The 72,089-nt window shown below is 46.7% G+C and overlaps 1 protein-coding gene and 1 long non-coding RNA gene across 2 annotated transcripts; one reads left to right on the top strand and one right to left on the bottom strand.

Annotated features, from left to right (window-relative positions):
- Window positions 1-11,969: 11,969 nt before the first annotated feature.
- LOC143767711 (uncharacterized) lies at window positions 11,970-19,961 on the bottom strand. The gene is made up of 2 exons (XR_013213744.1): window positions 19,875-19,961; window positions 11,970-13,987 (listed from the first exon to the last, which is right to left on the bottom strand). It is a non-coding gene; the product is annotated as an uncharacterized LOC143767711 (long non-coding RNA).
- On the top strand, window positions 19,881-51,106 carry LOC143767627 (uncharacterized). The gene is made up of 11 exons (XM_077256063.1): window positions 19,881-20,036; window positions 34,271-34,420; window positions 34,550-34,729; window positions 34,813-34,936; window positions 35,020-35,120; window positions 36,901-37,050; window positions 37,180-37,359; window positions 37,443-37,566; window positions 37,650-37,747; window positions 37,940-38,030; window positions 48,868-51,106. Exons 1-11 carry the CDS (start codon window positions 20,016-20,018, stop codon window positions 50,886-50,888), a joined length of 3,240 nt encoding a protein of 1,079 aa, XP_077112178.1. The 5' UTR covers window positions 19,881-20,015; the 3' UTR covers window positions 50,889-51,106.
- The last annotated feature ends 20,983 nt before the right edge of the window (window positions 51,107-72,089 follow it).

Genomic DNA, 72,089 nt, shown 5'->3' with positions numbered 1-72,089 from the left:
AGTCCGCCAGACGCCTGAATCCTAGACAGGCGCGCTGGTCGTTGTTTTTCTCTCGGTTTAATTTTGTGGTGTCCTACCTGCCGGGTTCTAAGAATGTTAAGGCGGATGCCCTTTCTAGGAGTTTTGAGCCTGACTCCCCTGGTAACTCTGAACCTACAGGTATCCTTAAGGATGGAGTGATATTGTCTGCCGTTTCTCCAGACCTGCGGCGGGCCTTGCAGGAGTTTCAGGCGGATAGACCTGATCGTTGCCCACCTGGTAGACTGTTTGTTCCTGATGATTGGACCAGTAAAGTCATTTCTGAGGTTCATTCTTCTGCGTTGACAGGTCATCCTGGAATCTTTGGTACCAGGGATTTGGTGGCAAGGTCCTTCTGGTGGCCTTCCCTGTCTCGAGATGTGCGAGGCTTTGTGCAGTCTTGTGACGTTTGTGCTCGGGCCAAGCCTTGTTGTTCTCGGGCTAGTGGATTGTTGTTGCCCTTGCCTATCCCGAAGAGGCCCTGGACGCACATCTCGATGGATTTTATTTCGGATCTTCCTGTTTCTCAGAAGATGTCTGTCATCTGGGTGGTGTGTGACCGTTTCTCTAAGATGGTCCATTTGGTTCCCCTGCCTAAGTTGCCTTCTTCTTCCGAGTTGGTTCCTCTGTTTTTTCAAAATGTGGTCCGTTTGCATGGTATTCCGGAGAATATCGTTTCTGACAGAGGAACCCAATTCGTGTCTAGATTTTGGCGAGCATTCTGTGCTAGGATGGGCATAGATTTGTCTTTCTCGTCTGCTTTCCATCCTCAGACAAATGGCCAGACCGAGCGGACGAATCAGACCTTGGAGACATATTTGAGGTGTTTTGTGTCTGCAGATCAGGATGATTGGGTTGCTTTTTTGCCTTTAGCGGAGTTTGCCCTCAATAATCGGGCCAGCTCTGCCACCTTGGTGTCTCCTTTTTTCTGTAATTCGGGGTTTCATCCTCGATTTTCTTCTGGTCAGGTGGAATCTTCGGATTGTCCTGGAGTGGATGCTGTGGTGGAGAGGTTGCATCAGATTTGGGGGCAGGTAGTGGACAATTTGAAGTTGTCCCAGGAGAAGACTCAGCTTTTTGCCAACCGCCGGCGTCGGGTTGGTCCTCGGCTTTGTGTTGGGGACTTGGTGTGGTTGTCTTCTCGTTTTGTCCCTATGAGGGTTTCTTCTCCTAAGTTTAAGCCTCGGTTCATCGGCCCGTACAAGATATTGGAGATTCTTAACCCTGTGTCCTTCCGTTTGGACCTCCCTGCATCTTTTTCTATTCATAATGTTTTTCATCGGTCATTGTTGCGCAGGTATGAGGTACCGGTTGTGCCTTCCGTTGAGCCTCCTGCTCCGGTGTTGGTTGAGGGCGAGTTGGAGTACGTTGTGGAAAAAATCTTGGACTCCCGTGTTTCCAGACGGAAACTCCAGTATCTGGTCAAATGGAAGGGATACGGTCAGGAGGATAATTCTTGGGTGACTGCCTCTGATGTTCATGCCTCCGATCTGGTCCGTGCCTTTCATAGGGCTCATCCTGATCGCCCTGGTGGTTCTGGTGAGGGTTCGGTGCCCCCTCCTTGAGGGGGGGGGTACTGTTGTGAAATTGGATTTTGGGCTCCCCCGGTGGCCACTGGTGGAATTGAACTGGTGTGCATCATCCCCTCTGTTCACCTGTTTCCATCAGGATGTGGGAGTCGCTATTTAACCTTGCTCCTCTGTCACTTCCATGCCGGTCAACATTGTAATCAGAAGCCTTTCTGTGCATGTTCCTGCTGCTAGACAACTCCCAGCTAAGTTGGACTTTTTGTCCTCGTTTGTTTTTGCATTTTGTTCCAGTTCACAGCTGTAGTTTCGTTTCTGTGTCTGGAAAGCTCTTGTGATCTGAAATTGCCACTCTGATGTTATGAGTTAATACTAGAGTCTTAAAGTAATTTCAGGATGGTATTTTGATAGGGTTTTCAGCTGACCATGAAAGTGCCCTTTCTGTCTTCCTGCTATCTAGTAAGCGGACCTCAATTTTGCTAAACCTATTTTCATACTACGTTTGTCATTTCATCTAAAATCACCGCCAATATATGTGGGGGCCTCTGTCAGCCTATCGGGGAAATTTCTCTAGAGGTGAGCCAGGACTATATTTTCCTCTGCCAGGATTAGTTAGTCCTCCGGCCGGCGCTGGGCGTCTAGGGATAAAAACGTAGGCAACGCTACCCGGCTACTGTTAGTTGTGCGGCAGGTTTAGTTCATGGTCAGTTTAGTTTCCATCCTTCCAAGAGCTAGTACTCATGTTTGCTGGGCTATGTTCTCTTGCCATTGAGAACCATAACACCTGCTCCTGTGAACCTGTTGGTTTATCCTGCTACTCTGCTCTAAGTTCCTGCTGCATACACCAGTTCCAGTAATCCTCCTTCATCTGCTGCTCGTGTTTACTTCCATCTGCATTTGCTGGACATGTAAGCTGTTGCTACTCCGCAAGAACCTGAGACTATTACCCAGACCTCCCTGGTTGAGCTAAGATATTATTTGAACTGCCTTATAAGCATATCTATCTGTGTTTTGGACTAAGCAAGGACTTATTCGTGTCAAGTATCCTCAAGAATAATTGTGCTTCATAGACTTTCTGCGTGATTGCATTTTCCTCTGAAGTTTCCTATAGACTGCTGAGCTGCATTTGATATTTGCACCAAGTGTTGTGGACTTGAGTTTCTCTCTGCACCTGTTTGAATCACCGTGTGATAATATAGACTTTACCACTTATAAAACTGTGTCCTGTAATTGTCTTGTTCCACGCAGTCTCCTGAGTTATCCCCTGTAATAATTTTTCTTCATCCCCGGGCCATTTTCCGTTTTTTGCTCCCCTCCTTCCCAAAGCCATAAGTTTTTATTTTTCTGACAATATGGCCATGTGAGGCTTGTTTTTTGCAGGACGAGTTGTACTTTTAAAAGAATCCATTGGTTTTACCATATAATCTACTGAAAAATGGGGAAAAAATCCTTGAAAACGTGCTATTTCACAACTTTATATGTATCTTACCACGATCACTAAATGCTGAATCTGATGGCGATTCTGATTTTCCAGATAACAAACATGTATCGGGTTTTTTTTATAATGTAAGTGGTGGAAAAAAAATAACGCTATTTTCCAAGATTAGTAGCATCTCCAGTTTTCAGGATCTGGGGCTTGGTGAGGGATTATTCTATGTGCGCTGAACTGACGCTTTTATTAATACCATGTTGGGACAATATGTTTGTAGCAGATCGGCTATGACAACCACAGGGGTCTCCTGCAGACCCCTGGTTGTCATACCAACCGACTGGCGCCCCGTGATCATGAGACAGAGGTACCAAAGGGCGAAGCTACTGACGTGCTTCCAAAGTGGCCATGCTTAAATGCCACGGAGTTTCATAGCAGCATTTAACATGCTAAATGCTGTGGGGGGATCGCGATTCCATAAGCGGCTGGTGGGGGCACAAAACAGCTGATCAGATCAGCGGCAGAGCCCGCATGGAGGCAGTGACACGACCGATCACGTGTATATATGTCATCGGTCATAAAGAGGTTAATGTTATCAATATTTAGTGCAGGAAACGTCCAACCACAGTTTTACCGCATGTCCGGTGTCAGATCTACAGTGTGATAAAGAGCTGCGGGGTCTGTGACCGAAGCTGTGGGTATACGGGTGTATACAGTGTACACAGAGGGGTCTGTGACCGAAGCTGGGGGTATACGGGTGTATACAGTGTACACAGAGGGGTCTGTGACCGAAGGGGGTATACGGGTGTATACAGTATACACAGAGGGGTCTGTGACCGAAGCTGGGGGTATACGGGTGTATACAGTGTACACAGAGGGGTCTGTGACCGAAGCTGGGGGTATACGGGTGTATACAGTGTACACAGAGGGGTCTGTGACCAAAGCTGGGGGTATACAGGTGTATACAGCGTGCACAGAGGGGTCTGTGACCGAAGGGGGTATACGGGTGTATACAGTATACACAGAGGGGTCTGTGACCGAAGGGGGTATACGGGTGTATACAGTGTACACAGAGGGGTCTGTGACCGAAGCTGGGGGTATACGGGTGTATACAGCGTACACAGAGGGGTCTGCGACCGAAGCTGGGGGTATACGGGTGTATACAGGGTACACAGAGGGATCTGTACACCTCATATACACACGCTCCAGTCCCTACACCTCGTACACACGGCTCTGCTACATCCACACTGTAAACCCCTCCTGACCCCACACATAAACTTCCCCTCATCCAGCACCATGACAACCAGCACAGCAGAGTCCTGCATACACTGAGGCCCCTGATCATGTGACCACTGACTCCTCCCCTCCTGTGACCTCATCACAGGTCCTGTGCGCACAGAGTAGCACTAGCCATACGGTTGAGCCTAGAGTGTATGGGCTCCTTCCAGGTCCTGACTGCAGCCCATACACTCTAGCCGGCTCACTGTGAAGATGCTAGAGTGTATGGGCTCCTTCCAGGTGCCTGACTGCAGCCCATACACTCTAGCCGGCTCACTACTGAAGATGCTAGAGTGTATGGGCTCCTTCCAGGTGCCTGACTGCAGCCCATACACTCTAGCCGGCTCATTACTGAAGATGCTAGAGTGTATGGGCTCCTTCCTGGTATATATTATTGTAGATATAGACTGTACGGGCTCCTGTCAGGTATATATTATTGTAGATACAGACTGTACGGGCTCCTGTCAGGTATATATTATTGTAGATATAGACTGTACGGGCTCCTGTCAGGTATATATTATTGTAGATATAGACTGTACGGGCTCCTGTCAGGTATATATTATTGTAGATATAGACTGTACGGGCTCCTGTCAGATATATATTATTGTAGATACAGACTGTACAGGCTCCTGTCAGGTATATATTATTGTAGATATAGACTGTATGGGCTCCTGTCAGATATATATTACTGTAGGTATAGACTGTACGGGCTCCTGTCAGGTGTATATTATTGTAGATACAGACTGTACGGGCTCCTGTCAGGTATATATTACTGTAGGTATAGACTGTACGGGCTCCTGTCAGGTGTATATTATTGTAGATATAGACTGTACGGGCTCCTGTCAGGTATATATTATTGTAGATATAGACTGTACGGGCTCCTGTCAGGTATATATTATTGTAGATATAGACTGTACGGGCTCCTGTCAGGTATATATTATTGTAGATACAGACTGTATGGGCTCCTGTCAGGCATATATTATTGTAGATACAGACTGTACGGGCTCCTGTCAGGTATATATTATTGTAGATACAGACTGTACGGACTCCTGTCAGGTATATATTATTGTAGATATAGACTGTACGGGCTCCTGTCAGGTATATATTATTGTAGATATAGATTGTATGGGCTCCTGTCAGGTATATATTATTGTAGATATAGACTGTATGGGCTCCTGTCAGGCATATATTATTGTAGATATAGACTGTACGGGCTCCTGTCAGATATATATTATTGTAGATATAGACTGTACGGGCTCCTGTCAGGTATATATTATTGTAGATACAGACTGTACGGTCTCCTGTCAGGTATATATTATTGTAGATACAGACTGTACGGGCTCCTGTCAGGTATATATTATTGTAGATACAGACTGTACGGACTCCTGTCAGGTATATATTATTGTAGATATAGACTGTACGGGCTCCTGTCAGGTATATATTATTGTAGATATAGATTGTATGGGCTCCTGTCAGGTATATATTATTGTAGATATAGACTGTATGGGCTCCTGTCAGGCATATATTATTGTAGATATAGACTGTACGGGCTCCTGTCAGATATATATTATTGTAGATATAGACTGTACGGGCTCCTGTCAGGTATATATTATTGTAGATACAGACTGTACGGTCTCCTGTCAGGTATATATTATTGTAGATATAGACTGTACGGGCTCCTGCCAGGTATATATTATTGTAGATACAGACTGTACAGGCTCCTGTCAGGTATATATTATTGTAGATACAGACTGTACGGACTCCTGTCAGGTATATATTATTGTAGATATAGACTGTATGGGCTCCTGTCAGGTATATATTATTGTAGATACAGACTGTACGGGCTCCTGTCAGGTATATATTATTGTAGATATAGACTGTACGGGCTCCTGTCAGATATATATTATTGTAGATACAGACTGTACAGGCTCCTGTCAGGTATATATTATTGTAGATATAGACTGTATGGGCTCCTGTCAGATATATATTACTGTAGGTATAGACTGTACGGGCTCCTGTCAGGTGTATATTATTGTAGATACAGACTGTACGGGCTCCTGTCAGGTATATATTACTGTAGGTATAGACTGTACGGGCTCCTGTCAGGTGTATATTATTGTAGATATAGACTGTACGGGCTCCTGTCAGGTATATATTATTGTAGATATAGACTGTACGGGCTCCTGTCAGGTATATATTATTGTAGATATAGACTGTACGGGCTCCTGTCAGGTATATATTATTGTAGATACAGACTGTACGGGCTCCTGTCAGGCATATATTATTGTAGATACAGACTGTACGGGCTCCTGTCAGGTATATATTATTGTAGATACAGACTGTACGGACTCCTGTCAGGTATATATTATTGTAGATATAGACTGTACGGGCTCCTGTCAGGTATATATTATTGTAGATACAGACTGTACGGGCTCCTGTCAGATATATATTATTGTAGATATAGACTGTACGGGCTCCTGTCAGGTATATATTATTGTAGATACAGACTGTACGGTCTCCTGTCAGGTATATATTATTGTAGATATAGACTGTACGGGCTCCTGCCAGGTATATATTATTGTAGATACAGACTGTACAGGCTCCTGTCAGGTATATATTATTGTAGATACAGACTGTACGGACTCCTGTCAGGTATATATTATTGTAGATATAGACTGTATGGGCTCCTGTCAGGTATATATTATTGTAGATACAGACTGTACGGGCTCCTGTCAGGTATATATTATTGTAGATACAGACTGTACGGGCTCCTGTCAGGTATATATTATTGTAGATATAGACTGTACGGGCTCCTGTCAGGTATATATTATTGTAGATACAGACTGTACGGACTCCTGTCAGGTATATATTATTGTAGATATAGACTGTACGGGCTCCTGTCAGGTATATATTATTGTAGATACAGACTGTACGGTCTCCTGTCAGGTATATATTATTGTAGATACAGACTGTACGGGCTCCTGTCAGGTATATATTATTGTAGATACAGACTGTACGGGCTCCTGTCAGGTATATATTATTGTAGATATAGACTGTACGGGCTCCTGTCAGGTATATATTATTGTAGATACAGACTGTACGGACTCCTGTCAGGTATATATTATTGTAGATACAGACTGTACGGGCTCCTGTCAGGTATATATTACTGTAGGTATAGACTGTACGGGCTCCTGTCAGGTGTATATTATTGTAGATATAGACTGTACGGGCTCCTGTCAGGTATATATTATTGTAGATATAGACTGTGCGGACTCCTGTCAGATATATATTATTGTAGATACAGACTGTACGGGCTCCTGTCAGGTATATATTATTGTAGATATAGACTGTACAGGCTCCTGTCAGGTATATATTATTGTAGATACAGACTGTATGGGCTCCTGTCAGGTATATATTATTGTAGATATAGACTGTATGGGCTCCTGTCAGGTATATATTATTGTAGATACAGACTGTACGGGCTCCTGTCAGGTATATATTATTGTAGATACAGACTGTACGGGCTCCTGTCAGGTATATATTATTGTAGATATAGACTGTACGGGCTCCTGTCAGGTATATATTATTGTAGATATAGACTGTATGGGCTCCTGTCAGGTATATATTATTGTAGATACAGACTGTACGGGCTCCTGTCAGGTATATATTATTGTAGATATAGACTGTACGGGCTCCTGTCAGGTATATATTATTGTAGATACAGACTGTACGGGCTCCTGTCAGATATATATTATTGTAGATATAGACTGTACCTACTCCTGTCAGATATATATTATTGTAGATACAGACTGTACAGGCTCCTGTCAGGTATATATTATTGTAGATACAGACTGTACGGGCTCCTGTCAGGTATATATTATTGTAGATATAGACTGTATGGGCTCCTTCCTGGTTCCCTGACTGCAGTCCATACACTCTAGCCGGCTCACTACTGAAGATGCTAGAGTGTATGGGCTCCTTCCTGGTATATATTATTGTAGATATAGACTGTACAGACTCCTTTCAGGCATATATTATTGTAGATATAGACTGTACGGGCTCCTGTCAGGTATATATTACTGTAGATATACTGTAGACTGTACGGGCTCCTGTCAGGTATATATAAGCGATGATATCAGAATGTATGGGCTCCTGTCAGGTATATATTAGTGATAATATCAGAATGTATGGGCTCCTGTCAGGTGTATATTAGTGATAATATCAGAATGTATGGGCCTCTGTGAGGTATATATTACTGATGATATCAGAATGTGTGGGCTCCTGTCAGGTATATGTTAGTGATGGTATCAGAATGTATGGGCCCCTGTCAGGTATATATTAGTGATGATATCAGAATGTGTGGGCCCCTGTCAGGTATATATTAGTGATAATATCAGAATGTATGGGCTCCTGTCAGGTATATATTAGTGATGATATCAGAATGTATGGGCCCCTGTCAGGTATATATTAGTGATGATATCAGAATGTATGGGCTCCTGTCAGGTATATATTAGTGATGATATCAGAATGTATGGGCTCCTGTCAGGTATATATTAGTGATGGTATCAGAATGTATGGGCCCCTGTCAGGTATATATTAGTGATGGTATCAGAATGTATGGGCAACTGTCAGGTATATATTACTGATAATATCAGAATGTATGGGCTCCTGTCAGGTATATATTAGTGATGATATCAGAATGCATGGGCCCCTGTCAGGTATATATTACTGATAATATCAGAATGTATGGGGCCCTGTCAGGTATATATTACTGATAATATCAGAATGTATGGGCCCCGTCAGGTATATATATTAGTGATGATATCAGAATGTATGGGCTCCTGTCAGGTATATATTATTGTAGATATAGACTGTATGGGCCCCTGTCAGGTATATATGCTGCGATTGTTCTCGTATGCTGATTCGGCATGAAAAAATAATCACAGATGTGATCTGCCCCATAGATTAACACTGGTCCGAGTGCTATGCTTTCTCACATAGCGGTCGTCCATATTCTATGCTAGTGTGACCCCGGCCTTAAACTTATGAAGCGACACAGACCACCTGCACTTCAGCCACCATCAATATTTAAATTACAAGTTTTTCACCATCCAAAAAAATGCTAATTTTAACCTAGTTCCATAGGTTTCTTAAAGGGAACCTGTCACCAGGTTTTCCCCATATATAGTACCACCAGCACCTATATGCCCTTATACACACCCTTCTAGAGTGCTGTACCGTATATACTCGCCTAAAAGCCGAAATTTTTTTGGGCAGAAAGAGACCCTCTCGGCTTATACTCGAGTCATTGTCGGCGGGGAAGCGGCGGCTGTCACATACTCACCTGCTCCTGGCACGGTCCCTGCATGTCCGATGGTCTCCGGGCAGCTCTTCCTGTGTTCAGCGGTCACGTGGTTCCGCTCATTAATGAATATGAATTTAATACACCGCACACTCTAAGTGTATCATTTGTGAAAAACTTGAAATTTATTGAAGTGCTATAGACATATCATTCAACAATGCAGAATGCGACCAGAAGTCAAACTGACAACGTTTCGACTCCTCCCGAGTCTTTATCAAATGGCCGCTTAGCAAGGTGAATAGTAGTATAGCATAAATAGTATCCTCGTAGCATAAAGAGTATCTTATAAAATGGTATTAATAATAGGCAGGTGGCCTTACGTTATGGTACCGCAAGTATAGTCTTGTGCCGTAAAGGAATCATGGCAGGCTCTGTGGGTAGTAAGAGGATTAGCCTCGTGTGGTATATGGACAGCAGATGGGTCTAACGTCTATTTCGCTGTCCGTGTAATATATTATATATATATACACACACATATACACACACACACACACACACATACATACACACAGACAGTACAGACCAAATGTTTAGACACACCTCATTTAAAGATTTTTCTGTATTTTTATGACTATGAAAACTGTACATTCACACTGAAGGCATCAAAACTATGTGGAATTATATACTTAATAAAAGTGTAAGGCAACTGAAAATATGTCTTATATTCTAGGTTTTTCAAAGTAGCCACCTTTTGCTTTGATGACTGCTTTGCACACTCTTGGCAGTCTCTTGATGAGCTTCAAGAGGTAGTCACTGGGCATGGTCTTCCAACAATCTTAAAGGAGTTCCCAGAGATGCTTAGCACTTGTTGGCCCTTTTTGCCTTCACTCTGCGGTCCAGCTCACCCCAAACCATCTCAATTGGGTTCAGGTCTGGTGACTGTGGAGGCCAGGTCATCTGGCATAGCACCCCATCACTCTCCTTCTTGGGGCTCATTTCCACATGCGAGTCACACGTCCGTATCTCGCATGTGGAAACCAAGCTCTGGCGCCGGCACTCAGGAGCGGAGCTGTGCAGCTCCATGTGTTCCTATGCGGCCGCTCGCTCCGCTCCTGAGTGCCGGCTCCACAGCTTGGTTTCCACATGCGAGATACGGACGTGTGACTCGCATGTGGAAATGAGCCCTAAATCAAATAGCCCTTACACAGCCTGGAGGTGTGTTTGGGGTCATTGTCCTGTTGAAAAATAAACGATGGTCCAACTAAAAGCAAACCGGATGGTATAGCATGTCGCTGCAAGATGCTGTGGTAGCCATGGTGGTTCAGTATGCCTTCAATTTTGAATAAATCCCCAACAGTGTCACCAGCAAAGCCCCCCACACCATCACACCTCCTCCTCCATGCTTCACGGTGGAAACCAGGCATTTAGAGTCCATCCGTTCACCTTTTCTGTGTGCGACGTGTGGCAATCCGTCCCAATGTGTTGCTAATGAAAGTCTATGGAGAAAAAATGCATCATGCAGGCAACTTTGCAGGATGCGGTTTTTCTCCAAAACGACGCATTGAGACGTACAGCAAGCGACGTTAGTGTGAAAGTAGCCTTAACGGAGGAAGAAGGCTGCCGTCCGCAGCCCTGCCGAACGCTGGTGTGAAACCAGCCTACGGCTGTTATTATAGCACCTTCCATGTGTTAAGGTACCTTCACACTAAACGATATCGCTAGCGATCCGTGACGTTACAGCGTCCTGGCTAGCGATATTTGACACGCAGCAGCGATCAGGATCCTGCTGTGATATCGCTGGTCGTTGAACAAAGTTCAGAACTTTATTTGGTCGTCAGACCGGCGTGTATCGTCGTGTTTGACACCAAAAGCAACGATACCAGCAATGTTTTACGCAGGGCCGCACTTAGTAACCCGATGTTTACCCTGGTTACCAGTGTAAAATGCAAAAAAACAAACAGTACATACTCACCTTCGCATCCCCCGGCGTCCGCTTCCCACACTGACTGAGCGCCGTAAAGTGAAAGTGAAAGTACAGCACAGCTCTGCTGTTAGGGCCGGCGCTCAGTCAGTGCTGGAAGCGGACGCCGGGGGACGCGAATATAAGTATGTACTGTTTGTTTTTTTTACATTTTACGCTGGTAGCCAGGGTAAACATCGGGTTACTAAGCGCGGCCCTGCGCTTAGCAACCCGATGTTTACCCTGGTTACCCGTGGACCTCGGCATCGTTGGTCGCTGGAGAGCGGTCTGTGTGACAGCTCTCCAGCGATCAAACAGCGACGCTGCAGCAATCGGCATCGTTGTCGCTATCGCTGCAGCGTCGCTTAATGTGAAGGTACCTTAACACAGATACATCATGGGCTTGTCCTGCCCTGCGCATGAAATGAAAGGCAAAAATACAATGTGGAGACTTCATCAGAGCAATGTTTTATTTACATTCAGAACTGGTTTAAGAGGAACAAATTACCATTTCCCACAGAAATCTCAGACTTTTACTTATAGAAATACTGGATAAATATCATTTTACCATTAGATATAGAAACATTTCCAATTTTATAAAACTGCATTTTTTGCATTGAATAACTGTATGCCTTTGCTTGTTTCATTTTATGCATTTCTAAAGTATTGTAAAACTGTAGTATGCTGTTGCTGCATGCGGGCTGGACTGTCGGTTTGGTATGTGGCTCTGTTCCCCCCAGGCCTGCCTCCGATGTCTGAGGTTTCGGTGTCCCAGACCAGAGATCATAATACCGGCCTTGAATTGTGAAGGACACGGCAGCCGACCCTGAGAAACAGCCAAGGTGGGAACGCCCCATCATGTCGAAGAGAGTCTGCTAGATCCAGGCCTAGCAGACCAGTGCTGGTGGGTTCATGGATGCCAGGAGGGGGTTGGCCTAAAGGCCCCGTCTCACATAGCGATTTACCAAAGATCACGACCAGCGATACGACCTGGCCGTGATCGTTGGTAAGTCGTTGTGTGGTCGCTGGGGAGCTGTCACACAGACCGCTCTCTCCAGCGACCAACGATCAGGGGAACGACTTCGGCATTGTTGAAACTGTCTTCAATGATGCCGAAGTCCCCCTGCAGCACCCGGGTAACCAGGGTAAACATCGGGTTACTTAAGCGCAGGGCCGCGCTTAGTAACCCGATGTTTACCCTGGTTACCAAAAAAAACAAACACTACATACTCACCATCTGATGTCCGTCAGGTCCCTTGCCGTCTGCTTCCTGCTCTGACAGTGCCGCCGTACAGTGAGAGCAGAGCGCAGCGGTGACGTCACTGCTGTGCTGTGCTCTCACTGTACGGCCGGCGCTCACAGTCAGAGCAGGAAGCAGACGGCAAGGGACCTGATGGACATCAGATGGTGAGTATGTACTGTTTGTTTTTTTACATTTACGCTGGTAACCAGGGTAAACATCGGGTTACTAAGCGCGCCCCTGCGCTTAGTAACCCGATGTTTACCCTGGTTACCAGTGAAGACATCGCTGGATCGGTGTCACACACACCGATTCAGCGATGTCAGCGGGACCTCAACGACCAAAAAATGGTCCAGGCCATTCCGACACGACCAGCGATCTGACAGCAGGGGCCTGATCGCTGGTACGTGTCACACATAGCGAGATCGCTACTGAGGTCGCTGTTGCGTCACAAAACTTGTGACTCAGCAGCGATCTCGCTAGCGATCTCGCTATGTGAGACGGGGGCTTAAAGGAAGGTCTCGTCTTTTCCTGGCGGGTCGGAGAGTTGTCCCGTCGGTTTTTTGGACAGAACATTTCCAAGACAACCAAAATTGAACAGCAGATCTCTTGGGAGGCAGACTTTAGTCCTCTGTTGCAGAAGCGAAGTACTCTTAAACTGATAGGTGCAGAGTAGGACACACTAGAAAGTTGGCGTACATGATTGTTCAGGGCACTGGCGGTGTGGACCGGCCACCAGAGAAGTCCTAGACCGAAGCCTGGATATTTTAAGAGCAGGGTCACAGGAGCCTCTGGAAAACATGGAGGCTGCATGAATAGGAAGGTTTCCCCAGGAGACATCCATATTGCTCAGGGGCAAACTAGGACATACTTGTCCTGTCCATTTTTTTTTTTTTTTTTTTTTAAAGTAGCCCCCTCACTGCCTGGTAGGATATATGTGTCCTGAAGATCACACATCATTCTTCACAGACCGATGATGAAGATGGGCATGGAATAACCTGGACGCAGACCTTTCGGCGGCTGGCACATAACGGATTAGTCTTCCCTCCCTACTCTATCTGGCTCTGGGGGGGCCGGAGGGTAGGGGGATTCGTGGCATGGACCGTCCTCTGGGGAACCACAAACACTCTTGATGTGTTAGGGCCTTGCCTCGTAGACCACAGATGATACGGTAGTGACAATTCTAGGTGGGAGATTAGAGTGACAATTCCACTGTCGCCCTCAAAAGCCGTATCTGAAAAAAAAAGAAAAGAAAAAGGAAAATCGTTAATAAAAAAAACCCCCAAAACCTAAGTCAGAACTGGGCTGGGTGGTCCAGACCCATGTCTGCCTCCTACTGACATTAAGCTAAAAAGGATTAGCTTCGTGCCAGTTGGTGGTGTGGCCTACTCTACAGGGAAATACCTCAAAAAATTTTTTGCATAGCATAAGCAGCATACACTCATATTTTTTTTGTGTACCCCAATGAAGCATTAGCCCCCCCCACATCAACCAGATGGCCACACAGCATAAACTCGCTCCCCCAGTCAGAAACCTCCACCTCATATTAACCAGTGGGCCACACAGCATAACCTCGCTCCCCCAGTCAGAAACATCCACCTCACATTAACCAGCGGACCCCACAGGATAAATCCAAAGCCCACCAGACATTCCCTCCCCTCAAGCGTAAATCCAAATATGACGCCCCCTGCCCCAACCATAAATCCCATCAGACACCCCCTCCAATCGAACGCCACCCTAGCTTAAACTCTTATCGGACGTCCAACCCCCACAAACCCCCATCGGACTGCAACCCCCACAAACCCCCATCGGACGTACAACCCCCACCGGACGCGGAACCCCCCACCCAGCAGAAACCCCCAGATGCAGACCCCCCACCCCGCACAAACCCCCATCACACGTGGACTCCCCCCACCCAGCACAAACCCCCATCGGACGTGGACCCCCCCACCCAGCACACTCCCCCTTCGGACGTCCAACCCCCACAAACCCCCATCGGACGTCCAACACCCATCGGACGTGGACCCCCCCACCCAGCACACACCCCCTTCGATGTCCACCCCCCACCCAGCTTAAACCCTCTTCAGCCCCCCCCAAACCCAACCCATAAGCAGGTCGCCCCCCAATAAAAGGGATCCCCCAGTAAGCAGCAGGTCACCCCCCAATAAAAGGGTTCCATCTGTAAGCAGCAGCTCATCCCCAAATCCCACCATGGGATCCCCCCAATAGTCAGCAGCAGGTCGCCTCCCCACATTCAACGACAAGCAGGTCGCCTCCCCACATTCAACGACAAGCAGGTCACTTCCCCACATTCAACGACAAGCAGGTCGCCTCCCCACATTCAACGACAAGCAGGTCGCCTCCCCACATTCAACGACAAGCAGGTCGCCTCCCCACATTCAACGACAAGCAGGTCGCCTCCCCACATTCAACGACAAGCAGGTCGCCTCCCCACATTCAACGACAAGCAGGTCGCCTCCCCACATTCAACGACAAGCAGGTCGCCTCCCCACATTCAACGACAAGCAGGTCGCCTCCCCACATTCAACGACAAGCAGGTCGCCTCCCCACATTCAACGACAAGCAGGTCGCCTCCCCACATTCAACGACAAGCAGGTCGCCTCCCCACATTCAACGACAAGCAGGCCGCCTCCCCACATTCAACGACAAGCAGGCCGCCTCCCCACATTCAACGACAAGCAGGCCGCCTCCCCACATTCAACGACAAGCAGGCCGCCTCCCCACATTCAACGACAAGCAGGTCGCCTCCCCACATTCAACGACAAGCAGGTCGCCTCCCCACATTCAACGACAAGCAGGCCGCCTCCCCACATTCAAAGACAAGCAGGTCGCCTCCCCACAAGCAGGTCGCCCTCAAATCTGACCACAGGGGTCCCCCAAATAGCCTGCAGCAGGTCACCCCTCACATGCAGGTCGCCTCCCCACATCCCACCACAAGCAGGTCACCCCCACATCCCACCACAGGGGTCTCCCAATAGCTTGCAGCAGGTCTCCCCCCACATCCACCACAAGGGTCCCCCCCAATAGACAGCAGGTCGCGCCCTCCCAAAACCCGACCACAAGCATGTCGCCCTCAAACCCCACCACCAGGGTCTCCCCAATAGCCAGCAGCAGGTCGCCCCCACTAAAAGGGGTCCACCCTGTAAGCAGCACGTCACCTCCAAACCCCATCACAGGGGTCCCCCTCAATAGCCAGGTCACCCCCAAACCCCACCACAGGGGCCCATCAATAGCCATCAGCAGGTCACCCCTCCACAAGCAGGTCGCCCCCACTAAAAGGGGTCCCGCAACAAGCAGGTGGCCTCCCCAAACCCAACCATAAGCAGGTCACCCTCACTAAAAGGGGTCCCCCGCACGCAGGTCGCCCCCAAATCACACCACAGGGGTCCCACCATAGGGGTCACCCCAATAGCCAGCAGCAGGTCTCCCACCCCAAACAAGTCACCCCATAAGCAGGTCACCCCTAAATCCCACCACAGGGGTCCCCCCAATTGCCAGCAGCAGGTCCCCCCCCCCACAAGCAGGTCACCCCCCACTAAAATGGGTCACCCCCAATAGCATGAAGCAGGTCGCCCCCCCACAAGCAGGTCAGGGGTCCCCCAATAGCCTGCAGCCCCCCTCACACAAGCAGGTCGCCTACCACAGAAGTCCACCACAACAGCCAGCAGCAGTCCCCCCCCCCACAAAATCCCACAATAGCCAGCAGCAGGTCCCCCCAAAAGCCCACCACAGGGGTCCCCCACAACAGCCAGCAGCAGCGGAGCCTCCCAAAATCCCACCGCAGGGGTCCCCCACAATAGCCAGCAGCAGCAGAGCCTCCCAAAATCCCACCGCAGGGGTTCCCCACAATAGCCAGCAGCAGCAGAGCCCACCAAAATCCCACCGCAGGGGTCCCCCACAATAGCCAGCAGCAGCGGAGCCCCCCAAAACCGCAGCGGTCCCCCACAATAGCCAGCAGCAGCGGAGCCCCCCAAACCCACACCACAGCGGTCCCCCACAATAGCCAGCAGCAGCGGAGCCCCCCAAATCCCACCGCAGGGATCCCCCACAATAGCCAGCAGCAGCAGAGCCCCCCAAAATCCTACCACAGGGGTCCCCCACAATAGCCGGCAGCAGCGGAGCCCCCCAAAACCCCACCACAGGGGTCCCCCACAATAGCCAGCAGCAGCGGAGCCCCCCAAAACCACACCGCAGCGGTCCCCCACAATAGCCAGCAGCAGCGGTCCCCCACAATAGCCAGCAGCAGCGGAGCCCCCCAAAATCCCACCGCAGGGGTCCCCCACAATAGCCAGCAGCAGCGGAGCCCACCAAAATCCCACCACAGGGGTCCCCCACAATAGCCAGCAGCAGCGGAGCCCCCCAAATCCCACCGCAGGGATCCCCCACAATAGCCAGCAGCAGCAGAGCCCCCCAAAATCCTACCACAGGGGTCCCCCACAATAGCCGGCAGCAGCGGAGCCCCCCAAAACCCCACCACAGGGGTCCCCCACAATAGCCAGCAGCAGCGGAGCCCCCCAAAACTACACCGCAGCGGTCCCCCACAATAGCCAGCAGCAGCGGAGCCCCCCAAAATCCCACCGCAGGGGTCCCCCACAATAGCCAGCAGCAGCGGAGCCCACCAAAACCCCACCACAGGGGTCCCCCACAATAGCGAGCAGCAGCGGAGCCCACCAAAACCCCACCGCAGGGATCCCCCACAATAGCCAACAGCAGCAGAGCCCCCCAATATCCTACCACAGGGGTCCCCCACAATAGCCAGCAGCAGCGGAGCCCCCCAAAATCCCACCGCAGGGGTCCCCCACAATAGCCAGCAGCAGCGGAGCCCACCAAAACCCCACCACAGGGGTCCCCCACAATAGCGAGCAGCAGCGGAGCCCACCAAAACCCCACCGCAGGGATCCCCCACAATAGCCAACAGCAGCAGAGCCCCCCAAAATCCTACCACAGGGGTCCCCCACAATAGCCAGCAGCAGCGGAGCCCCCCCAAATCCCACCGCAGGGATCCCCCACAATAGCCGGCAGCAGCGGAGCCCCCCAAAACCCCACCACAGGGGTCCCCCACAATAGCCAGCAGCAGCGGAGCCCCCCAAAACTACACCGCAGCGGTCCCCCACAATAGCCAGCAGCAGCGGAGCCCCCCAAAACTACACCGCAGCGGTCCCCCACAATAGCGAGCAGCAGCGGAGCCCCCCAAAATCCCACCACAGGGGTCCCCCACAATAGCCAACAGCGGCAGAGCCCCCCAAAATCCCACCACAGGGGTCCCCCACAATAGCCAACAGCAGCAGAGCCCCCCAAAATCCCACCGCAGGGGTCCCCCACAATAGCCAGCAGCAGCGGAGCCCCCCAAAATCCCACCACAGGGGTCCCCCACAATAGCCAACAGCGGCAGAGCCCCCCAAAATCCCACCACAGGGGTCCCCCACAATAGCCAACAGCAGCAGAGCCCCCCAAAATCCCACCGCAGGGGTCCCCCACAATAGCCAGCAGCAGCGGAGCCCCAAAACCGCAGCGGTCCCCCACAGTAGCCAGCAGCAGCGGAGCCCCCCCAAATCCCACCGCAGGGATCCCCCACAATAGCGAGCAGCAGAGACCCCCAAAATCCTACTGCAGGGGTCCCCCACAATAGCCAGCAGCAGCGGAGCCCACCAAAATCCCACCACAGGGGTCCCCCACAATAGCCAGCAGCAGCGGAGCCCCCCAAATCCCACCGCAGGGATCCCCCACAATAGCCAGCAGCAGCAGAGCCCCCCAAAATCCTACCACAGGGGTCCCCCACAATAGCCGGCAGCAGCGGAGCCCCCCAAAACCCCACCACAGGGGTCCCCCACAATAGCCAGCAGCAGCGGAGCCCCCCAAAACTACACCGCAGCGGTCCCCCACAATAGCCAGCAGCAGCGGAGCCCCCCAAAATCCCACCGCAGGGGTCCCCCACAATAGCCAGCAGCAGCGGAGCCCACCAAAACCCCACCACAGGGGTCCCCCACAATAGCGAGCAGCAGCGGAGCCCACCAAAACCCCACCGCAGGGATCCCCCACAATAGCCAACAGCAGCAGAGCCCCCCAATATCCTACCACAGGGGTCCCCCACAATAGCCAGCAGCAGCGGAGCCCCCCAAAATCCCACCGCAGGGGTCCCCCACAATAGCCAGCAGCAGCGGAGCCCACCAAAACCCCACCACAGGGGTCCCCCACAATAGCGAGCAGCAGCGGAGCCCACCAAAACCCCACCGCAGGGATCCCCCACAATAGCCAACAGCAGCAGAGCCCCCCAAAATCCTACCACAGGGGTCCCCCACAATAGCCAGCAGCAGCGGAGCCCCCCCAAATCCCACCGCAGGGATCCCCCACAATAGCCGGCAGCAGCGGAGCCCCCCAAAACCCCACCACAGGGGTCCCCCACAATAGCCAGCAGCAGCGGAGCCCCCCAAAACTACACCGCAGCGGTCCCCCACAATAGCCAGCAGCAGCGGAGCCCCCCAAAACTACACCGCAGCGGTCCCCCACAATAGCGAGCAGCAGCGGAGCCCCCCAAAATCCCACCACAGGGGTCCCCCACAATAGCCAACAGCGGCAGAGCCCCCCAAAATCCCACCACAGGGGTCCCCCACAATAGCCAACAGCAGCAGAGCCCCCCAAAATCCCACCGCAGGGGTCCCCCACAATAGCCAGCAGCAGCGGAGCCCCCCAAAATCCCACCACAGGGGTCCCCCACAATAGCCAACAGCGGCAGAGCCCCCCAAAATCCCACCACAGGGGTCCCCCACAATAGCCAACAGCAGCAGAGCCCCCCAAAATCCCACCGCAGGGGTCCCCCACAATAGCCAGCAGCAGCGGAGCCCCAAAACCGCAGCGGTCCCCCACAGTAGCCAGCAGCAGCGGAGCCCCCCCAAATCCCACCGCAGGGATCCCCCACAATAGCGAGCAGCAGAGACCCCCAAAATCCTACTGCAGGGGTCCCCCACAATAGCCAGCAACACCCCCCAAAATCCCACCACGGGTCACTCCCTACACAGACAAATAGGTCGACCACCACAGGGCCTCCCCCCAATAGCGAATAGCGATCGGCAAGTAGCATTTTTCACCCTGAAACCACTGACCTCCATGGCGTCCACAAGCTGTCATGCTGCTTTCCTTTGCCGCCTTGGAGAACACGCCCCCCTCTCGATAGGACACGCCCCCCGGAAATGACGTCACACCTGGAAGGAGCCCATACACTCTAGCATCTACCCTAGCCATACATGAGGAGTGCGACTCCGCAGGTCAGTTATAGGCATTTCGGCTCTTCTTGCTGCTGCTTTTCACTTTTCTCCCTCCAGTCCCTTCACTATAAAGCCTGGGCCTCATTATACAGCTGTACAGGAGCCTAGTGGAGGCTTTTTAGCCATTTCTCAGACTGTAGCTCCTGGGAACAGGCCCTCGCTCCAGTCCCTTCACTATAAAGCCTGGGCCTCATTATACAGCTGTACAAGGGTCTAGAGGAGGCTTTTCAGCCATTTCTCAGACTGTAGCTCCTGGGAACAGGCCCTCGCTCCAGTACCTCCACTATAAAGCCTGGGCCTCATTGTACAGCTGTACAGGAGCCTAGTGGAGGCTTTTTAGCCATTTCTCAGACTGTAGCTCCTGGGAACAGGCCCTCGCTCCAGTCCCTTCACTATAAAGCCTGGGCCTCATTATACAGCTGTACAGGAGCCTAGTGGAGGCTTTTTAGCCATTTCTCAGACTGTAGCTCCTGGGAACAGGCCCTCGCTCCAGTCCCTTCACTATAAAGCCTGGGCCTCCTTATACAGCTGTACAGGGGTCTAGTGGAGGCTTTTTAGCCGTTTCTCAGACTGTAGCTCCTGGGAACAAGCCCTCGCTCCAGTCCCTTCACTATAAAGCCTGGGCCTCATTATACAGCTGTACAGGAGCCTAGTGGAGGCTTTTTAGCCATTTCTCAGACTGTAGCTCCTGGGAACAGGCCCTCGCTCCAGTCCCTTCACTATAAAGCCTGGGCCTCATTATACAGCTGTACAAGGGTCTAGTGGAGGCTTTTTAGCCATTTCTCAGACTGTAGCTCCTGGGAACAAGCCCTCGCTCCAGTCCCTTCACTATAAAGCCTGGGCCTCATTATACAGCTGTACAAGGGTCTAGAGGAGGCTTTTCAGCCATTTCTCAGACTGTAGCTCCTGGGAACAGGCCCTCGCTCCAGTCCCTTCACTATAAAGCCTGGGCCTCATTGTACAGCTGTACAGGAGCCTAGGGGAGGCTTTTTAGCCATTTCTCAGACTGTAGCTCCTGGGAACAGGCCCTCGCTCCAGTCCCTTCACTATAAAGCCTGGGCCTCATTATACAGCTGTACAGGAGCCTAGTGGAGGCTTTTTAGCCATTTCTCAGACTGTGGCTCCTGGGAACAGGCCCTCGCTCCAGTCCCTTCACTATAAAGCCTGGGCCTCATTATACAGCTGTACAGGAGCCTAGTGGAGGCTTTTTAGCCATTTCTCAGACTGTAGCTCCTGGGAACAGGCCCTCGCTCCAGTCCCTTCACTATAAAGCCTGGGTCTCATTATAAAGCTGTACAGGAGCCTAGTGGAGGCTTTTTAGCCATTTCTCAGACTGTAGCTCCTGGGAACAGGCCCTCGCTCCAGTCCCTTCACTATAAAGCCTGGGCCTCAATATACAGCTGTACAGGAGCCTAGTGGAGGCTTTTTAGCCATTTCTCAGACTGTAGCTCCTGGGAACAGGCCCTTGCTCCAGTCCCTTCACTATAAAGCCTGGGCCTCATTATACAGCTGTACAGGGGTCTAGTGGAGGCTTTTTAGCCGTTTCTCAGACTGTAGCTCCTGGGAACATGCCCTCGCTCCAGTCCCTTCACTATAAAGCCTGGGTCTCATTATAAAGCTGTACAGGAGCCTAGTGGAGGCTTTTTAGCCATTTCTCAGACTGTAGCTCCTGGGAACAGGCCCTCGCTCCAGTCCCTTCACTATAAAGCCTGGGCCTCATTATACAACTGTACAAGGGTCTAGTGGAGGCTTTTTAGCCATTTCTCAGACTGTAGCTCCTGGGAACAGGCCCTTGCTCCAGTCCCTTCACTATAAAGCCTGGGCCTCATTATACAGCTGTACAGGGGTCTAGTGGAGGCTTTTTAGCCATTTCTCAGACTGTAGCTCCTGGGAACAAGCCCTCGCTCCAGTCCCTTCACTATAAAGCCTGGGCCTCATCATACAGCTGTACAAGGGTCTAGAGGAGGCTTTTTAGCCATTTCTCAGACTGTAGCTCCTGGGAACAGGCCCTCGCTCCAGTCCCTTCACTATAAAGCCTGGGTCTCATTATAAAGCTGTACAGGAGCCTATTGGAGGCTTTTTAGCCATTTCTCAGACTGTAGCTCCTGGGAACAGGCCTTTGCTCCAGTCCCTTCACTATAAAGCCTGGGCCTCATTATACAGCTGTACAGGTGCCTAGTGAAGGCTTTTTAGCCATTTCTCAGACTGTAGCTCCTGGGAACAGGCCCTCGCTCCAGTCCCTTCACTATAAAGCCTGGGCCTCATTGTACAGCTGTACAGGAGCCTAGTGGAGGCTTTTTAGCCATTTCTCAGACTGTAGCTCCTGGGAACAGGCCCTCGCTCCAGTCCCTTCACTATAAAGCCTGGGCCTCATTATACAGCTGTACAGGAGCCTAGTGGAGGCTTTTTAGCCATTTCTCAGACTGTAGCTCCTGGGAACAGGCCCTCTCTCCAGTCCCTTCACTATAAAGCCTGGGTCTCATTATAAAGCTGTACAGGAGCCTAGTGGAGGCTTTTTAGCCATTTCTCAGACTGTAGCTCCTGGGAACAGGCCCTCGCTCCAGTCCCTTCACTATAAAGCCTGGGCCTCATTATACAACTGTACAAGGGTCTAGTGGAGGCTTTTTAGCCATTTCTCAGACTGTAGCTCCTGGGAACAGGCCCTTGCTCCAGTCCCTTCACTATAAAGCCTGGGCCTCATTATACAGCTGTACAGGGGCCTAGTGAAGGCTTTTTAGCCATTTCTCAGACTGTAGCTCCTGGGAACAGGCCCTCGCTCCAGTCCCTTCACTATAAAGCCTGGGCCTCATTATACAGCTGTACAGGAGCCTAGTGGAGGCTTTTTAGCCATTTCTCAGACTGTAGCTCCTGGGAACAGGCCCTTGCTCCAGTCCCTTCACTATAAAGCCTGGGCCTCATTATACAGCTGTACAGGGGCCTAGTGAAGGCTTTTTAGCCATTTCTCAGACTGTAGCTCCTGGGAACAGGCCCTCGCTCCAGTCCCTTCACTATAAAGCCTGGGCCTCATTATACAGCTGTACAGGAGCCTAGTGGAGGCTTTTTAGCCATTTCTCAGACTGTAGCTCCTGGGAACAGGCCCTTGCTCCAGTCCCTTCACTATAAAGCCTGGGCCTCATTATACAACTGTACAAGGGTCTAGTGGAGGCTTTTTAGCCATTTCTCAGACTGTAGCTCCTGGGAACAGGCCCTTGCTCCAGTCCCTTCACTATAAAGCCTGGGCCTCATTATACAGCTGTACAGGGGCCTAGTGAAGGCTTTTTAGCCATTTCTCAGACTGTAGCTCCTGGGAACAGGCCGTCGCTCCAGTCCCTTCACTATAAAGCCTGGGCCTCATTATACAGCTGTACAGGGGTCTAGTGGAGGCTTTTTAGCCATTTCTCAGACTGTAGCTCCTGGGAACAAGCCCTCGCTCCAGTCCCTTCACTATAAAGCCTGGGCCTCATTATACAGCTGTACAAGGGTCTAGAGGAGGCTTTTCAGCCATTTCTCAGACTGTAGCTCCTGGGAACAGGCCCTCGCTCCAGTCCCTTCACTATAAAGCCTGGGCCTCATTATACAGCTGTACAGGAGCCTAGTGGAGGCTTTTTAGCCATTTCTCAGACTGTAGCTCCTGGGAATAGGCCCTCGCGCCAGTCCCTTCACTATAAAGCCTGGGCCTCATTATACAGCTGTACAGGAACCTAGTGGAGGCTTTTTAGCCATTTCTCAGACTGTAGCTCCTGGGAACAGGCCCTCACTCCAGTCCCTTCACTATAAAGCCTGGGCCTCATTATACAGCTGTACAGGAACCTAGTGGAGGCTTTTTAGCCATTTCTCAGACTGTAGCTCCTGGGAACAGGCCCTCCCTTCTCATCTGTATTGTGACTTGTGTTATTCTCTAATATCTGATATTTGTGGTTTCTCCGTTAAATTTGGAGAACATTCTTATCAGTAAATCCTTGGAGATGTGCTCCAGGCTCTTACAGATAACTCTGATCTCTGCACCCCACACATGCAGATTACAGGATGGAGGCAAAGCAGATTACATAGGAAAATTAGTTTATTTCACCTGAAACAAAAATGTCTAAATGCTCCCAACTTTCCCTGCTGGTTGTGCACAGCACTACAATTCCCAGCAAGTCATATGGCTGCAGCACTGGTTACATCCTGACTCTAGTTACAATGAGGTTATAGTGATGATCATTGAGGTAGTATTGCCTGTAGAGCAGGTTTACAGAGGGGTCCACAACTTCACCATTGATGGCCTTAGGGTCAGTGTCTGTTCTGTGGTGATATGAAGCCTGGCAGCCGCCGATCGGCCGGAACTTCCATCTACAGTCACTGAGCTGCTCAGTCTACAGCAGCCGCGTACTGCACATCCAGGAGAGGGAGCAGCTCCATCACCAAGCAGTGCTGACTGCGGCACACACAGGACAGCTGTTTAGTAGGGGATCGTGTGTCACAGTCCAGCCATTGATGGCCTGTTCTAAGGATAGACCAATGCTACAAGTCTAGGACAACCAACTAAAGCCAGCAAACGATGTGGGGCTGGGTCAGTAAGTGTAATATATATATATATATATATATATATATATATAACAGCTCTATTACTGTATTGTAGTGAAGTCCTCCCTGCTTTAAAAAGTTTCTTACAATATGCAGCAAAAAGTTTTATATTGGGTGCAATTAGACCCAACTAGAAAAAACACCTAAAAAAATTAATGCAAATCACTGATAATAACTGTATGTTAGTATATACGAAACACTTTAAAAAAAAAAAAAAAAAAAAGGGACAATGAATGGGTTAATTGTAATATTAGGAACAATACACATAAGCTGAAAGCCAGGTGAACAGGGCCTATTAAGGACTTTCAGCTTTTGTGTATTACTGTTCCTGATATTACAATTAACCCATTTATAGAGCCTTTTTAAAAGATTTTGTATATACTAACATATACTTTTAAGATACTTGCAGAAAAAGTTATTTTTTAGATTTTTTTTTAGTTGGTTCTCATTAATATTTGATCCTATTTTGCCTTATAAAAAAAAGTTTTTTCCTACAAGAGTAATTACAGCAGGAGAGGCTGGGGCTAGTACAGGCTCATTTGCATATTAAACAACTCTAAAAAAGACCGACCCACTATATACACAATAGCTTTAATTCACAAATAATTAAAAAGGGGGCTTCTAAATGATAGAGAAGAGAGGAGACACACATGGGAGCAATAGGGGTACTGGCCCTACTTGTGACCTAGTGGTTACCCCAAATTGCCATGATATGGCATCTCCACGCGATAACAGCTTGCCCTCACTTACCCTAATAGACCCTGCAAAAATAAAGAAAGCACCGCTGTGAAAAAGCATATGTGACCATAAGTAGCCATAATGATGGAGACACTGAATGGATGTAAATCTTATCTAGTAAGGTAATCAATCTATATATATATGTGTCTAAGGGTCTGTTTGTCTGTAACCCAAATCCCGCGTCACTGATTGGTCGCGCCCGGCCAGCCTCGACCAATCAGCGTTCATAAATAAACTACATACATATACTAGAACGAGATTAACATGAAGGACAGTCTGTGAGTGAGAGAATAACATGGAGGTCAGTCTGTGAGGGAGAGAATAACACGGAGAACAGTCTGTGAGGGAGAGAATAACATGGAGGACAGTGTGTGAGGGAGAGAATAACATGGAGGACAGTGTGTGAGGGAGAGAATAACATGGAGGACAGTCTGTGAGGGAGAGAATAACATGGAGGACAGTGTGAGGGAGAGAATAACATGGAGGACAGTCTGTGAGGGAGAAAATAACATGGAGGACAGTGTGTGAGGGAGAGAATAACATGGAGGACAGTGTGAAGGAGAAAATAACATGGAGGACAGTCTGTGAGGGAGAGAATAACATGGAGGTCAGTCTGTGAGGGCGACAATAACATGAAGGACAGTCTGTGAGGGAGAGAATAACAAGGAGGAGTGTGTGAGGGAGAGAATAACATGGAGGACAGTCTGTGAGGGAGAGAATAACATGGAGGACAGTCTGTGAGGGAGAGAATAACATGGAGGACAGTCTGTGAGGGAGAGAATAACATGGAGGACAGTCTGTGAGGGAGAGAATAACATGGAGGACAGTCTGTGAGGGAGAGAATAACATGGAGGACAGTGTGTGAGGGAGAGAATAACATGGAGGACAGTGTGTGAGGGAGAAAATAACATGGAGGACAGTGTGTGAGGGAGAGAATAACATGGAGGACAGTGTGTGAGGGAGAGAATAACATGGAGGACAGTCTGTGAGGGAGAAAATAACATGGAGGACAGTGTGTGAGGGAGAGAATAACATGGAGGACAGTGTGTGAGGGAGAGAATAACATGGAGGACAGTCTGTGAGGGAGAGAACAACATGGAGGACAGTGTGTAAGGGAGAGAATAAAATTTTTCCCCGTTTTTAAGTTTATCATATGGTAAAATAAATGGTGTCTTTGAAAACTATAAGTCATCCTGTAGAAAACAAGCTGTCATACAGCGATAGATGACTAATAAAGTTTTGACTCTTAAAATAAATGGCAGTGTGTCCAATGGGTTAAAACATAAATGTAAGCACCAATGTTTATATGAATACTAGACTGTGGCCCGATTCTAACGCATCAGGTATCGTCTAATTCTGTCTGTCTGTAATGGAAATCCTGCGTCGCTGATTGGTCTCGCCAGCTACCCGCTACCAATCGGCAACAGGCGCAGTCCGGCCGCGAATTGGCACGTTTCGCTGATTGGTCGCGCCTGGCCGGCCGTGACCAATCAGCGATATTGGCTCGAGATTTAAACCCTTGTTTTGCTGATAATGTATATATTTTACCTGGAAAATCCTGTGTATTCATTGCATTATTCTTAAATCTTCATAAATAAACTACATACATATTCTAGAATACCCGATGCGTTAGAATCAGGCCACCATCTAGATCACAAATATTTTGAATAGTTGGGATCAGGGGTATTGGTTGCTAAGAGCAAGCCATAATTGGGTCTAGTTTGTCAAACAGACATATCACATACAAGGACGCCTGGGATACTGACCCTATTTTGTGGCCTTGTAGTATTCCTACCTTGCTGCGGAGGTTGGGGGTTGCTGCGATCAGCACCAGTGGGGACCATGATGAGAGTAGTGTCTGCTCCCTCAGTGTCCAACTGTAAAAATAAGAAAAACTCACCTGTCCTAATCGTCCTCCCTGTAATGCTCTTGATTGCTCATGCAGAGGATCTGGGGAGAATGATGCAGCGAGCGGCCCCGGACCTCAGTGAGTGACAGGACACCGCTCGCTAAGCGCAGCAGAGGTCCGGGGCCCGCTCGCTGCAGGCATCATTCTGCCCGGCTCCTCTGCATGGATTACAGTGGGGGACATTTAGGATAGGTGAGTATAAGGAATTATTTTAATTTTATCCTTATTTTTACAGGTGGAGACAGTGGGAGCAGACTACTACTCTCATCTTTATCCCCTGCTGGTGCTGGGAACCAGGCCCGGATTGCTAATCTGCCCTGCCGGGCATTTGTCCGGTGGGCCGTGGTGTGCCACCTCTTGGGGTCCGCCAGCCCATCTTCCAGCTGCCGACCCCTTTAATTTTTCAGTCACCTGGTGGGGCAGCATCACTGGGGGGCAGGACGCACAGTGTCCATATGTGGCTGCAGCCATGGTCGGCTTCAGCAATGTGCACACAGTGGTGAGAGGGGGCAGCTCCACTACCTGGCACACAACTAAGAAGTGGAGGAGGAGGGTGCGTTACTTACATAGTGATCGCACGCAGCATCCTCCTCTTCTGTGTGCAGATCTGTCTCTGATGTCCGATCAGCCAGGAGGGGGAGAGGCGTCAGCGTGCGGAGCAGCAGCACAGGACAGCGAGACATGGCGAGAGAACTGCCCTGTGTGCACACTGCCCTGCACACTCCAGGCAACCTCTCCAGCCGCCCGTCTCAGCTTTTAATGTGCTGAGATAGGTAGCGGGGGTTGGGGCATTTGACAAATGATAAATTAAACATGGCAGGTTAGAGTATGTATGCTTTCCTATGCGTGTGAGCGTGCATATGTGTTTTCCCATGTGTCTGAGCGTGCATGTGTGTTTTTCTATGCGTGTGAGCGTGCATGTGTGTTTATTTTCCAATGTGTATGTGTTTCCATGTGTGTGTATTTTCTAGTGTATGTGTGTTTTGCTATGTGTTTGAGCGTGCATGTGCTTCCGTGTGTGTGTGTGTGTGTGTGAGCGTGCATGTGTGCATATTTTCCAATGTGTGTGTGTTTTGCAGTGTGGGTGAGCGTGCGTGTGTGTGTGTATTTTCTCCAATGTGTGTGTGTGCATGTGTTATATACACACACACGTATACCATTTGGTGGATACTCATCGGCCCCGGCGTGTCCCTTGCGGTGGATACATGTCAGCCCCGGTGTGTGACGTAGATGGCATAATTAAAGGGATCCTGTCAGCAGGATTGTGCTCAGTAACTACAGACAGTGTCAGATCGGTGCTGTTATACTGATTACAATGATACCTGGTGATGAAATCCGTCTTGTGGTTGTTGTGTAATCTTTATTTTCAGTTTAGAGTTAATGATATGCCCGTGCTCTGGGGCGGCCTGTGGGGGGGTCTTCGTGTGGTGCTTAGGTATTCATCAGTATGGCTTATATAAATTTCTTGGCAGGCAGACGATGGCGGTGGTCCCTGTGCTGCAACATGATCACATATGTACTGCGTATATAATTCATTTGTTTAATGTAATCCTGAAATTCACTAAAAAAAAATCAGTTTGAAAATGGCGCCGGCCGCGCCTGCACAGTAGCAGCTACCGGTGTATATATAGGTGATCCAATAGCAGCTACTGCGCTGGTGGCGTCATCTTGGAGGAGGAAATTATTTTTTTCTCTACAAAGATGGCACCACCTGTGCAGTAGCAGCTGTTGGATCACCTATATATACATCGATAGCTGCTACTGTGCCGGCGCAGTTTTCAAACTGATTTTTAATTTTTTCTGAATTTCAGGATAACCATAAACAAATGAATTATATACGCAGTACATATGCGATCAGGCTGCAGCGCAGGCGCAACCCTCGGCGTCTGCCTGCAGGGGGGGATTTTTTCCAAAAGATATATATATATATATATTATTCATTATGTAAACTAGGGGGCAGTGAGGGATCAGTGACCTGTCAGCAGTCTGCATTATGAATATATAAGAGCAGCACATGAAGACCCCCCCACAGCACCACCCACAGGCCACCTCGGAGCACGAGCATATAATTAACTCAAAACTGAAAATAAAGATTACACAACAACCACAAGACGTAATCAGTATAACGGCGCCGAGCTGACAGTGTCTGTAGTTACTGTGCAAAATCCTGCTGACTGCAGCACTTTAGGTATATAGCATATAGTAAGGTGCTGTGTATATTTATAGTGTAGATCTATGTATATAATATGGTGCTGTCTGTATATTTGATGGTGTGGACTCTATACTATATACAGGCACATCTAGACGCTATATACTATACACACAGCTCCATACCATGTTTTATAACACAGTATATAGTGTGGAGCTCTGTATGTGATGTGGACTCCGCACTGCAAATTATATACACTGGCGCAGAGCCCACTAAATAACTATATCACCGCTCCACAGGACGTACTACACCATAGTCCACGTATTGGTACAGTACACACATGTAGTAAATAGTGTGGAGCCACCACACAGACGCACACTCTGCACAGTACCACTTCTCCTGTCCTGTACACTGGGTGTTTCAAACTTTGTATTTTTATGCCCTTAAATCAGAGATATGTCACAAAAAAATAGTTAATAAATAACATTTCCCACATGTCTACTTTACATCAGCACAATTTTGGAAGCAATTTTTTTTTTGTTAGGGAGTTATAAGGGTTAAAAGTTGACCAGCAATTTCTCATTTTTACAACACCATTTTTTTTAGGGACCACATCATATTTGAAGTAATTTTAAGGGGTCTATATGATAGAAAATAACCAAGTGTGACACAATTCTAAAAATTGCACCCCTCAAGGTGCTCAAAACCACATTCAAGAAGTTTTTGTCGTGCAATTTCTCCTGAATACGCCGATACCCCATATGTGGGGGTAAATTACTGTTTGGGCGCACCACAGAGCTTGGAAGAGAAGGAGTGCCGTTTGACTTTTTCAATGCAGAATTGGCTGGAACTGAGATTGGATGTCATGTCACGTTTAGAGAGCCCCTGATGTGCCTAAACAGTGGAAAGACTCCAAAAGTGACACCATTTTGGAAACTAGACCCCTTAAGGAACTTATCTAGATGTGTGGTGAGCACTTTAAACCACCAAGTGCTTCACAGAAGTTTATAACGTAGAGCCGTGAAAAATAAAAAATCGCATTTGTTTACACAAAAATGATCTTTTCGCCCACAAATTCTTATTTTCACAAGGGTAACAGGAGAAATTAGACCACAAAAGTTGTTGTGCAATTTCTCCTGAGTACGTCGATACCCCATATGTGGGGGTAAATTACTGTTTGGGCGCACCACAGAGCTTGGAAGAGAAGGAGTGCCATTTGACTTTTTCAATGCAGAATTGGCTGGAACTGAGATTGGATGCCATGTCACGTTTAGAGAGCCCCTGATGTGCCTAAACAGTGGAAAGACTCCAAAAGTGACACCATTTTGGAAACTAGACCCCTTAAGGAACTTATCTAGATGTGTGGTGAGCACTTTAAACCCCCAAGTGCTTCACAGAAGTTTATAACGTAGAGCCGTGAAAAATAAAAAATCGCATTTGTTTACACAAAAATGATCTTTTCGCCCACAAATTCTTATTTTCACAAGGGTAACAGGAGAAATTAGACCACAAAAGTTGTTGTGCAATTTCTCCTGAGTACGTCGATACCCCATATGTGGGGGTAAACCACTGTTTGGGCGCACCGCAGAGCTTGGAAGAGAAGGAGTGCCGTTTTACTTTTTCAATGTAGAATTGGCTGGAATTGAAGTCGGACGCCATGTCGCGTTCGGAGAGCCCCTGATGTGCCTAAACAGTGGAAACCCCCCACAAGTGACCCCATTTTGGAAAGTAGACCCCTTACGGAACTTATCTAGATGTGTGGTGAGCACTTTAAACCCCCAAGTGCTTCACAGAAATTTATAAAGTAGAGCCGTGAAAATAAAAAATCCTTTTTTTTCCCCTCAAAAATGATTTTTTAGCCTGCAATTTTTTTATTTTCTCAAGGGTATCAGGAGACATTGGACCCCAAAATCTGTTGACCAGTTTGTCCTGACCTGAGTATGCTGATACCCCATATGTGGGGGGGGCACTGTTTGGGCACCCATCGGGGCTCGGAAGGGAAGGAGCGCCGCTTTCAATGCAGACTTTGATGGGATGGTCTGCGGGTGTCATGTTGCATTTGCAGAGCTTCTGATGTACCTACACAGTAGAAAACCCCCACAAGTGACCCCATTTTGGAAACTAGACCCCCCAAAGAGCTTATCTAGATGTGTGGTGAGCACTAAGAACCCCCAACTGCTTCACAGAACTTTATAATATAGAGCCATCAAAATAAAAAAATAATTTTTGTGGAAAAAATATGATCTTTTCACCCCCAAATTTTTACTTTCACAAGGGTAACAGGAGAAATTGGACCCCAAAATTTATTGTGCAATTTATGCTGAGTAGGCTGATACCCCATATGTGTGGGGACCACTGTTTGGTCGCATGGCAGAGCGCGGAAGGGAAGGAGCGCCGTTTTGGAATGCAGACTTTGATAGAATGGTCTGCGCGCATTATGTTGCGTTTGCTGAGCCCCTGATGTACCGAAACAGTAGAAACCCCCCACAAGTGACCCCATTTTGGAAACTAGACCCACCAAGGAACTTATCTAGATGTGTGGTGAGAACTTTGAATGCCCAAGTGCTTCACAGAAGTTTATAATGCAGAGTCGTGAAAATAAAAAATATTTTTTTTCCACAATAAAGATTTTTTAGCCCCTAAGTTTTTATTTTTTCAAGGGTAACAAGAGAAATTGGACCCCAAAAGTTGTTGTCCAATTTATCCCGAGTACGCTGATGTCCCATATGTGGGGGTAAACCACTGTTTGTGTGCATGGCAGAGCTCAGAAGGGAGGGAGCACCATTTGACTTTTTGAGTGCAAAATTGGCAACACACCCCTAACCCTAATCCCAACCCGATCCATAATCCTAATCACAACCCTAACGATAATCACAACCCTAACCCCAAAACAACCCTAATCATAACCCTAATCAAAACCCTAAATCCAACACACCCCTAATCCTAATCTCAACCCTAACCTCAAACCTAACCCTAATCCCAATACACCCCTAATCCCAACCCTAACCTTAACCCTAATCCCAAATCTAACCCTAATCCCAAACGTAACCCTAATGCCAACCCTAACCCTAATACAAACCCTAACCCTAACTTTAGCCCCAACCCAAACCCTAGCCCTAACCCTAAATTCAGCCCCAACCCTAACCCTAACTTTAGCCCCAACCCTAACCCTAGCCTTTCTTTAGCCCCAACCCTAATCCTAGCCCAACCCTAACCCTAGCCCTAACTTTAGCCCCAGCCCTAGCCCTAAGGCTACTTTCACACTTGCGTTGTGTGGTATCCGTCGCAATCTGTCGTTTTGTACAAAAAATGGATCCTGCAAATGTGCCCTCAGGATGCGTTTTTTGCCCATAGACTTGTATTGCTGACGGATCGCGCTGGATGGCCACACGTCGCGTCCATCGTGCACTGGATCCGTTGTGTTTTGGAGGACCGTCGTCACAAAAAAGTTCAGTGTAACTTTTTCTGTGCATCGCGTCCGCCATTTCCGGCCGTGCATGCGTGGCCGTAACTCCGCCCCCTCCCCCCAGTACATAGACTGGGCAGCGGATGCGTTGAAAAACTGCATCCGCTGCCCACGTTGTGCACAATTTTCACAACATGCGTCAGTACGTCAGGCCGACGCATTGCGACGGCCCCGTATCGACGCAAGTATGAAAGAAGCCTAACCCTAGTCCTAACCCTAAATTTAGCCCCAACCCTAACCCTAAATTTAGCCACACCCCTAACCCTAAATTTAGCCCCAACTCCTCTAGCTGCCGGCCGGCAGATCATGGCAGGCGCACTGCGCATGCGCCCACCATTTTCTTACCGGATGAAGAAGACGGCGGGCAGGAGGGGACGCAGGAAGACCCAGGGACACCGGTAAGTATGATAGGGTCCCCGAATCCCCTATTTCTCTGTCCTCTGATGTGCGATCACATCAGAGGACAGAGAATCACATATCACTTTTTTTTTTTTAAACAGTTAATTACCGGCGATCACAAAACAGGGGTCGGTAAAAACCGACCCGGGTCATGTTCTTTGGGGTCTCTGCTACCCCCGGCAGCTGAGACCCCAAAGATCTTCCGGGTACCAGACGGCGGGCACACTGCGCATGCGCCGTCCATTTTTTGGCCGGAACAAGATGGCGGCGCCCATCGGGAGCCACGAGGAGCACCGGGGGAGACAGGTGAGTATCGGGGGGCGATCGGGGACCCCATTTCTCTGTCCTCTGATGTGCGATCACATCGGAGGACAGAGAAATTAAATGGGAAATCGAATTGGGTTTTTTTGCGACCGCCGGTAAATGGTTAATTACCGGCGATCGCAACCCGGGGGTCGGTAAAAACCCCCCAAATCATGTTCTCTGGGTCTCGGCTACCCCCGGCAATTGAGACCTCAGAGAAATCCGACTCTGGGGGGCGCTATTCACTTTTTCCACAGCACCGTTAATTAACGGCGCTGAGGTTTAAGTACCCTTAACTGCCGCTGTTAAAAGGAGTATTGGCGGTCGTTAAGGGGTTAACTTTTTTTTTTTTGCATTATTAGAGGTCTGCAAGCAATGCATTTTTTTGTGCTATTTTGATCATTTCTCATTTTCAGAAAATAAATTCACAATTTATTGCTTGGAACTTCAGAGACATGTCAGTAGTTTATAGAATAAAAGAACAATTTACATTTTACTCAGAAATATACCTATAAAGAGAAAAATCAAAGAAACTGAACATTTTGCAGTCTCTTAATTTTTGCCAAAGCTGTATATAGGTTTTAAATAGCTGTAAATAAGAAAACTAAATACTGTAAAATAATAAATCTCATATGTTTCCCTTATTATCTTCAGTAATTGTATTATTACACAGGATTTTTATGATGCGACATCTTCTCATTCAGATCTCTACAACATCGGATCCTCTCAGTGAAGATCTTCTATATAAGAGAATTTTCCTGATTTACCCATCAATGATTGATATGGACAGAGACAAGATGGCGGAGAGGATATTACACCTCACCCTAGAGATCCTCTTCCGGCTTACTGGAGAGGTGAGAGATTCTGATGACGTCACATTACATCATTCTTATCTATGGGAATAACAGATGGACAGAACTGGAGAGGTGAGGACTCTGGAAATGTCTGTAGTGAGATTTAATAATGTGTCTCTCCATAACCAGGATTACACAGTAGTGAAAAAGACCTCTAGTGAGCGCTGTCAGGACCCTGTGTCTGGGGGATTGGGAAGACCCCTGAGCCCAATCACGGGGCCTCCACCTCACCCCCTGATATTTGAGGACGTCAATGACCAGAAGCTCCTAGAACTCATATACAAGATGATTGAGCTGCTGACTGGAGAGGTGACTCTGCTGGGAATGCTGGGACATTACACAGTAATGTTATGAAGGGATCGGGGGGATGACGGTATCATTGTATGTGTCAGGTTCCTATAAGGTGTCAGGATGTCGCCATCTATTTCTCCATGGAGGAGTGGGAGTATTTAGATGGACACAAAGATCTGTACAAGGACGTCATGATGGAGGATCCCCAGCCCCTCACATCACCAGGTAATAGACAGGACTACATACACATGGCCTTTAATTATCTGTATGTGAAGAATGAATTCAGTCCCTGTATGTGTTTCCTCCAGATCTATCCAGTAAGAGGACAACACCAGAGAGATGTCCCCGTCCTCTTCTTCTTCCACAGGACTGTAAACAAGAAGATCCCAATATTCCTCAGGATCATCAGGTAGATGGAGAGAAGATGTAATGAGATCTCCCCTTTGATGTGTAGACGGCTGTTAAGGTCTTGCTTTTATCCACCAGTATTACAGTTATATGAAAAAGTTTGGGCACCCCTATTAATCTTAAGCTTAATGTTTTATAAAAATTGTTTTTTTTGCAACAGCTATTTCAGTTTCATATATCTAATAACTGTTGGACACAGTAATGTTTCTGTCTTGAAATGAGGTTTATTTTGCTAACAGAAAATGTGCAATCTGCATTCAAACAAAATTTGACAGGTGCATAAGTATGGGCACCCTTATCTTCTTGTTTAAAATACTCCTACCTACTTTTTACTGACTTACTAAAGCACTTTTTTTGGTTTTGTAACCTCATTGAGCTTTGAACTTCATAGCCAGGTGTATGCAATCATGAGAAAAGCTACTTAAAGTGGCCACTTGCAAGTTGTTCTCCTGTTTGAATCTCCTCTGACGAGTGGCATCATGGGCTCCTCAAAACAACTGTAAAATGATCTGAAAACAAAGATTATTCAACATAGTTGTTCAGGGGAAGGATACAAAAAGCTGTCTCAGAGATTTAACCTGTCAATTTCCACTGTGAGGAACATAGTAAGGAAATGGAAGAACACAGGTACAGTTCTTGTTAAGGCCAGAAGTGGCAGGCCAAGAAAAACATCAGAAAGGCAGAGAAGAAGAATGGTGAGATCAGTCAAGGACAATCCTCAGACCACCTCCAGAGAGATGCAGCATCAACTTGCTGCAGATGGTGTCACTGTGCATCGGTCAACTATACAACGCACTTTGCACAAGGAGAAGCTGTATGGGAGAGTGATGCGAAAGAAGCCGTTTCTGCAAGCACGCCACAAACAGAGTCGGCTGAGGTATGCAAAAGCACATTTGGAGAAGCCAATTTCTTTTTGGAAGTAGGTCCTGTGGACTGATGAAACCAAGATTGAGTTGTTTGGTCATACAAAAAGGCGTTATGCATGGCGGCAAAAAAACACAGTGCATTGTATAGTTGACAGATGCACAGTGACACCATCTGCAGCAAGTTGATGCTGCAGCTCTCTGGAGGTGGTCTGAGGATTGTCCTTGATTGATCTCACCATTCTTCTTCTCTGCCTTTCTGATGTTTTTCTTGGTCTGCCACTTCTGGCCTTAACAAGAACTGCACCTGTGTTCTTCCATTTCCTTACTATGTTCCTCACAGTGGAAATTGACAGGTTAAATCTCTGAGACAGCTTTTTGTATCCTTCCCCTGAACAGCTATGTTGAATAATCTTTGTTTTCAGATCATTTGACAGTTGTTTTGAGGAGCCCATGATGCCACTCTTCAGAGATTCAAACAGTAGAACAACTTGCAAGTGGCCACTTTAAGTAGCTTTTCTCATGATTGCATACACCTGGCTATGAAGTTCAAAGCTCAATGAGGTTACAAAATCAAAAAAAGTGCTTTAGTAAGTCAATAAAAAGTAGGTAGGAGTATTTAAAACAAGAAAATGATAAGGGTGCCCATACTTATGCACCTGTCAAATTTTGTTTGAATGCAGATTGCACATTTTCTGTTAGTACAATAAACCTCATTTCAAGGCAGAAACATTACTGTGTCCAACAGTTATTAGATATATGAAACTGAAATAGCTGTTGCAAAAAAAACAATTTTTATAAAACATTAAGCTTAAAATTAATAGGGGTGCCCAAACTTTTTCATATAACTGTATCTTCAGTAATTATATTATTACAGTGGATTTTTATGATGTTACATTGGCTCATCTTCTCATTCAGATCTCTACAACATCGGATCCTCTCAGTGAAGATCTTCTATATAAGAGAATTTTCCTGATTTACTCATTAAGGATGGATATGGACAGAGACAAGATGGCGGAGAAGATATTACACCTCACCCTAGAGATCCTCTTCCGGCTTACTGGAGAGGTGAGAGATTCTGATGATGTCACATTACATCATTCTTATCTATGGGAATAACAGATGGACAGAACTGGAGAGGTGAGGACTCTGGAAATGTCTGTAGTGAGATTTATTAATGTGTCTCTCCATAACCAGGATTACACAGTAGTGAAGAAGACCTCTAGTGAGCGCTGTCAGGACCCTGTGTCTGGGGGATTGGGAAGACCCCTGAGCCCAATCACGGGGCCTCCACCTCACCCCCTGATATTTGAGGACGTCAATGACCAGAAGCTCCTAGAACTCATATACAAGATGATTGATCTGCTGACTGGAGAGGTGACTCTGCTGGGAATGCTGGGACATTATACAATAATGCTATGAAGGGATTGGGGGGATGACAATATCATTGTATGTGTCAGGTTCCTATAAGGTGTCAGGATGTCACCATCTATTTCTCCATGGAGGAGTGGGAGTATTTAGATGGACACAAAGATCTGTACAAGGACGTCATGATGGAGGATCCCCAGCCCCTCACATCACCAGGTAATAGACAGGACTAAATACACACGGCCTATAATTATCTGTATGTGAAGAATGAATTCAGTCCCTGTATGTGTTTCCTCCAGATCTATCCAGTAAGAGGACAACACCAGAGAGATGTCCCCGTCCTTTTTTTCCACAGGACTGTAAACAAGAAGATCCCAATATTCCTCAGGATCATCAGGTAGATGGAGAGAAGGTGTCATGAGATCTCCCCTGTGATGTGTAGACGGCTGTTAAGGTCTTGCTTTTATCCACCAGTATTACTGTATATGTTTTATACTTGTGTAATGAGAACGGTGGAGATGGCAGGATTAGAGCTGATCATAGATGTGACTTCCCCATCTATCGGTGACTTTTGCAATATTTGTTTCAGGGTGAAGATCTGACCCATATTAATACTACAGAGACATATGTGAGTGGTGATGAGTGGTGTAAAGAGGAGATTCCTACATATGACTACCCAGGTGAGTACTAACCACTAAATACAGTGAAGCATGGTGGCTCAGTAGTTAGCACTGCAGCCTTGCAGCGCTGGAGTCCTGGGCTCAAATCCCACCAAGGACAACATCTGCAAGGAGTTTGTATGTTTTCCCCGTGTTTGCGTGGGTTTCCTCAGGGTACTCCGGTTTCCTCCCACACTCCAAAGACATACTGATAGGGAATTTAGATTGTGAGCCCCATTAGGGACAGTAATGAAAATGTGTGCAAACTGTAAAGCGCTGCGGAATATGTTAAGAAAAGTGTCTTACCTGGGCCAAGGAGAAAAAGAACTGGACTGTTGCTCAGTGGTCCAAGGTGCTGTTTTCATATGAAAGTACATTTTGCATTTCATTTGGAAATCAAGGTCCCAGAGTCTGAAGGAACAGTGGAGAGGCCACAGTCCAAGCTGCTTGAGGTCTAGTGTGAAGTTTACACAATCAGGGATGGGGAGCCATGTCATCTGTTGGAGTAGGTCCACTGCGTTTTGTCAAGACCAAAGTCAGCGCAGCCGTGTAACAGGAAATTTTAGAGCACTTCATTGTTGTCTGTGCAGACAAGCTTTGTGGCGATGTAAATTTCATTCCCCAGCAGGACTTGGAACCTGTCCACACTGCCAAAAGTACCAATAAAAACAACAGTATCACTGTGCTTGATTGGCCAGCAAACTTGCCTGACCTTAACCCCATAGAGAATCTATGTGGTATTGTCAAGAGGAAGATGAGAGACACCAGACCCAACAATGCAGACGACCTGAAGGCTGATATCAAAGCAACCTGGGCTTCCATAACACCTCAGCAGTGCCACAGGCTGATCGCCTCCATGCCATGCCGCATTGATACAGTAATTAATGCAAAAGGACCCCCGATCAAGAATTGAGAGCATTTACTGAACATACATTTCAGTAGGCCAACATTTCAGATTTTAAAACAATTTTTCAAGTTGGTGTTATAAAGTATTCTAATTTACTGAGATAATGACTTTTGGTTTTTTTTTTGGCTGTAATGCATAATCATCAACATTAACAGAAATAAACACTTGAAATAGATCACTCTGTTAGTAATGACTCTATATAATATAGGAGTTTCACTCTATATATTGAAGAACTGAAATAAATTAACTTTTTGATGATATTCTAATTTTGTGAGAAGCAACTATATGTAAAGCACCCTCCTCAGTAGGAAGGTGCCTGAGCAGCTCCTGTATTTTCTCTACTTAGTGTGTGCATGCAAATAGTATGTTGTCAGGTCCCTGGTCCATTACCTGTTCCTGAACACCGTATTGTCTAAATATGTTCCTGAAACCTGTATTGTTTGAACTAGAATCATTGTCCTTCCTGGCTAGTGTCCCAAAATCTGCACTGTTTGAATAATAATTAGTGTTCGTCATCTGGGTGTTCCAGAATCCATACCATCTGTACCGTCTCCTATCTCTGATCTACCAGCATCCGAATCCTGTACTGCCAGTGACTCCGAATCCATGTCCTTGACTGCCATCCTGACCCATAGGGTCATCTGCTGCAGTACTGGGGCCTGCCCAGGAGTGGTACTGACAGCTACCTGCAGCGCAAGCCTAACTCCATTATGAGGAGCTCCAGCAAAAACCAAGTAGCCACTCTTGGGTAAGCTCTGCTCCTGGCATAGTGGGTCCACGACCCATATATGTAATAGTTTGCTCAGGCCATGAATCCTTCTAATCCCAATTCCCCTTAGCATTCAGCATTATACCAAGAGATGTCTTGTCAGAGAGATGAGCAAAGAAAGATTCTGTCCTATCTTCTTACAGTAAATACCCATTGGGAAGCCCTGAAGTCGGCTGCTTCATCCACTCCAGCCCAAATTGCAGCATCTGGTGCCGTGACTACTCAGTCTGGAACTTATGCTCCTGGAGCTAATTCTCGTCTGTTTGCTCTGCTTCGTTACGTTACAAAGGGAATCCTAAGCAGTGCTGTAGGTTCCTAAACCAGTGCACGATGCACTATGAACTATTGGCCCATTAGTTTCCCCCTGATCTGGCTAAAATGGGATTCCTAATGTCTGAAATAGCAGGAGAGGCCCTAGTGTGGATCACCCCCTTGTAGGAGAGAGGGAACCCTATGATCTTGGACCTGAAAGTCTTCCTGGTAACCTTCCTTAAAGTCTTCGATGTACCGGGTCATGTATCATCCTTGCAACTTCCCTTCTCAGACTTAGTCAGGGAGTTCTGAGTCAAACTGGGTGACTGAGAAGCTAGGTGCACAACAATGGGAAGAGGGTGGGGAGGGCCAAACACTAGGAAAGGGGGAAGTGGAGACCAATAGGCAAATCCGACTACACCCTGTCTCCCCTAAAAAGGTTCTGTACCTATCGCCGGAGCCTAATCCCTGACTGCCTGTAGCAAAAGGCCCTGGATAAGGATGGGATGGTGTGAGCACTAGTCCGCCCCCACGCCAAGAAGGAACTAGTCGACTACTAGTACTTTCAACCAGACAGAGGGAAATGGAACTATCATTTGGTGAAGCGACTAAGGTATTTAAACATCCAGCAAGAGTGTGTTAATCAGCAGCTGACGGTGAAGATCACTGCTAGGTCCTACACATCCGTGACAGTGTGAAGGAGAGAATGGCTAATAAAATCAATTATTAAACCTTACATAAGTCAGTTCAGATATGGGGTAGCAAGATGGCTTCCTGAGCAGCATCCTGGAAGGAATTTTTGGAATGTGATGAAGTCACTCCACATTTCACTAAATACCATACAGTTATATGAAAAAGTTTGGGCACCCCTATTAATTTTAAGCTTAATGTTTTATAAAAATTGTTTTTTTTGCAACAGCTATTTCAGTTTCATATATCTAATAACTGTTGGACACAGTAATGTTTCTGCCTTGAAATGAGGCTTATTGTACTAACAGAAAATGTGCAATCTGCATTCAAACAAAATTTGACAGGTGCATAAGTATGGGCACCCTTATCATTTTCTTGTTTTAAATACTCCTACCTACTTTTTACTGACTTACTAAAGCACTTTTTTTGGTTTTGTAACCTCATTGAGATTTGAACTTCATAGCCAGGTGTATGCAATCATGAGAAAAGCTACTTAAAGTGGCCACTTGCAAGTTGTTCTCCTGTTTGAATCTCCTCTGAAGAGTGGCATCATGGGCTCCTCAAAACAACTGTCAAATGATCTGAAAACAAAGATTATTCAACATAGCTGTTCAGGGGAAGGATACAAAAAGCTGTCTCAGAGATTTAACCTGTCAATTTCCACTGTGAGGAACATAGTAAGGAAATGGAAGAACACAGGTGCAGTTCTTGTTAAGGCCAGAAGTGGCAGGCCAAGAAAAACATCAGAAAGGCAGAGAAGAAGAATGGTGAGATCAATCAAGGACAATCCTCAGACCACCTCCAGAGAGCTGCAGCATCAACTTGTGGGAGGTTCTGATTATTGAGGAAGCTAACCTCAGGTCATTAGCAGAATGCAGAGCTCGGGTAGGGTGGTAGACTGAGACCAGGGAGGAGATGTAGGGTGCTGCTGAGCCATGGAGTGCTTTGTGGATGAGGGAAATAGCTTTGTACTGGATTCTGGAGTGGATTGGTAACCGGTGTAATGACTGGCACAGGGTAGAGGCATCGGTGTAACGGTTGGTGAGGAATATAATCCTGGCAGCAGCATTCAGGACAGATTGGCCCGGGGAGAGTTTGGTAAGAGGGAGGCCGTTTAGGAGAGAGTTACAATAGTCCAGACGAGAATGAATGAGTGAAACAGTAAGAGTTTTTGCAGAGTTGAAAGTAAGAAAAGGGCGAATTCTAGAAATGTTTTTGAGATGCAGATAAGAAGAGCGAGCCAATGATCTCTAGTTTGGCATAAAGCTAATTATCCCTTAATGTCGGAAGCATCTGTTTAACATGCCTCTGATGTGTCTCCTAATCAGGTGAATAAACCAAAATATCATCCAGATAGACCACCACAAACCTGCCCACTAAATGATGGAAAATATAATTTATGAAATGCTGGAACACCCCCCGTGCATTGGTCAGACCAAAAGGCATAACCAGGCTCTCGAAATGTTTTTCAAGGATATTGAATGCCGCTTTCCATTCATCCCCTTCCCTCATTCTTACCAGGTTATAGGCCCCCTTAAATCCAACTTGGAGAAAACCTTAGCTCCCACAACCTGGATGAATAAATCAGGAATCAGAGGAAGAGATTACGGATCTCAGATAGTAATTAGATTTAATTCCCGGAAATCTAGACGGGGACGGAGATAGCCATTTTTCTTCTTTAAGAAAAAGAACTCTGCCACCACGGTCAACGATGAAGGTCTGATATGTCCCTTCTCAAGACTCTCCGCAATAAAATATTTCATGGCTTGTCTCTCAGGGCCGGAAAGACTGTGCAGTCCGGACATGGATAATTAATAGTCCAGGAGTCAGGTTAATAGAACAGTCATATGCACGAAGGAGAGGCAAATCCTGACACCCTTTCTCACAAAATACGTCCTCAAAACCAGGCAAAAACACAGAGGTAAGATCCCTGTAGATACTGCAGAAAGGGAAATGTTTACGCAGTTCTCATGGCAGTAATCTCCCCATTCCACCATTTCTCTGGATTGCCAATCCACTATTGGATTATGTTTCACCAGCCAGGGTAAATCCAGTACAATTGGAGTGGGGAGACCCTCCAGGACATAACAAGGAACTACCTCATAATGCAAAAACCCCACCTTTAGTCTTATGTTATGAACAGTCTGTGTCAAAGCTCTCTGTGCAAATGGCGCTAAGTCGATGGTGTAAATAGGAATGAGCTTAGCTAAGGTAGAGCAAGCAATCCCATGAGTTCTAGCACACTCAACATCATCCATCCTGACTCCAGCTCCACTGTCTACAAACACAGAAACTGTCTCAGTCCTGCTCTCTAGCACCACCTCTGCTGTCAGGACAAACTGAGAATTACAGGTTGATGATGAGCGTACCCCTTGATTATCCAACTCCAGGCTCCCAAGAGTTAATCGAGTCTTTTTTTAGCTTAGGTATCAAAGGACAGGCACCAAGAAAATGTCCCTTTCTCCCACAAAAGAAACACACGCCCTTTTTCTTGCGACTCTCAGGGAAGACATATGACGCAGAAGCACCTCCTAAATGCATAGGTTCCTCTAACTCCACAAGTACTGGTTCACCCCCAGACTGTTCCCCCCGGCACAAGAGTATTGTCCTGGAAAGAGGGCTCCGGAGAATGGGGTCTGACCCATCTATCCCAAAGGCGTCTGTCCACACGTATAGCCAATGACATGGCAGCCTCCAAGGACTCTGGGGTTTCGTACTCTGCCAAAGCATCTTTAAACCTTTCTGTAAGGCCTTGACAAAATTGGCTTCTATGAGCTGGGTCATTCCATTTGGTATCTGTTGGCCACCTGTGGAATTCAGAACTCTTTTTAAGTCTCCACTGAACAATTCCCCTGCTGAAGGCGACGCAGCCTGGATTCAGCCAAGGAAATGCAGTCATGGTCATCATAGATAAGGGCTAAAGCCCCCAGTCTAAAGCTGCTGGCATTGTTGCTGAACCTCAGATCGCAGGTCAGTCGCTTCCTGTGACAACCTCTGCTGCTGCTCTGCCTGCACAGAATCGGTATTTATGAATCCAGAAAAATAAAAAAACACAGACAAAAAAACTGTCAGTTTTTTTTGTTTTCTAATAAATGTGTACGGTTGGTGATAATGTCACGCTGGGTGACTGAGAAGTTAGGTGCACAATTACGGGAAGGGGGTGAGGAGGCCCAAACACTAGGAAAGGGGAAAGTGGAGACACCTAGGCAGATCTGACTACACCCTGTCTCTCCTAACGTCCCTTAATAGGTTCCGTGTTGTGAATTCCGCTCTTGAGCTCCCTCCGGTGGTTGTAAGTGGCACTTTTGTGAGTTCTGCTCTTGGGCTCCCTCCGGTGGTTTTAAGTGGTACGGCTGCTCCTTGGATCTAGTAGTCAGCAGCTGCTTCCATTGATTGTCTTTCTGGCTCGGCTATTTAGCCTGGTTCCATCCTTCAGCCAGTGCCAGTTGTCAATGGTTCCTGGTTGGATTCACATCTCTTCTTGGATTTCCCTGATATTCTGACCAGTTCAGCAAAGATAAGTCCTTGCTTTGTTCTTTTGCAGTCCACTTGTTGTGGACTTAATCGTTCTGCACTTTCTATGTTTTTTTCTGTCCAGCTTGTCAGTATGGATTTATTCAGTTAAGCTGGAAGCTCTGGGAAGCAGAGTTACCCTCCACACCTTTAGTCAGGTGTGGAGATTTTTGTAAACTCTGTGGTGGATTTTTCTAGTTTTTAATACTGACCGCACAGTAATCTTTCCTGTTCTATCTATCTAGTTAGACTGGCCTCCTTTGCTACATCCTGGTTTCATCCTGCGTATGTCATTTCCCTCTCCACTCACAGTCAATATTTGTGGGGGGCTGTCTGTCCTTTGGGAATCTTCTCTGAGGCAAGATAGCTTTCCTGTTTCTATCTTTAGGGGTAGTTAGTCCTCCGGCTGTGACGAGGTGTCTAGGGAGTGACAGGAACATCCCACGGCTACTTCTAGTGTTGTGTTAAGCTCAGGAACTGCGGTCAGTACAGGTACCACCTCCTACAGAGCACGTCCCATGTTGCTCCTAAACCACCAGATCATAACAGTTCCGCACCTATTTCCGAGCAGGGGCCTAATCCCTGACTGCCCCTAGCAATAGGCTCTGGACAGTGAGGGGACGGAGTAAGCACTAGTCAGCCCCCACTACAACTAAAGACAAGGTAAACAAACAAGGGAATGCACTGAGCTTGAGAAGACACCAAATAGATCATGCCAGCTATCCTTCCAAGAGAACGCCAAGAAGAAACTAGTCAACTACTAGTATTTCCAACCAGAGGGAAATAGAACTATCACCAGCGACTTGCGGAAGCGACTACAGGTACTTAAGCATTCATCAAGGGTGTGTTAATAAGCAGATGGTGGAGATCACTGCTAGGTCTTAAAGGGAGAAGGATATCACTCCACAGCAGAGATGCAAGATCCAGAAGGTGCCTGCAGAGCTAAGTGCAATGACGTTTTACAGCCAAATCCTAAGTGACTGACTGTCACACCTGACTCACCCGTGACATTCTGTCTGTAAGCCACTATGCCCGCAGGTACTTCACACTGTCTTCCCAACTTGGTTGGAATGACAAAGCTTTGGTAGCCGCTTTCTGGAAGGGTTTGTCCAGAAGCAATAAGGATAAACTGGTCGAGATATCCCTGCTACTCTAGACAACGTTATTTCCCTGGCAATAAGGATCGACCTCCGGTTCCTGGAATTGATCAGGGAGGTGACGCATGAAAGGTACCTGTTACAGCTGGCTCTTTCCTTTCAGAGACCGCTCTTTCCCCAGCCTTCTGAAACACTTATCTTCCCTGAACATATGCAGGTCACTCATGTTAGGCTGGCTTAGCAGCAGCTGAAACACAGTCATGCCAAGGGATTATGCTGCTGCTGTGGTAACGCTGAACATTTCATTCATTTTAGTACTGAGAAGTCTGAAAAACTCCAAAGTCTAGGATCTGTAAGAGAGGCTACCCTAGGTGAGAGTAATACTTCACCATTGACTCTGATTGTATCTGCATCATGTGGAGACTTCCAGTTTGTGGAAACAGCTGTGACTGGTTCATCGGGAAATTTCTTGCAGCAAGCCGTGATAGATCGGCATCAGATTCCTGTCTGTCGCCTCCAGAGTCCTTTGATTTCGTCAGTTGAGGGACAGGCTCTATCCAAAGCTGTTCAAGTAGTTATTGAGCAAGTAGAACTCCAGATAGGAATGTTTCATGCAGAGAAGATCACCTTCTATCTGCTGTTTGGTCTATTTCATCCCCTTCTCTTGGGTCTTCTGTGGCTATAAACTCATGAACACATTCTATACCGGATCTCTGGTGATGTGCTTAGTTGAGGACTGTCGTGTCACGAGAAGTGTCTGGTCCCTGTGGTTGAATTCGGCTGCCGATGAAGCCATCTTCTCCACCAGTACTGCCATCCGACAACCGACTGGTTGTGCTCTGATGTCACCGATGAGAAGGAAGCAGAGAAATTTCCTCTTCACATACCCTGCGATTGTTCCATAGACCTGCTCCCGGGATCCTCGGTGACTCGAGGACTTATTTTCTTGGACACCGGTTTGAAGATGGATTCAGAGAGGGTATCTTCGATTCCAATTTGGTGATGTGACAAGAACATCAAGGCTGATGCGCTTTTCAGGTCTTTCCTATCCAGCGACCAGGGGTAAGAACCCCAACTTGTCTTTGATTCTTCCAAGATGGTGACTGGTCATGCCAGGCAGGTTGAGACTTTGAAATTCAGCAATACTGGTACTACGCCTGCTTCAGTCTGCTCTGATGATGTCTTGGTGGTGAGAAGCATCCTGGCCTTGAAGAAGGTGAAACATTTTTCGTTGTGGACTGAAGAGCAAGTGGCCCCGAAGAGAGTTCATAGGAGTTCAAGGAGAATATTCATACCCCACTTCTTCTGCAGATAAGAGGGTGGTTAATGTAATGCCAATGCCGGCGTCACTTTGTGGTCTTTCTCCCACCTACCAGTAGGGCCGTCGACATATTAATTGTCCGATTCTTAAAGGGGCAGCGCTTGCACTTTGGAAATGCCCCCAGCCAGTAGCTGGGAGGCATCAGGTATGTAAAGCTCCCTCCCCAGTAAGGAGGTGTCTGTGCAACGCCTGTATTTTCGCTACTTAGTGTGTGTAAGTAGTATGCCAGGTCCATGTCATGCATGCACAGTCTCTCCTGAAATGAAGAGCACTAATACTTTCTCTACTTTTCTGGTTAGAACTCATAGTAGCGCCAATGGTCCACTATAAATGAGTCTAGCTCTGATTTAGTGTTGGAGTTTTCTCCTCATACATGCGATGTTGTTGGGGATGTAACTTTTTTTTTTACTCAATGTCTTTATTTGTGAGCTCATATTGTGTGATAGTTTGATTGTCGTGGAATCGGCCTGCATCACTTTTATGAGTCTGGAACTCATTGTATTTTTTTTTTTTAAATAAGGTCTCCTCTTCCAAATGCCCGAGATCTAAATTTAAGACACCTCAGCTCTGCAATATTATAAAACATTTTTTCAAAATGTCTAATATTTCTTCTTGAAACTATTGACAGAGAATATTGGCCTTTACGAGTTTAGATTGCCAAGAGCCACCGAGCCACATACTCTAATTACCCCAGAGAGGTTTCACCACAAGTTAATCATTTTTTACTGCTAGAGACTGAGTTTGATCATTTCAGTAGGTGTTATTGTCTTAGATTATAGTAGTTAGTTCCCAAAATACTCTGATTTAACGACTTTCCTCAGGTCCAATTTTTTCAAATCTGACTTTTGTCACTTTATGTGATAACTTTGGAATTGTTCACAAAGGATAATAGGGAACAAATGGACCTTAGGGGGACACTGTTCTTGGTCACCTGGCAGCTCAAAGATGGCCACCATGAACAAGCTTGGCACTATGTACCCCGTTTTCAGATCCCAGAGATTGTCTTGCTCATTACTTTTTAAACCCTTTACATGAATCTGGACTAACACAGAGACCCCTTAGGCTTGGGCCATGGTGTTACCTTCTGTTTTGTGGTGTGAGATGGCAAGATGATTACTCAGGTAGCTGGGTTAGAATCAGGAGGGAAGAGAAAATACAAAATCAAAAGATGCAAGATTAGTCATCAAACAGTTCGAAATCCTAACAGGAAACAAATACACAAGTCTGGAACTGAGCATAGATGACTGAACTAGAGGAGAACAAGATTGTGTCCCACAGCTTCCATCAATATGCTTTGAACTTTAGTATGGTGTGGTACTTTCCTGTTGGCTGAAGTAGGGAGCAGATTATTTCAGCTGGACAGCACACAATCTCATACTGCCAGACTAGATGGTATTACAAGTCCCAGGCACCCCAATCTCTCAGTGGCTGGACAGAGCCTACGCTGTCCAAACCTTCTAGTTCCTACGTCTCCTTCATCACAAGTGGTGCCTGTAGAATAAATAAGGCAGCACCTGGAAACAGAAGCAGACGTCACGGGAGCAGATCCCAGATGAGATCGGACACAGCATTTACAAAAGCCCTAACACAAGTAAATGGCAGCAAACCAGAGCAGTAGAAATCCCCATAAAGTGACTCCATTTCGGAAATTATAACTTTCATTGAATTAATCTATAGGAGTAGTGACTATTTTGACTCCAAAGACCATTTTCTGGAAATTAGCACACAGTGGATATTGAAGAGTGAAAATTGCACATTTGCCATTTTATTGCCCAACACATAGTGCCTAGATTGTGCTCCAGGACACACACACACTCCAAAAATTAAGTGGGTTTGTCTCACGGTAGTAATGCCAAATACTTGGATGCTAAATGTGGTTTGGGCACACTGCAAAGCTCAAAAGCGAGAGGGAGATTTGACTTTGAGACAGCAGATGTTGCTGGATTGGTTTATGGAAGCCATATTACTTTTCAAGAGCCTTTTAGCCACTAATAATGTGGAAACCTCTGTTTTTCTATTGACAGATGATGGATCTGAGTGGGGACTTACTTTTTGTGGGATAAATAGAAGTTTTTATTGGTATTATTTTCGCCTACATAACAATGTATGGCTTTTAATTTCATGTTTGGGTTTCTATTACACTGTGAACTATCATTATCTATGGGAATAATTCAATATTTTTATATAACTTGACATTTTTAATAACTATATATGTAAATAAATAATGTTATATGTAAATATAAATGTTAAAAAACATAAAATTCAAGGACTTTTTATTCAAAAATCATGATTTATTTTATTCTTTGCAGATAACCGTACCAGGAGATCCCAGCGACAGCTTACATCCTCAATTTTAAAATCGGATGCTCTGGAAATCGCACAGGATACAACTGAAGTGAATGCCATTGCTCCAGATTTATCATCTTCCCTTCACAACAAAGATCTGTCATCTGATTGTTTGAAACAGGTCCAATCTTCTGATTCATTACCAACTACTAAGGAAAATCTAAGTCACAAAAAAATTATTAAAAAGCAAAATGCTCCTAAAGCAAGGAAGCCATTTTCAAATTCAGAACATGAAAATAGTTTTCCACTTGAAAAGTACTTTGTTAAACATCAAAAAATTCACACAGTGGAGAATAGATTTTCTTGTTCCAAGTGTGGGAAATGTTTTAACCAGAAATCAGATTTTGTTAGGCACCAGAGAACCCACACAGGGGAGAAGCCTTTTTCCTGTTCAGAATGTGGGAAATGTTTTAACCAGAAATGTAATCTTGTTAAACACCAGAGAACTCACACAGGGAACAAGCCTTTTTCCTGTTCAGAATGTGGGTTATGTTTTAGCCAGAAATCAGATTTGGTTAAGCACCAGAGAACCCACACAGGGGAAAAGCCTTTTTCCTGTTCAGAATGTGGGAAATGTTATAACCAGAAATCATATTTGGTTACACACCAGAGAATTCACACAGGGGAGAAGCCTTTTTCCTGTCCAGAATGTGGGAAATGTTTTACCCATAAATCAGATTTGGGTAAGCACCAGAGAATTCACACAGGAGAGAAGCCTTTTTCATGTTCAGAATGTGGGAAATGTTTTTTGAAGAAATCATCTCTTCTTAGTCACCAGAGAACCCACACAGGGGAAAAGCCTTTTTTATGTTCAGAATGTGGGAAATGTTTTTTGAATAAATCATCTCTTCTTAGTCACCAGAGAACCCACACAGGGGAGAAGCCTTTTTCATGTTCAGAATGTGGGAAATATTTTAACCGGAAGGCGTATCTTGATAGCCACCAGAGAACCCACACAGGAGAGAAGCCTTTTTCATGTTCAGAATGTGGGAAATGTTTTAACCATAAATCAGATTTGGGTAAGCACCAGAGAATTCACACAGGGGACAAGCCTTTTTCATGTTTAGAATGTGGGAAATGTTATATCCAGAAATCATATTTGGTTACACACCAGAGAATTCACACAGGGGAGAAGCCTTTTTCCTGTCCAGTATGTGGGAAATGTTTTAACCATAAATCAGATTTGGGTAAGCACCAGAGAATTCACACAGGGGACAAGCCTTTTTCATGTTTAGAATGTGGGAAATGTTATATCAAGAAATCATATTTGGTTACACACCAGAGAATTCACACAGGGGAGAAGCCTTTTTCCTGTCCAGTATGTGGGAAATGTTTTAACCATAAATCAGATTTGGGTAAGCACCAGAGAATTCACACAGGGGACAAGCCTTTTTCATGTTTAGAATGTGGGAAATGTTATATCCAGAAATCATATTTGGTTACACACCAGAGAATTCACACAGGGGAGAAGCCTTTTTCCTGTCCAGTATGTGGGAAATGTTTTAACCATAAATCAGATTTGGGTAAGCACCAGAGAATTCACACAGGGGACAAGCCTTTTTCATGTTTAGAATGTGGGAAATGTTATATCCAGAAATCATATTTGGTTACACACCAGAGAATTCACACAGGGGAGAAGCCTTTTTCCTGTCCAGTATGTGGGAAATGTTTTAACAATAAATCAGATTTGAGTAAGCACCAGAGAATTCACACAGGGGACAAGCCTTTTTCATGTTTAGAATGTGGGAAATGTTATATCCAGAAATCATATTTGGTTACACACCAGAGAATTCACACAGGGGAGAAGCCTTTTTCCTGTCCAGAATGTGGGAAATGTTTTAACAATAAATCAGATTTGAGTAAGCACCAGAGAATTCACACAGGGGAAAAGCCTTTTTTATGTTCAGAATGTGGGAAATGTTTTTTGAATAAATCATCTCTTCTTAGTCACCTGAGAACCCACACAGGGGAGAAGCCTTTTTAAAGTTCAGAATGTGGGAAATGTTTTCACCAGAAATCACATCTTAAAAGCCACCGGAGAATACACACTGTATAGAAGCCTTTTTCCTGTTCAAAATGTGAAAAATGTTTTGCTAAGAAATTATCTCTTCTTAGTCACCAGAGCAGTCACACAGGGAAGAAGCCTTTTTCATGTTCTAATGTGGAAAATGTTTTACATTTTAATAAACATCAGAGAAGTCACACAGGGGAGAAACCTTTTTTTTTGTTCAGAATGTTGGAAATATTTTAACCGAAAATTGTATTTTCTTAAACGGGTGTTCCACTACTTGGACAATCTCTTGTCATTCCTCTTGTTGGCTCTCAATAAAATAAAAACACTCATACTAAGCTCCCATGCCGATGCCCCTCCAGCAGTGTCAGGACTCACGTTCCCGGGGCTCACGTGAGGTTCTTACATGAAGTGAGCCCTGAGCTCAGTCACTGTCCGCTTCAAAGTCCCCGCCTTCTCATGTATTGAACATCAACAGTAAGCCAAGACTACTGTGGCTGCTCTCAGACTTCCTCTTATTGTTCAATTTGTACAAAGAAAGGGACAGTGATGCCAGCTCAGGGCTCGCGTGATTTTACAACCTCACATGAGTCCCGGAAACGCAAGTGCTGACACTGCTGGGACGGCGCATGTATGGGAAGTTAATATAAATGTTTTTATTTTAATTGGACCAAACATGAAAAATAAGAAGAGTTTGAGCAAGTTGTGGACAAGCCCTTTAAATATCAAAAATCCCACACAGAGGGTGCGTGGCCTGGCAATGGCACCAAATGGATGTGTTCACTAAGGCTCCTGCTACTCCCGGGGATTCAAGGATCATGGACAAGGCTAAACACTGCAAAAAGAGCTCTAGAACATCAGGCATCGAGTAGCAGCAAATGAGAGGTGAGGAGGGATGAGCACCTGTGTATATGCTGTGGAGGGGAAGCCGTTGAAACGAATGACATGTGTCTTCAAGCTTGCAACAGAGCAAGATCCCTCCTGTTTAAACTGTCTTGGACTCCTTGGGACGGATATGCTGCAGCCTACTGTGTGGAGAAAAGCAGGTAGGGAGCTGAGTTTCTATGCTTCAGGTCCCATGTGCTTCCCCCTGGCAATACTTATCAGGGCTGTCCCCGAATGGACACAAAGAATCTGAGAAAGTTTACCCTCCCCCTGTCATAATTTAACAAGATGCTCTGCTCTCTGGCTGGCCATATGGAGTCTTTGGACACTGTGAGTAGTGCTGGACAGCAGTCCTCTCCTCTCAGTGCTTATCAGAAGCTCTCTAGCTGCCACATAGATTCTGCGACTCTGAGAAAAAGTGCATGGCAGGCAGGAAGACAAGGTGGCAAAAGAGAGCTGATTGTTTCTGCACTGGAGGCAACAAACTCTCACTACTGAACTTTGGCAGAGCCCCTTCTGTGTCAACTGAGGGAAGTGTATATGTAGAATCCGGTGGGCTCTCTATAGCTAAGAGTTAACTGGATCCTGTGTCACTGAGGAGTTAAGAAGTGAAACTAAACATTGTGCCCTAAAGACACTGTTAGGCTTCTCAGTCTGAAAGACCAGTGTGTATGGGATATGGGCGCAGGAAATGCAGGAAGCCTTCCACATCATTATCCCAAGCTTCTTCCAGACCAGGCAGCATCCAAAGATATTTAACAGACAAGCCAGGCTCTGCCCCAGATCAAGATTCTAAAATGGCGTCTAATGGTACCTCTCACACAGACTTGTCTTCTTGCATATTTTCTCTGGAGATACCCTCCTGTGAGGGAGGCATCTCCAGAGAAAATATGCAAGAAGGAGATACACCCACTCCAATACCTCTTCTATACCGTCACCAAGCTCTGCTAATGCCCCTGCACTGACACCATCTCAGAATCTGGCATTGATGATGGAAGAAATCAAAGATCTCCATTCTCAAATGGGGAATATTCTGACCAAAACAGATACGGAAGGTTATATTACCCGCTTGGAAAATCTATATAAGGGTGGTTTCACACTTGGGTTTTTGTCTGCAGCGTTTTTTGCACAAAAAAACGCATGCGTTTTTTCCCCTATATTTAACATTGAAAATGCATGCGTTTTTTTTTACGCGTTTGATCGCGTTTTCAAACGCATGCGTTTTTTTTCTGCATGCGTTCATTTTCAGAAATGCAACCTGCAGTATTTTCTTGCGGCGTTTTTTTGCCGCGAAAAAACGCATGCGTTTTTTTCGCGGCAAAAAAATGCAATGCTGTCTATGTAAACGCATGCGTTTTTAAGCACATGCGTTTGCGTTAAAACGCATGCGTTTTTATAGCAAAAAAACAGAAAACACACTGAAAAGCCACCCACCACCATCAAGGTGATAAAGGGATCCAAACCCTAACCATAACTCTACCCCTAACCTCACCCCTAACCGTTTAATGAACATTTTCTGACAGTCATAGTGCCACGTATTTAAGTGCCACGTATTTCAGTTGCACGTAGTTAAGTGCCACGTATCACGTATTTAAGTGCCACGTATTTCAGTTGCACGTAGTTAAGTGCCACGTATCACGTATTTCAGTGCCACGTATTTAAGTGCCACGTATTTAAGTGCCACGTATTACGTATTTAAGTGCCATTTAGTTAAGTGCCACGTATCACATAGTTAAGTGCCACGTATCACGTAGTTAAGTGCCACGTATTTCAGTGCCACGTATCACGTATTTCAGTGCCACGTATTTCAGTGCCACGTATTTCAGTGCCACATATTTCAGTCACGGTTAGGGTTAGGGTTTTCTTGTTTTTTCTTGTGTTTTCTTGTGTTTTTCTATAAAAACGCATGCGTCTAAAAAACGCATGCGTTTTTTCACACATGCGTTTTTTTAAAAAATGCATGCAGATAAAAACGCAAGTGTGAAACCAGCCTTAGTCTGATATACAAGGCTTGAATGCGTCAATCTCACAAGTCGCTGATAGTGACACAGTTGGAATCTTCTCTTCCACAGCTACCACAGAACAAAAGGTGCAAAGTCAATTAATAGAACGCCATTCTACACAGATTGACTCTTTATTTGGTTTGATAGAGGACCTTGAGAATCGAAACCGCCCCAATAATATTCGCATACAGGGTTTACCTGAAGCAACTGGCACAGCCGATCTTATTACCACCCTTTGCAGCATCTTTAATACGCTCCTGGAAAGGCTATCCACCGAAGAAATACTTATTGACAGAGCACACCAAGCTTTAAGACCCCACAACAATGACTCGGACATCCCCAGAGATGTATTTTGTCGAGTTTATTATTTCAAGACCAAAGAAGAAATTGAGGCAGGCTCAGTGCAAAAGTCCTATGGATTTTGACGGGGCCCAATTACATTTTATCGCGGACTTATCTAGGTCAACCTTAGCAAAACGTAGGGCTCTGTTCCCATTGTTGGAAGTTCTCAGAAAAAGAAATGTTCCCTACCCATGGGGTTTTTACTTCCAACTACAAGTGTGCAACCAGTATGGAACTTTCTTTCTGAGGAACCTACACGGATTGTGGTCATTCCTAGAGGACCTGGATCTGCCAGAAATTACTATATCTGATTGGCCCACCAACCCATTGACTCCTCCGGACTCCTACGTGAATCGTGGACAAGTACAACAATTCCAAAGACCCAGAAGATGACTATCTTCTCATTCTTGTCCAATTGAACAATGATGATATTTCTGGTTGTTTTTGTTTCATTCCAGGAGATTCAATGAAAGCTTGTCTATGGAATTTTATATATCACTCACCAAGTTCCTTTTTTTAGTGTTTATATTGTGGGCTAAGGTGTAACTGGACCTGTAAGAATCATAAGACATTTTATTTTATATAATGTGATCCGTACTGTGGATATCCGAGGGTGATGTAATTCGATCTATCTTGCCTTTGAAAGAGATTATTTTGAGTTATACACAAATATGCGATCTACACCGTGTGAATATGAGAAGATTTATAAACATACAAGTAGATACCAGTAGTTAGTATGATAGACTAACACAACTTTCCGAAACACCTAACGGTCTAGAATGAACCCTGGGATATGTTCTAATAGAGTTAATTACTGCATTTTCCTTTCCTTAAAGGTTACCTAGTGTTATGCATCTTTAAATGGGTATGATACTTGTGATAGTTGGAATACAGGGTTCTTGTTTTTGTTAGCTTTTCTATATGCTTCTTACAATCTTTATTTTGTCTGAGCCAAGATCCCCGGGAGTTATTCAATGTTGCCTTGAACGACACTCCCCAATTAGGACAACTTATTTTTATTCAAGTTTACTTGGAAAGGACTCGGCTACTGCAGGATTTCTGTCAGTGGAGTTCTAGTCTTCCAATTAGAAATCGTCCAGACCTGAATCTGTAAGATGAAATTTTATTTATTAATCATGCCGGCATGAATGATAGCTGGACAAGATGTCAGCACAATCATCTATCTAACCCAATACAAATTCTTTGAGTTTAAATAGTCGAAGGAATAAGGCATGTGCAATACAATGTTTACAAAATGGTACACATGGTAATCGTATGCTTGACTGTCAGCATTGTCTATCTAGTTACCAGTAAATACGAGGGATGACTCCGTTAGGCAAGAAAAACCAGCTAGCACTCCCAAGAGATACATAGTAACATAGTAAGGCCGAAAAAAGACATTTGTCCATCCAGTTCAGCCTATATTCCTTCATAATAAATCCCCAGATCTACGTCCTTCTACAGAACCTAATAATTGTATGATACAATATTGTTCTGCTCCAGGAAGACATCCAGGCCTCTCTTGAACCCCTCAACTGAGTTCGCCATCACCACCTCCTCAGGCAAGCAATTCCAGATTATCACTGCCCTAACAGTAAAGAATCCTCTTCTATGTTGGTGGAAAAACCTTCTCTCCTCCAGATGCAAAGAATGCCCCCTTGTGCCCGTCACCTTCCTTGGTATAAACAGATCCTCAGCGAGATATTTGTATTGTCCCCTTATATACTTATACATGGTTATTAGATCGCCCCTCAGTCGTCATTTTTCTAGACTAAATAATCCTAATTTCGCTAATCTATCTGGGTATTGTAGTTCTCCCATCCCCTTTATTAATTTTTTTGCCCTCCTTTGTACTCTCTCTAGTTCCATTATATCCTTCCTGAGCACCGGTGCCCAAAACTGGACACAGTACTCCATGTGCGGTCTAACTAGGGATTTGTACAGAGGCAGTATAATGCTCTCATCATGTGTATCCAGACCTCTTTTACATATCTAGTCTTCACAATACATCAGCTGAATAAAGTTTCTAGGTCTAGTAACATAAATGTCATATGTGCAATCGTATATGTGTTTTAAAACAGAACATTTATTACAATTATTAAAACATTCCCTCATCTTGTAATAAAAATCATTTATTTGTAAACATCAGAGCTTTAATTTTCTTTTGACAGATTTCACAGAAACTCTTCATATAACAGACTACTGATAAATTTGAGGGAGATTATTATATTCAGAATCGTTATCATAGAGTTCCAGAATTTCTGTTCCTTTACTGGATTCCAAAGTCTCCATTCCTTGATACATAGTTTTTGTTATGGCAGAGTCAACCAGTCTTTGAACAAGTCCTCTAATGCATGGAATAGCACAGAATCCACAAACAATCAGCACACTGGCCAGATGGTAAGAGATATCAGTGCAGAAGTGAATAATCCGGACCATTTCCCAAACCATCCTCAATCCAGGAAGTAAATATGTCATCATATCCAGAGTTCTCAGCTAATTCATTAGACAAGGCAGTCAGTCCATCAAGAGCTTTGGAGATACGTCCGTCAGGAGCTGTATTACTAGGGATAAAGGTGCAACAAAATCCTCCCAAACATTTTACGTGCACCTCCCTTTTCTGCTAAGAGCATGTCTAATGCCATTCTGTCCTGCCAAGCTACGAGAGAAGTTGGTCCTAATTGCTCAGCTAGCCCTTTAACTGTGTCTTGGCTATAATTAACAAATCTCTGCTGGTTATAGTATAAATGGCAAACGTATAACCCATGCCCATTTTCCCTAAGCAGGGAATGGGCAACACTTCACATGATACTGAAACATACTAATTCTATAGTCTCTAACTATATCAGATGAAGAAGTGTTGCAAAAAGTTTTATGAAACAAATATCTTTATTTTAAACAACTCTAACATACATATAAATACAATTAAAAATTAAACAAGGTGCCTCAAACCTCACATATAGTGAGGCTAGCTAGAGTATGACGCATAAATTCACAGGAAACAAGTCTATGTTAGGTGACATATATGAGGACTCTCAATTCTAAATATTTTTCTATCTACTGGCTAACACGGTACCAAGATATATCTCTTTACTGTATCGGACTGGACATACACACAGACATAAGAGTAAGGGTATGTTTCCATGTTCAGGAAACGCTGCGTGTTTGAGGCTGCGCAGAGCCGCAGCGTCAAATACGCAGCGTCCAGATGTTACAGCATAGTGGAGGGGTTTATGAAATCCCGTCTCCACTATGCGTAGTAACACGCACCCGGCGGCCCTGCGATTCCGGACATGCTGCGCGTCTTTTAAGATCACAGCATGTCTGTGTACCTTGTGGCGACGCTGCGCTGCGTTCAGTCACTCTGTGTTATTAAAAGAAAAACATGACAATACAACGTGGAATATTCTCTCTATATGTGGATGCTATAATAACCTATGATTTGTCTTCAGTCCATACATGACTTGTCAACTACACCTAACTGGACTCCCTTATAGGGCTCATACTCACCTGTGAGAAACTCGGATGAGTCTCGTACTCAAAATACCTGGCGCTGCACCCGGCACTCAGGAGCAGAGCGTGCGGCTGCATGTATGCCTATGCGGCCGCACACTCCGATCTGAGTGCCAGCAGCAGCGCCGGGTATTGACGTGCGAGACCCATCCGAGTTTCTCGCAGGTGAGTATGAGCCCTTACGCTCAGGATTTCATAATTCAATCCTTATCCATTCACTCAAGAGATCATTCAAGGAGTCTCATATGTAACACGAAACATAATATTTATGGCGTTTTAGTTCTATAATTTTAGCCCCTTAGGCTACTTTCACATTCACACGTCGCAATGCGTCGCTATGTAGAAAAAACGCATCCTGTAAAGTTGCCCGCAGGATGCGTTTTTTCTCCATAGACTTTCATTAGCGACGCATTACGACGGAGTGCCACACGTCGCAACCGCGTGCACCTCGTACACACGCCGCTCCTCTCCGTACACACGTGGCTCCTCTCCGTACACCTCGTACACACGCCGCTCCTCTCCGTACACCTCGTACACACGCCGCTCCTCTCCGTACATCTCGTAGACACGCCGCTCCTCTCCGTACACCTCATACACATGCCGCTCCTCTCCGTACACCTTGTACACACGTGGCTCCGCTCCGTACACCCGCCGCTCCTCTCCGGACACCCCGTACACACGCCGCTCCTCTCCGTACACCTCATACACATGCCGCTCCTCTCCGTACACCTTGTACACACGTGGCTCCGCTCCGTACACCCGCCGCTCCTCTCCGGACACCCCGTACACACGCTGCTCCTCTCCGTACACCTCGTACACATGCCGCACCTCTCCGTACACGTCGTACACACGCCGCTAATCTCCGTACACACGTGGCTCCTCTCCGTATACCTCGTACACACGTAGCTCCACTCCGTACACCCCGTATACACGCGGCTCCGCTCCGTACACCTCGTACACACGTAGCTCCGCTCCGTACACCCCGTATACACGCGGCTCCGCTCCGTACACCTCGTACACACGCTGTTCCTCTCCGTACACACGTGGCTCCGCTCCGTACACCTCGTACACTCGTGGCTGCACTCCGTACACCCCGTATACACACGGCTCTGCTCCGTACACCTCGTACACACGTGGCTCCACTCCGTACACACCTCGTACACACGCCATTCCTCTCCGTACACCTTGTACACATGCCGCTCCTCTCCGTACACCTCGTACACACGTGGCTCCGCTCTGTACACCTCGTACACGCGGCTCCGCTCCTTACACCTCGTACACACGTGGCTCCGCTCCGTACACCTCGTACACACGCCGTTCCTCTCCGTGCACCTCGTACACGCCACTCCTCTCCGTACACACATGGCTCCTCTCCGTACACCTCGTACACACGTAGCTCCGCTTAGTACACCCCGTACACACGCCGCTCCTCTCCGTACACCTCGTACACACGCTGTTCCTCTCCGTAAACACGCCTCTCCGTAAACACGCCACTCCTCTCCGTACACATGTGGCTCCGCTCCGTACACATGCCGCTCCTCTCCGTACACCTCGTACACACGTGGCTCTGCTCCGTACACCTCGTACACACGCCGCTCCTCTCCACACACACGTGGCTCCTCTCCGTACATCCCGTATACACGCGGCTCCACTCCGTACACCTCGTACACAAATGGCTCCGCTCCGCACACACGCCGTTCCTCTCCGTACACACGCCGCTCCTCTCCATACACCTTGCACACACGCCGCTCCTCTCCGTAGTACACCCCGTACACATGCCGCTCCTCTCCGCACACCTCATACACACGTGGCTCCGCTCCGTACACCTCGTACACACGCCGCTCTTCTCCGTACACAAGTGGCTCCTCTCTGTACACCTTGTATACATGCGGCTCCGCTCCATACACCTCGTACACACGTGGCTCCGCTCCGTACACACGCCGCTCCTCTCCGTACACCTCATACACACGCCATTCCTCTCTGTACACACGCCTCTCCTCTCTGTACACCTCGTGCACACGTGGCTCCGCTCTGTACACCCCGTACACACGCCGCTCCTCTCCATACACCTCGTACACACGTGGCTCCGCTCCGTACACCCCATATACACGCGGCTCCGCTCCGTACACCTCATACACACGTGGCTCCACTCCGTACACACACGCTGTTCCTCTCCGTACACCTCGAACACACGTGGCTCCGCTCCGTACACCTCGTACACACGTGGCTCCGCTCCGTACACCTCGTACACACGCCGTTCCTCTCCGTACACCTCGTACACACGCCACTCCTCTCCGTACACCTCCCACACACGTGGCTCCACTCCGTACACCCCGTATACACGCCGCTCTGCTCCGTACCCCTCGTACACGCGTGGCTCCGCTCTGTACACCCCATACACACGCCGCTCCTCTCCGTACACCTTGTACACACGTGGCTCCGCTCCGTACACCTCGTACACACGCCGCTCCTCTCCGCTCCGTACACCCGTAGCTCCTCTCCGTACACCTCGTGCACACGCCGCTCCTTTCCATACACACGTGGCTCCTCTTTGTACACCATGTACACACGTGGCTCCTCTCCGTACACCTCGTACACACGTGGCTCCGCTCCGTACACAAGCTGTTCCTCTCCGTACACACGCCGCTCCTCTTCATACACCTTGTAAACACGCCGCTCCTCTCTGTACACACGTGGCTCCGCTCCGTACACCCAGTGCACACGCCGCTCCTCTCCATACACCTCATACACACGTGATTCCGCTCCGTACACCCCGTATACACGCAGCTCCGCTCCGTACACCCCGTACACACGCCGCTCCTCTCCGTACACCTCATACACACGTGGCTCCGTTCCGTACACACGAGGCTCCGCTCCGTACACACGCCGCTCCTCTCCGTACACCTCGTAGACATGCCGCTCCTCTCCGTACACCTCGTGGCTCCTCTCTGTACACACGCCTCTACTCTCCATACACACGCCGCTCCTCTCCGTACAACTTGTACACACACAGCTCCGCTCCGTACACCTCGTACACACACGGCTCCGCTCCGTACACCTCGTACACACACGGCTCCTCTCCGTACACATGCTGCTCCTCTCTATACACCTCGTACACACACGGCTCCGCTCCGTATGCCTCGTACACATGCTGTTCCTCTCCGTACACCCCGTACAGACGCCGCTCCTCTCAGTACACCTCGTACACACACGGCTCCACTCCGTCCACCTTGCACACAAGCGACTCCTCTCCGTACACCTCGTACATTCGTGGCACCGCTCTGTACACTATGTGCACACACAGCTCTGCTCCGTACACCTCATACACACATGGCTCTGCTCCATACACCTCGCACACAAGCGACTTCGCTCCGTACATCTCGTACACTCGAGGCTCCGCTCTGTACACCTCGTACACTCGTGGCTCCGCTCCTTTACACCTCGTATACACAAGGCTCTGCTCCATACACCTTGTACACACAAGGCTCCGCTACTTACACCTCGCGGCACTGCTCTGTACACCATGTAAACACACGACTCCGCTCAGTACACCTCGTACACACGCCGCTCCTCTCTGTACACACACGGCTCCGCTTCATCCACCTCGTACACATGGCTCCACTCCGTACACCTCGTACACACGTGGCTCCGCTTCGTACACATGCGGCTCCTCTCCGTACACCTCGTACACACGCGGCTCTGCTCCGTACACCTCGTACACACGCGGCTCCCTTCCGTACACCTCGTACACACACGGCTCCGCTCCATACACCTCGTACACACACGGCTCCGCTCCATACACCTCGTACACACACGGCTCCGCTCCATACACCCCGTACACACACCCCGTACACACACGGCTCCCTTCCGTACACCTCGTACACACAGGGCTCTGCTCCATACACCTCGTACACACAGGGCTCTGCTCCATACACCTCGTACACACAGGGCTCTGCTCCATACACCTCGTACACACAGGGCTCTGCTCCATACACCTCGTACACACAGGGCTCCGCTCCATACACCTCGTACACACAGGGCTCTGCTCCATAAACCTTGTACACACGCGGCTCTGGTCCATACACCTCGTACACACACGGCTCTGCTACATCCACACTGTAAACCCCTCCTGACCCCACACATAAACTTCCCCTCATCCAGCACCATGACAACCAGCACAGCAGAGTCCTGCCTACACTGAGGCCCCTGATCAGGTGACCCCTGACTCCTCCCCTCCTGTGACCTCATCACAGGTCCTGTGTGCACAGAGCAGCCATATATGTGGAGTGCGGCTCTGCGGGTGGAGGTAGGTGCTGGAGATTCCCCATTACTGGGTGTGGGGGGCATTAACCCCTTTAGCACTGACTCTTTTGGGGTTTTTGTTGCCACTTTATAAGAATCATAACATTTTTGTCTGTTTCCTGTAATAGGACCCAACTATGGGAGACAGGAAGTGAGGGAACGGATTGTTATAGTACAGGGAACAGTATAATGTTCCCATAGTACCGCCATCCCCCCCACACAGTATAATGTACCCACAGTGAGGGGATGTTTTTCCTGGATTCACGAACCCCTAAGGCACTTAATGAGTAAATTTCCTATTTCTGTTTTGTAAGAATAAAGCCCATCCTGGATTTCATTTTTGTTTTTAACTCTACCCATTGCTACTCAGTTTCCTGAGTTTCATTGAGATATCTGAGCTTCTATATCCTAATTATTTCTTATCACTTATATCCCACATATACTATTTAGTAACTAACAAGTGTGGTGATCCTTGTGTATCCCTAATTATAGTTAGACAGAAGAAAAATGAAGGCAGCACTCCAAATATTTCAGGTGAAAAACCTTATTCAGCCCCACTCGTCCTGGGCAACGTTTCGGCTCCTCCGAGCCTTTGTCAAGCAGTGGGTGTTACAATCAAACGTGCTTTTATAGCCATATTCAACAATCACAAGCATTTATAATTATCTTATATATTTGAAAAAACAATACATAGACAATTGTTACATGCAGCTGAATTTCTTACATAAATATGTGCTTAAACATTATCTCCATTCCTAATTTATTAATATGTGAATACCGCAATTCTAATCAGCATACCGCACGATCGCAGCTGTGTATAAAACTTTAATTGGGGTTTTACCTGTCAGAGATCAAGCATGTCAGCATGGAGGACGCCATCGTCGCTGTTCTCAGCGTTTAGCTACAGTTACTGCACATGTCTCAGCGCTTACTCAGCATCACATAAGCCATCTTAGAAGAGGCGACATACATAGCTCTAACTTTATAAAGGAAAAGACACTCAAATCATGAGGAATGAACTTCACTGCTGCCCAGCACCAATCCAGCGCTAGCCGACCGTTCAATACCACCGCTATAGTATATAATACTCAACTCATATGGATAAGTTAGGTTAGATTAGGTAAAGTTGTACGCGGGTTTTTAAGGCTTTATAAAACTACCCTGATGTAACGGACGGCACCCTCCTCATGTTACCTCCGCTCACCAATAGTGCCATAGTGAAGCACAGGATCCCTCCGGACCCTAATGATCCAACTCAGGCTACTATAAAGGCAGATACGCCTGTAACCCTACAACCTATTCAACAGCATATATTATACGTATTTATAAAAAAAAGATTGGCCGAGAAACCTATAAGTGATTCTAATTTTTATTATGATAGAGAAAAATAGGAACATTTTAGAAAATTGTATATAGTCCTCCATAAATCCATGCTTCTCTCCGAATAAATGTAGTGACTGGTGACACCAAGTGATATATCTGTCAAAAATTAAATATAAAGTTAAAATACATTTTCTCAGTTATTTTACAATATAAACAACTCCATACATATATAGATCCTGGATCTCAAACAGCTAAATATTAGGAGCAAAATATCCTGAAAGATTATTAAATAACTGAATGAATCTTAAAATCCACATTAAGTCCTGCCTATTTCAAAGTATAGAGCTCATATATCCATTTAAGTTCCCATTTTTTCAAAAGTCGCTCCCTATCGCCCCCTCTTCTTTGTATTGGGATTGCATCTATTATTTTAAATCTAAACTTTTCCGTATGTTTAAAATCCACAAAATACTTAGGGACTGGGAGATCCACTCTCTTTTTCCTAATGGTATACCGTTGCTGGTTTATCCTCATTTTAAAATCACAGGTCGTTTCTCCGATATACCACAGGTTGCAAGGATATTGGATGAGATAAACAACATGGTCTGAGTTACAAGTGAAAAAATTGTTTTATATTATATAGTTTTTGTGTGATAGGACGCGTAAGGTCGGGCCCTTCAACATAAGCTCACAGTTCGCACATGACAAGCAAGGATAAAAACCCTTTTTTGTCCCAGTATTGGACTGTTTGCCTGGGGGCCTGGCACCCGCTTGAAATTATTGTGCTGTTCCTTTTTTTCTATCTAATTATAGTTAGAGATACACAAGGATCACCACACTTGTTAATTACTAAATAGTATATGTGGGATATAACTGATAAGAAATAATTCTGATATAAAATCTCCGATATCTCGATGTTACAAAGGTTTTTGTCCCTCGGACAATTTTGAGTGATACTGATAGATTTTTCCATGCTGATTTCAGAAATGACTTCAGATTTTTCCTATCACGTAAGGTGTTTGAGGAATATCTTATTACCAGGAACAAGAGTTTCTGTTTTTCACAGTCGTCAATAAGACCTTAATCAATTTTTCAACCATGTCGACAATTTAACCTTTTGCAATGACGCTTTGGGGTTGTTTGGTGCTCTTGGATGTGAACATGACCCGAAGGAATGGCGATTGTTCATTGACTCGTCAGTTTTAAGTCTGAAGTCTGTTTCACTACGCTGTTGTGAATTTGGATTCTGGGCTCCCCCGGTGGCTACTGGTGGAATTGAACTGGTGTCTTCATCTTCTCTGTTCACCTGTTCCCATCAAGATGTGGGAGTCGCTATATAACCTTGCTGCTCTGTTAGTTGCTTGCCGGTCAACAATGTTATCAGAAGCCTCTCTGTGCTTGTTCCTGCTCCTAGACAACTACTAGATAAGTTGGACTCTTGTCCATGTTTGTTTTTGCATTTTTGTTCCAGTTCACAGCTGTAGTTTCGTTACTGTGTCTGGAAAGCTCTTGTGAACAGGAATTGCCACTCTGGTGTTATGAGTTAATGCCAGAGTTTTAAAGTAATTTCTGGATGGTGTTTTGTTAGGGTTTTCAGCTGACCATGAAAGTGTCCTTTCTGTCTTCTGCTATGTAGTAAGTGGACCTCAAATTTGCTAAACCTATTTTCATACTACGTTTGTTATTTCATCTTAACTCACCGCCAATACATGTGGGGGGGCCTCTGTCTCCTTTCGGGGTATTTCTCTAGAGGTGAGCTAGGACTAATATTTCCCTCTGCTAGCTTTATTTAGTCCTCCGGCTGGTGCTGGGCATCTAGAATCAACGTAGGCATGCTACCCGGCCACTGCTAGTTGTGCGTTAGGTTTAGTTCATGGTCAGCTCAGTTCCCATCTTCCAAGAGCTAGTTCCTATATATGCTGATGCTATGTTCTCTTGCCATTGAGATCATGACAGTTTGACCGGCCCACTAAAGGGTTAAAATCCTTGGCTGAGAAAGGAGAGAAATAAGTAGTCTGCTGAAATTTTTTTTTTTTTTTTTTTTCTTTCTCTCTCCTTCTAATCTTTGAATGGCTCTGTGTCCACCTGTTTGCAATGGATCTTCAGAGTGTAACTGCAGGTTTGAATAATCTCGCCACGAAGGTACAAAATTTGCAAGATTTTGTTTGTCATGCACCTGTATCTGAGCCGAGAATTCCTTGGCCGGAATTTTTCTCGGGGAATAGATCCGGGTTTCAGAATTTTCGAAATAATTGCAAATTATTTTTGTCCCTGAAGTCTCGCTCTGCCGGAGACCCTGCACAGCAGGTCAGGATTGTGATTTCCTTGCTCCGGGGCCACCCTCAAGACTGGGCTTTTTCATTGACACCAGGGGATCCTGCGTTGCTCAATGTGGATGCGTTTTTTCTGGCCTTGGGGTTGCTTTATGACGAACCTCATTTGGAGCTTCAGGCAGAAAAAACTTTGATGTCCCTATCTCAGGGGCAAGATGAAGCGGAAATTTACTGCCAAAGATTCCGTAAATGGTCTCTGCTTACTCAGTGGAATGAGTGCGCCCTGGCGGCGACTTTCAGAGAGGGTCTCTCTGATGCCATTAAGGATGTTATGGTGGGGTTCCCTGTGCCTGCGGGTCTGAATGAGTCCATGACAATGGCTATTCAGATCGATAGGCGTTTGCGGGAGCGCAAACCAGTGCACCATCTGGCGGTGTCCACTGAGAAGTCGCCAGAGAGTATGCAGTGTGATAGAATTCTGTCCCGAAGCGAGCGGCAGAATTTTAGACGGAAAAATGGGTTGTGTTTCTATTGTGGTGATTCTACTCATGTTATATCAGCATGCTCTAAGCGCACTAAAAAGCTTGGTAAATCTGTTTCCATTTGCACCTTACCGTCTAAGTTTATTCTATCTGTGACCCTGATTTGCTCTTTGTCATCTATTACCACGGACGCCTATGTCGACTCTGGCGCCGCTTTGAGTCTTATGGATTGGTCCTTTGCCACACGCTGTGGGTATGATTTAGAGCCTTTGGAGACTCCTATTCCTCTGAAGGGGATTGACTCCACCCCATTGGCTAATAATAAACCACAATACTGGACACAAGTGACTATGTGTATTAATCCGGATCACCAGGAGATTGTTCGCTTTCTAGTGCTGTATAATCTACATGAGGATTTGGTGCTGGGATTGCCTTGGCTGCAATCTCACAACCCAGTCCTCGACTGGAGAGCTATGTCTGTGTTGAGCTGGGGATGTAAGGGGGCTCATGGGGATGTACCTGTGGTTTCCATTTCATCATCTATTCCCTCTGAAATTCCTGAGTTCCTGTCTGACTATCGTGACGTCTTTGAAGAATCCAAGCTTGGTTCGTTACCTCCGCACCGAGAGTGCGATTGTGCCATAGATTTAATCCCGGGTAGTAAATACCCAAAGGGTCGTTTATTTAATCTGTCTGTGCCTGAACATGCTGCTATGCGAGAATATATAAAGGAGTCCTTGGAAAAGGGACATATTCGTCCATCGTCATCTCCCTTAGGAGCCGGTTTTTTCTTTGTGTCAAAAAAAGACGGCTCTTTGAGACCATGTATTGATTATCGGCTTTTGAATAAAATCACTGTTAAATATCAATACCCATTGCCGTTGCTGACTGATTTGTTTGCTCGCATAAAGGGGGCCAAGTGGTTCTCTAAGATTGACCTTCGTGGGGCGTATAATTTGGTGCGAATCAGGCAGGGGGATGAGTGGAAAACCGCATTTAATACGCCCGAGGGTCACTTTGAGTATTTAGTGATGCCTTTTGGTCTTTCAAATGCTCCGTCAGTTTTCCAGTCCTTTATGCATGATATTTTTCGCGATTATTTGGATAAATTTATGATTGTGTATCTGGATGATATTCTGATTTTTTCGGATGACTGGGACTCTCATGTCCAGCAAGTCAGGAGGGTTTTTCAGGTTTTGCGGTCTAATTCTTTGTGTGTGAAGGGTTCTAAGTGTGTTTTTGGGGTACAGAGGATTTCCTTTTTGGGATATATTTTTTCCCCCTCTTCCATTGAAATGGATCCTGTCAAGGTTCAAGCTATTTGTGATTGGACGCAGCCCTCTTCTCTTAAGAGTCTTCAGAAATTTTTGGGCTTTGCTAACTTTTATCGTCGATTTATTGCTGGTTTTTCGGATATTGCTAAGCCATTGACCGATTTGACTAAGAAGGGTGATGATGTTGCTGATTGGTCCCCTGATGCTGTGGAGGCCTTTCGGGAGCTTAAGCGCCGTTTTTCCTCTGCCCCTGTGTTGCGTCAGCCTGATGTTGCTCTACCTTTTCAGGTTGAGGTCGACGCTTCTGAGATCGGAGCTGGGGCAGTGTTGTCGCAGAGAAGTTCTGACTGCTCCGTGATGAGGCCTTGTGCCTTCTTTTCCCGTAAATTTTCGCCCGCTGAGCGGAATTATGATGTTGGGAATCGGGAGCTTTTGGCCATGAAGTGGGCTTTTGAGGAGTGGCGCCATTGGCTTGAGGGGGCCAGACATCAGGTGGTGGTATTGACTGATCACAAAAATTTGATTTATCTTGAGACCGCCAGGCGCCTGAATCCTAGACAGGCGCGCTGGTCATTATTTTTCTCTCTGTTTAATTTTGTGGTGTCATACCTACCGGGTTCTAAGAATGTTAAGGCGGATGCCCTTTCTAGGAGTTTTGAGCCTGACTCGCCTGGTAACTCTGAGCCCACAGGTATCCTTAAGGATGGAGTGGTATTGTCAGCCGTTTCTCCAGACCTGCGGCGGGCCTTGCAGGAGTTTCAGGCGGATAGACCTGATCGTTGCCCACCTGATAAACTGTTTGTTCCTGATGATTGGACCAGTAGAGTCATCTCTGAGGTTCATTCTTCTGCGTTGGCAGGTCATCCTGGCATTTTTGGTACCAGGGATTTGGTGGCAAGGTCCTTCTGGTGGCCTTCCCTGTCACGAGATGTGCGAGGCTTTGTGCAGTCTTGTGACGTTTGTGCTCGGGCCAAGCCTTGTTGTTCTCGGGCTAGTGGATTATTGTTGCCCTTGCCTATTCCTAAGAGGCCTTGGACGCACATCTCGATGGATTTTATTTCAGATCTGCCTGTTTCTCAGAAGATGTCTGTCATCTGGGTGGTGTGTGACCGTTTTTCTAAGATGGTCCATTTGGTTCCTCTGCCCAAGTTGCCTTCTTCTTCCGAGTTGGTTCCTCTGTTTTTTCAAAATGTTGTTCGTTTGCATGGTATTCCTGAGAATATCGTTTCTGACAGAGGGACCCAATTCGTGTCTAGATTTTGGCGGGCATTCTGTGCTAGGATGGGCATAGATTTATCTTTTTCGTCCGCTTTCCATCCTCAGACGAATGGCCAGACCGAGCGGATTAATCAGACCCTGGAGACATATCTGAGGTGTTTTGTGTCTGCTGACCAGGATGATTGGGTTGCTTTTTTGCCATTGGCGGAGTTCGCTCTCAATAATCGGGCCAGCTCTGCCACTTTGGTGTCCCCGTTTTTCTGTAATTCGGGGTTTCATCCTCGATTTTCCTCTGGTCAGGTGGAATCTTCGGATTGTCCTGGAGTGGATGCTGTGGTGGAGAGATTGCATCAGATCTGGGGGCAGGTGGTGGACAATTTGAGGTTGTCCCAGGAGAAGACTCAGCTTTTTGCCAACCGCCACCGTCGTGTTGGTCCTCGGCTTTGTGTTGGGGATTTGGTGTGGTTGTCTTCTCGTTTTGTTCCTATGAGGGTCTCTTCTCCTAAGTTTAAGCCTCGGTTCATCGGCCCGTATAGGATATTGGAGATTCTTAACCCTGTTTCCTTCCGTTTGGACCTCCCTGCATCCTTTTCTATTCATAACGTTTTTCATCGGTCATTATTGCGCAGGTATGAGGTACCGGTTGTGCCTTCCGTTGAGCCTCCTGCTCCGGTGTTGGTTGAGGGTGAGTTGGAGTACGTTGTGGAGAAAATCTTGGACTCTCGTGTTTCCAGACGGAGACTCCAGTATCTGGTCAAGTGGAAGGGATACGGCCAGGAGGATAATTCTTGGGTGAACGCATCTGATGTTCATGCCTCTGATCTGGTTCGTGCCTTTCATAGGGCCCATCCTGATCGCCCTGGTGGTTCTGGTGAGGGTTCGGTGCCCCCTCCTTGAGGGGGGGGTACTGTTGTGAATTTGGATTCTGGGCTCCCCCGGTGGCTACTGGTGGAATTGAACTGGTGTCTTCATCTTCTCTGTTCACCTGTTCCCATCAAGATGTGGGAGTCGCTATATAACCTTGCTGCTCTGTTAGTTGCTTGCCGGTCAACAATGTTATCAGAAGCCTCTCTGTGCTTGTTCCTGCTCCTAGACAACTACTAGATAAGTTGGACTCTTGTCCATGTTTGTTTTTGCATTTTTGTTCCAGTTCACAGCTGTAGTTTCGTTACTGTGTCTGGAAAGCTCTTGTGAACAGGAATTGCCACTCTGGTGTTATGAGTTAATGCCAGAGTTTTAAAGTAATTTCTGGATGGTGTTTTGTTAGGGTTTTCAGCTGACCATGAAAGTGTCCTTTCTGTCTTCTGCTATGTAGTAAGTGGACCTCAAATTTGCTAAACCTATTTTCATACTACGTTTGTTATTTCATCTTAACTCACCGCCAATACATGTGGGGGGGCCTCTGTCTCCTTTCGGGGTATTTCTCTAGAGGTGAGCTAGGACTAATATTTCCCTCTGCTAGCTTTATTTAGTCCTCCGGCTGGTGCTGGGCATCTAGAATCAACGTAGGCATGCTACCCGGCCACTGCTAGTTGTGCGTTAGGTTTAGTTCATGGTCAGCTCAGTTCCCATCTTCCAAGAGCTAGTTCCTATATATGCTGATGCTATGTTCTCTTGCCATTGAGATCATGACACTACGCAATGGGAATATCTATCCTTGTATACCTATTGGAACCTGTCACCCCCCCCCCCCCCCCCCAGTCGTTTCAAACTAAAAGAGCCACCTTGTGCAGCAGTAATGCTGCATTCTGACAAGGTGGCTCTTTTAGTTCTGGGTGCTCTAACTAGAGAAATAATCCGTTTTTTAATTTGTCACAAATACCTTATCTTCAGTCAGGGAGGCCGGCGTTTCCTCCCTGCTTCAGATGCCACACAGCCGTCAGTCAAATCTTCTTCGCGCTGGGCGCCGCCTCCTCCTCGCCGCTGTTTTGAAAATAGCCGGCACCTCTTTTCCCCTGCCTGGTGCATGCGCAGTGAGCGCTGCCCGTCTTTCCTCATATGCAGTCTCGGTGACTGCTCCTGTGCGGACGCCCTGCCTTTGAATCCCAGCCCCGCAATGTGAATAAATCATAACCATATAATGCTGCACAAATGTTGATTATGACCCCATAAGATGCTCCATACAGACATTTGCCCCGTATAATGCTCCACAAATATGGATTATGGCCCCATAAGATGCTCCATACATATATTTGCCCCCATATCATGCTGCACATGGCCCCATATAATACTGCACATGGCCCCATACAGATATTTGCCCCCATATTATGCTGCACATGGCCACATAAGATGCCCCATACAGATATTTGCCCCATATCATGCTGCACATGGCCACATGAGATGCCCCATACAGATATTTGCCCCCATATCATGCTGCACATGGCCACATGAGATGCCCCATACAGATATTTGCCCCCATATCATGCTGCACATGGCCGCATAAGATGCCCCATACAGATATTTGCCCCATATAACGCTGCACATGGCCACATAAGATGCCCCATACAGATATTTGCCCCATATGCTGTTGCTGCGATTAAAAAAAATTAAAAAATTACATACTCATCTCTCCGGCCCCCGGCACTTGCTATAGTCACCTGCTCCCCGTTCCATCGCTGACCGCCGCTGTGTCTTCCCATCCTCTGCACCGATGTTCAGGAAGAGGGCGGCGCGCACTAATCGCGTCACCGCACCCTCTGACCTGAGCGTCGCTGCGGAAGACACAGCGGCGCCGGCGGTGGAACGAGGAGCAGGTGACTATAGCGCACTGCCCCCGTCATACTCGCCTGCACCTGGCGCGGTCCCTGCACATCCCTGCTTCCCGGCGTTGCATTTTCTTCCTGTAGTGAGCGGTCACCGTTACATTCATTACTGTAATGAGCGGTACCATGTGTCCGCTCACTACAGGAAGGAACTGCAGCATCGGGAAGCAGGGACCGCGCCAGGTGCAGGTGAGTATTATTAGACAGCCCCCACTCCCCCTCACCTGCCGACCCCTGGGTATGACTCGAGTATAAGCCGAGAGGGGGACCTTCAGCCCAAGAAAGTGGGCTGAAAATCTCGGTGTGTGTATATATATATATATATATATATATATATATATATATATATATATATATATATACATGTATCTAAAAGCAACACTAATAATGCCCAGCAGATTAAAATTAACAGCCAAGCCGATGATGACGCCAATGGGCTCACCATAAGCCTGTACAACAATGGCACAGTCATGGTGCAGGGGACTGAGGAGATTCTTCAGCAATTTGAAAATTGCTTTTCTGATATCAAAAAGCAGGCACAAACCTATAAAGGACTACAAGCCCCAGCTGCTACCTCTAATGCTCACATAGCGATTCCCAGACAGAGCCGCCTATCCCCTGACACTTCACACCTCTCACCTGATAACATCAGAGACTTCTTATCTCAATTAGAAAGAGACTTGGTCCAACTGAAATTAGAATGTGAAAGAAACTCACAAAGGAATGCAAATTACCAAGCAACAAATGACACAGCCCTACAAAAAATAAGGGAAGAAATGTGTGAACTGAAATGTCAA

The sequence above is a fragment of the Ranitomeya variabilis genome, chromosome 4, assembly GCF_051348905.1.
Source record: "Ranitomeya variabilis isolate aRanVar5 chromosome 4, aRanVar5.hap1, whole genome shotgun sequence".
Classification (NCBI taxonomy): Eukaryota; Metazoa; Chordata; class Amphibia; order Anura; family Dendrobatidae; genus Ranitomeya; species Ranitomeya variabilis.
Note: the sequence above shows the minus strand (reverse complement) of the source record. Positions and strands in the feature narration are given on the sequence as shown.

Coding starts and splice junctions, on each gene's coding strand:
- LOC143767627 (XM_077256063.1), top strand. CDS start 20,016: ATGAGGAGTGCGACTCCGCAG. Junction 20,037..34,270: donor TGAGGAGTGCGACTCCGCAG/GTCAGTTATAGG, acceptor CTTCTCATTCAG/ATCTCTACAACATCGGATCC. Junction 38,031..48,867: donor TCCTACATATGACTACCCAG/GTGAGTACTAAC, acceptor TATTCTTTGCAG/ATAACCGTACCAGGAGATCC.